Source organism: Vigna unguiculata, chromosome 2, assembly GCF_037176805.1.
Source record: "Vigna unguiculata cultivar grain cowpea cultivar isolate G323 ecotype 2 chromosome 2, ASM3717680v1, whole genome shotgun sequence".
Classification (NCBI taxonomy): domain Eukaryota; kingdom Viridiplantae; phylum Streptophyta; class Magnoliopsida; order Fabales; family Fabaceae; genus Vigna; species Vigna unguiculata.
Genome location: NC_140793.1, coordinates 25801255 through 25862202, shown reverse-complemented (window position 1 = coordinate 25862202; position 60948 = coordinate 25801255). Strand labels below are relative to the sequence as shown.

The 60948-nt window shown below is 29.5% G+C and overlaps 4 protein-coding genes across 8 annotated transcripts in view; all 4 read right to left on the bottom strand.

Annotated features, from left to right (window-relative positions):
• Nucleotides 1-1492: 1492 nt before the first annotated feature.
• Nucleotides 1493-11299, bottom strand: EMB2004 (RNI-like superfamily protein). 2 transcript variants are annotated; one of them, XM_028052817.2, is made up of 18 exons: nt 11033-11299; nt 10680-10941; nt 9303-9521; nt 8411-8469; nt 6100-6237; nt 4617-4691; nt 4459-4542; nt 4309-4370; nt 4077-4146; nt 3635-3710; nt 3408-3538; nt 2957-3016; nt 2754-2828; nt 2570-2674; nt 2395-2490; nt 2218-2298; nt 2050-2151; nt 1493-1965 (listed from the first exon to the last, which is right to left on the bottom strand). In XM_028052817.2, the coding sequence occupies exons 1-18, from the start codon at nt 11072-11074 to the stop codon at nt 1897-1899; spliced, it is 1806 nt and encodes a 601-aa protein (XP_027908618.1). In that variant the 5' UTR covers nt 11075-11299; the 3' UTR covers nt 1493-1896. The 2 variants fall into 2 exon arrangements, with proteins under 2 accessions (XP_027908618.1, XP_027908617.1); XM_028052816.2 differs by having other exon boundaries at nt 10680-10959; nt 11033-11298.
• Nucleotides 11300-26370: 15071 nt separating this feature from the next.
• ARL1 (ARG1-like 1) lies at nt 26371-31155 on the bottom strand. 4 transcript variants are annotated; one of them, XM_028058575.2, is made up of 12 exons: nt 30686-30825; nt 29771-29857; nt 29259-29382; nt 28982-29064; nt 28729-28840; nt 28536-28640; nt 27917-27967; nt 27626-27715; nt 27423-27531; nt 27176-27324; nt 27054-27107; nt 26371-26939 (listed from the first exon to the last, which is right to left on the bottom strand). In XM_028058575.2, the coding sequence occupies exons 3-12, from the start codon at nt 29337-29339 to the stop codon at nt 26727-26729; spliced, it is 1047 nt and encodes a 348-aa protein (XP_027914376.1). In that variant the 5' UTR covers nt 29340-29382; nt 29771-29857; nt 30686-30825; the 3' UTR covers nt 26371-26726. The 4 variants fall into 4 exon arrangements, with proteins under 4 accessions (XP_027914376.1, XP_085526314.1, XP_085526313.1 ...); XM_085670188.1 differs by lacking the exon at nt 29771-29857 and adding an exon at nt 30367-30445 and having other exon boundaries at nt 30686-30824; XM_085670187.1 differs by lacking the exon at nt 29771-29857 and having other exon boundaries at nt 30686-31150.
• Nucleotides 31156-51562: 20407 nt separating this feature from the next.
• Nucleotides 51563-52440, bottom strand: ZFP5 (zinc finger protein 5). The gene has a single exon (XM_028057147.2). The coding sequence runs from the start codon at nt 52363-52365 to the stop codon at nt 51646-51648; it is 720 nt and encodes a 239-aa protein (XP_027912948.1). The 5' UTR covers nt 52366-52440; the 3' UTR covers nt 51563-51645.
• A 5475-nt stretch (nt 52441-57915) lies between these two features.
• LOC114173965 (Sterile alpha motif (SAM) domain-containing protein) overlaps nt 57916-60948 on the bottom strand; it is an 8502-nt gene continuing 5469 nt past the window's right edge. The window contains exons 5-7 of the mRNA XM_028058673.2: nt 60208-60303; nt 58892-58954; nt 57916-58184 (exon numbers count right to left, since the gene is read on the bottom strand). Of these exons, the coding sequence (XP_027914474.1) occupies nt 58128-58184; nt 58892-58954; nt 60208-60303 (216 nt within the window). The 3' untranslated portion in view covers nt 57916-58127. The remainder of the gene's footprint in view (nt 58185-58891; nt 58955-60207; nt 60304-60948) is intronic.

Genomic DNA, 60948 nt, shown 5'->3' with positions numbered 1-60948 from the left:
ATATTGGGCTTAAGGCATAATGGGATTAACCTTGTGAGTAGTTGGGTGATAACCCCTTTTGTCTAAAACTCTGCAAAGTTTAAAAACCATCACAGGTGCATATTTCCTTAGAATTCTATATCAAGCGCATGATCTAGATAATTGAGTCTAGTATCAAGTGTTGGTGTGAATTATAGATACAGATATGTTATATACCATGTTTGTATGGTATTAGTATGATATAAATATATGTATGAATATTTCTTTTGTACACTAGCTTACCCTATTTGTCTATTTCCTTGGTTGTCTTGTGTTGTGTTCTCTTCTTTTGCGATAATCATTCATTTTGGTAGAAGCAAATGAAGTTGCAGGTGTAGAGGCACCTCTACTAGATACGGAGTTATCCATTAGAGTAGTGGAAGGTCTCGAGAAATTTTAGTAAGTGATTAGTCTCGTATAGGGTTTGCTTGTTGGTTTAGTTTAAGTGTATGGATAATATATTTTTATAGTCATATTTTTTGTAATTGTAAGACTATATTAATATATGTTATATGTTGAATTACCTGTTTTGGACATTATAATGAAGTGTCATATCTTATGAATTTTAAGCTGTTAAAATTGAAGGATGTTAAATACAGAATACTATTAGTAGTAAATATTATCATTGTTAAAAAAAATTCAAAATAAATAATTTTAAAGTTTATTATTCAAGTTTTAAGCATTCATAAATTTGGTGTTGTTAATTGATTTATTATTAAAATATTTCTTATTTTTACTTAAGTACATGTTTTTTTTTATTCTACTCTTAATGAAATGAAGTTGCCATTAATTTTTGTCCTTCCGTCTCTAATTTATCAATCAAAATGCCCATCCCCTCTACGATCTCCCAATTTATCAATCAATTCGCTGGTGAAGGAAAAAATAAATTAACCAACGAGTTAAAAAATTAGAGTGGTAACTAAAATTAAAGAATAAAGAATAACAACTCCATTATCATTTTGGCACAATAAAAACTAAACATAAATATATAGACAATAAAAAATATTTCAAACACTAAAATCGAATAAATCTTTTTATTAAAAACCTATCTTAATACAAACAAATTTATCAGATCATTAACCTTTAACTAAATCTAATATAATTTTAACACATATTATGGTCACCAATGTTGAAATTGCTCGAGTATGAAACTACGGTTAATAATTTTAAAATAGATTAGGAAGTTAGACAAATTTCATGAAAAGTTAAAGAATTAGATCAAGAATGAATCAAAATATCCAATCCATCATTCATTACGCTTTTGCTGTCCAATTCTCTGACCAGACGGCAATCTTCTTCGGAGAAGGAAGGGGCAATTCTTTTTAATTTTTTTCTTATTTTTGCGTCTTTAACTGATCGCACCAATTTTATAATGCAAGTACAGCATCGACCCAACACATATTACCAAAGTACACAACGTTCATAAAAGAGATGGAAACAAAAGATTCGATTGAGCTTCACGCACACTACCGTATGCAACAAAATTAGCAACACAATAAATTAATAATTCAAAAGTCATCCTAAAACTTCCATTTGATAACTCTACGTAATTTAGCAACTATGATTCGGAGGAAAAATCTACTGCTTGGAAAAGTAAACTCCAACTGCACATGATACCTATGCCGACAAGCTATCACTATTGTTGTCAACTATATCATCCAACCGCTGTAACGGTTTCAAGATAAACAACATAAGGCTAAACTGCAAACAAATTTCTATACTTTCCCTCAATAAATTGGTTAGAACTCAAAAATTTGATAATGACGAGTTCCTACCAGTAATCGCCGGCAGCATATATGCAAAATTAAAATTAAAAAAAAAAAAAAAAAAAAAAAAAACTAGTTTATAAAAAATATTTATTGCAGAATATAATGTCTACTAGAGGAAGATGTTGATTTCCTTTTCGGTCATCTCCAAGACATGGTCTCTTGCATCAGCCAAGGCACCCTGCACGTGAAGTATATTCAAACTCGTGAAAATACAATAAAATGGACGATTAAATGGCAATAGCAAAAGCACAATATACATCACCTGCCCAAATTTTGTAAGGAAGTTACTTGCAATGTTAAGGGATGTAACAGCTACATCATCATTAGACTTGAGTGCTTGAGCAATAGCAAAAGCTCCGTCATCCTGTGAATCAGACAACATTAGAGACAATATAATTTCCTAAGGAACCAAAAACATACACATTCATACCCTTATTTCATTGAATCCTAAATCTAGAGAGGTTAAAGCTTCATTAACCACTTTCAAGCTGCGAGCCAGGCACTGTGCACCCTGCAGTAGTTGATTCATAAAACAATAACACACTCAGATTGATTGACAAAGGTTTGAAAAAAAGAGATTAAAAAGAAAAATAAACTGAAAACAAACTTCATCTCGAAGTCCGTTCGCTCGCAAGTCCAAAATTGATATTGTGGTATTGTATTTTAAAGCATCTGCAATGAACTCTGCCCCTTTTGCTCCTATCTGTAATGTTATTCTATGTCACAAATAAGAGTTATAACAAATAATTTACAAGTAGTGTAGTGCATGGTCAAAAGGTTACCTGGCACCAACCAAGCTTAAGGGTTTTTACGTTCCCATGAAACTTGAGAACTTCCGCCAAGGCCTTGGCTCCATCTGGTCCAATGGGATTATAACTAAGTTCCAACTAAGAATGAGACAAAATCTGTATTAGAGTATAAAAAAGACAAGCAGAACAAAGAAAATAAATAACTCTTGAGGCTTACAGTGGTAATAACTAAATTATCCTTCAAAACTTGAGCAACGGCATTAACACCACCAGCGTGAATGTTATTTCCACCCTGCAATATTAAACTCAGACAAGCCTCGATGTTTTTGGTTTTTGTTTTTTAATGACCAGAGCAGGGGAAGTAACAAGCCATGTACAATGAGCAAACATAAAAGAAACAAAAACAGGATCTCTTCTTACCAGATCCAATGTTGTTATTGACCGATTTTCCTTTAAAGCAGCTGCAATTTTTCCGGCTCCCTAACAATTATACACAACCAGTTAATGAATATATAATCAGAGCTCCTTGTCCTCTTAAAAATCTGCCTTTGAAGAGCTATTTATTTTGTTGTAGTAGTTGTTACTGAATGATACTAAGGGAAAACCAAAACATGTTTTCTCAGGTAAGGCAATTTGGACATACAGGTTGACGCATGGTTATTTCTGAGTTATACACATCAATTTACTATTCATATATACTTGATAGTTTATGCACCATATACGTGATATTTTGACGGAATAGAACGCAATTTCAACTGACAAGTTACGGGGAAAAATAATCGTTAAACATCTTAAGGATCGTAATTACCATATGACCTCACACTGACACAATATCAACAAGATTTATAATATGAAATAGGGAACGGAATACCTCATCGCCAATGTCATTCATGTAAAGATTCAACCATAACAGGCTTCTGCTCTTCTTAACATACTCAGCGACATGGAATGCACCTTTAGCTGTTAATGAGTTGTTGCCAATGTCTAGAAGTGAAAGTTTCCCTTCAGAACAAATACTTGTTAGTTAATTGTGTAATACTGAAATGGAACTGTGGAAGCATAAATGACAGTCAAGATCAGAAATTAGTACAAGTTAACCTTTATGTGAAGATAATCCCGCCATCAAAGAACGGATTCCTTCATCTCCAATAGAATTTCCATGCAAATGAAGTTCCTGTCCATATATTATTAAAGTTCGAGGGTAATTGTGACAAATATTTTTCTAGTGGATGCAGCAACATTTTGTAATTGTGACAAGATAACAAGATCTAGTGGCCAAAATGGGAATTCTTAAAGCTGTGCCAAGAACGTAAAGGAGTGAATGTAATGTTGGGTTTCATCGTGTGAAAATAGTCAAAAACTAGGTATAGAATTAATTCCCCTTGTGCAAAAAATACACATAGGGTAATGCTTTTATAATGAAGACTCATTATCGAAAATATGGACACCTGATATTGTGACTATCACAGGATATTGTAACTACCAATATCTAATGATATCTTAACGAACCAAAATATCTAAAAGACAACAAGAATAGTACCCTTAATGACTTGTTGCTCTCAAGTGCTTTAGCCAATGCATTAGCCCCCAAAGGACCACCATAATTGCCACTTGAATAGTGATAATGTTGGAGGGATTCACAAAAGAGGAAAAGAATAAAGTAATGAGCTTAAAGATTTACTCAAAGCAACCCAAAAGCATGAAGATCATAAATTAAACTGCTACTTCCTCAAAATTTTGGGTAGAATACTTGATGTGACAATCTTACTCACTTGAGATGTATATTTCGTATACTGTTATTCTCAAGAAGTGCTCCAGCCAGACTTGAAAATCCCTGCCTCCATTTCCGAGAAACATATTAAAATATAATATTTGGACACTCACATCTACGCTCTTAGAATAAGCTTAGGTAAATTACATACAGAATATTCAATCATGTTATTGTTCAGTTCAAGAACCCGCAAACTTGAATTTTTCTTCAACATTTCAGCAATAGCTTTTGCACCCTGCATAACAAAGTTAGCATTTCTTAGTTTCATTTGGTAGCCATTCTCTGACAAAAACGAATCACCAAGCTAACCTCATCACCCAAGTCAGCACTGTTTAGCTGGAGCTTCTCAATGCTAGAGTTATTCACCAATATGTCACATAAACACTGTGAAGAATGAACAAGGATATTGACAGTCAATAGTTAAATACAATAATTATACATAAGTGCATGACAATGAGTCGATGATCAGCACTAACTGTCAAAAATAATAGAGTCTTTTATCTGTTTGAGAGAGGATAGAGATAGGCTATAAACATAATCTAATAACCATTATGGTTAGCTAAGCCATAAGCTTCTTAATCTTTAGTCCCTGGTTCTTTATGGCAAAAGAGAAATGAATATATTCCAGCAAATTCAGTATCAGAGAGGATCTTTGTGTCATACCAATTCAGTGAATAAATACGGCTGTGAACGTATGTCAATTTTATAATAATCCATTGTACTCCTCATCTACACTTGAATGGATACGTCACTGGCCACAAGAACGACACTCAACAGATTCAATTTATTCCAAAGGAGCTATAGTAGCCTAAACCAGTGAACCAAGCTCCAATAAAACATTTGACTTGTTCTTTTTCGTATAATATTCAATATTATATTTGATCGAAAACAGCCTCATAAGTATAAGAAAAATAGAAAATACAAAGATGCTATTTATACGCATCAAACTCAATTTATTGTGCAACAGTAATGATTATGAAATGATTGATGGTAATAACAAGAATAATCACAGAACATGTAATATAAACAACCATTGACCAGTCAATAACAAAAGCCTCCAGGAAATGATGCCAACAATTTTAATGACTTATACAAAGAAAAAGTAGTCTAGAATCATTTAAGCAAAAGGCATCGTCTAGCAGTTAGCCTGCTACCCCTACATGTCTACCTTCTTTCAAATTATTTGGACATAGAAATAAGACTGTAAATTGAATAATTTATTACAATTTTTTCATTAGAAATAAGACCACACTTGATCAAAACAAAGAGCAGGATTTTCATAATTGCTCAATCTTGAAGAAGCATGAAAGATGTAGGGAGAATTTTTTTATTATTAATAATAAGAAAAAGAACAATATTAACAATAACAATATGAAGATTATGAATTAAAGGAAAATAAGGGCCCCAAATATAAATAAATACATGAGTTTTTATCTAAATTATTATAATCTATCATGACCATGGTATCAAAGCCTCGGTGACCAAGTGGTCAATAGATGTCACCCCAATTACTAAAAAAGGTTGAACTTCACAATAAGGCGTGTTGGCTTGTACACTGTCACATTTAAAAGCCCAAATGGCTCTTGTCTGAGGAAATTTTAGAAACAAAAACATTCACGAGACTTCACCTAATAATTTAAAATTGTGTTACAGACATAAGTGTATGAACGCACACAACTTTTATAAAAACATCCTAACATATGTTTTAAGGACCTTTCAAATAATTATATAAATTGAAACTGTAACAGTAATCAACCCAAATCTTGAATTCAGAGAAACACTTGGGACTGACCTTGGCACCTTCATCTCCAACTAGGTTTCCTGAAAGATCAAGAGTCTTCAATGTGATGTTTGATTGAAGAACGCCATCAAAAGCCCTCAACCCAGCTGCAGTTATTCCATTTGCAGCAAAACTCACTTCCTCTGCAGTCTTCATAACAAACTATATTTAGCATGTGCTTAAAGAGAGAGCACCAAAGAGCATCATCTTTCATTACACTACTTTTTTATGAACTACAAACAAGATTTGGCTCAAAGATCACAGATTGAGATTATGAACCAAAACCCAACTTCCACACAGCTAATTTGTCTATAAACAAGATTTGGCTGATATAGATTATAATGGATATAGAAGTCTCTGCAATCTTGTACAGTATTAAACTACTAATTTATATGCTTCTCAGTTTATCAACAATAAGTAAGTGTAATTAATTAATTATAACGTATATGATCCTAAAGAAATATAATTCTATTTGAAAATCTGGTCTATCCAATCTGTTCACGAATTCTCTATAAGAAATAGGAATCTTTTAGGAGATATGTGAGCTCCTATAATGTTTATTTTTTCTGAGTAACATAGATACTTGATATTAGATATATCCAGCATTATTGAAAAAAGATCCATGCCAGTGCCACAATAGTTAGTAGTGACAAATCAGGTTTTGCATAGCGGTCATAAAGGCTGCATTGGGCATTGTGAAGTGGTGGTTCAGAGTGGAATTGGAATACCAACACAGCTGGTCTGAATAATGAAGGAGAAGAAGCCTACAGTCAGCATGACCTGACCCAAGGAACTTAAACCAACTCTTATTATCTATTTTTGGGTTATACTTATACATATTGTTGGGAACCCTAATAACAGTGATGAAAGAACAAGACAGAAAAGAAGCAGAGATAAAGTTTTGCACTGTATTATTCACTTTACAATGCAAAAGCCAAAGCTTTCAAAGGAAAACTGTTTTCCTTTCTCACAGGTTTCTCCCTGTCACAAACATCAACTCAGAAAAAAAAAACTCCCCTAACTCTCCCTAACAAGACAATATATAGACTTATACAAAAGTCTTCATCTCAAATCAGATGACAACTAATTGGTAACCAGTTAACTGCCTCCGATTTTATTTTTCTTACTATATAGTATACTCTCAAAACCCCTTACTTTTTCCCTTACCTATCATATCGGGTCAGTCCAACAGTTTTTTTTAAAAGGTTGGCCACACAATCCAATCCAAACCCAAACAACAGAAAATAACCAATTTTGAATCGTGATTTGTATCATGAAGAGTAAGATTCATAAACATTAAAAAATGTAACATATACTTAAATATATAAGATACATAAATATGCAAAGATACAATTAATAGCAAAACAACCTCATAGTCAAATAGAGTGGTAGTATCTATGTGTATTTACCACACAATTTCAGTATTTCAGCAACACAACCTTCAAAAAACAATGTGGTTGCTGCATAAGATTCCTTTAACTATGGCTATATGGTACTAAACAAATTCGGCATTATAGCCATCCAAAATAAAAATGTTGTTCCAGCTATTTGCATAATTACTACATAGACCAAAAGTAGAACCTCTGTACAAATTCATCAAGTGGGGCTTTGCAGATATTAATACTAACTGAATATATAACCCAAAGCATCCAATCATAAAAACACTTGACCTTGAAAAATTACAAGACTATGTGATTTAGGAAATCATTCTCAGAAAGAACAGACACCATGCCATGCACAGTAAGTTGTTTATTTTTAGATCGATTCACTGACTAGTATCTCAACTTTCAACATGTATTAGCCCTATTGACCTTTACAGATACACTCAGATGAGCTTCATATAACATGCAGACCAGCTAGCTAAAGCTCACAGATGGATTTATTTAAAGTAAATGTTGAAAAATTTCAACGTTAATTACATTGATTAAGCCATGATGATGACTTAAGTTATATACTTCGGGAAGAAATATACTTAATAATTCAATGTGATAAAAAGATCACAATAAAATGAATTATAGGGCTTTCCTTCATGCCATTGCGTAAATGTGCCTTTTTGAAGCAAGGGATTACATGTGACAAATGATAGTTACATTGACACTTACGTTTGGCTTTCAAAGACGTTAAAATTGATTAAGCTGTTCAATAGATTTCTTTATTTACGTAAATGAGGCAATGAATACTCAAATAATTCTGCAATATGACTCAACAGTAGGTAAAATCACACTAAAACTTTTAATAACAGTATCAAAACAGGCAGCTTATCTATAACTAATAAATATACAAGAAAATAAGAAAGCAATGATAAATGAAGGATAGTTGTTACCTGGTTAAATGCCAAGCTCTCAGCAAGGAAGAATAATCCTTCATCACCAAAGTTGCGCCCTGCCAAATTTTAAGTACGATAAATCAATTACTTTTGCTTATATTTATCCATTCATTTCTATGGTACCCACAAATAGTCAATCAATCAAGTCAACTGCAACGAAGCAAGAAATATCTAGTTTTATGAGTGATTAAAATATTGATTTGCTAAGTTTTGAAATGAAATAATTGGACTTAGAAATCAAATCATATATTTTTTTATCCTAATATAAAATTATGGTTTAAATCTTTTTACAAAAACACATTAGCAATAAAAGAAATTAATTTAGTAAGGTAATTTAATTTATAACAGGTTACCCAGAAAAAGTTAAGTAATTTACTTTATAACAAGGTAACACAGAAAAAGATAAGCAATTTACTTTATTATCCTTATTAAGATTGTGGTAAAGTGGGTAAACTAAAATCAGTAAAATTGTCAATCAAATAATTAAAACTAAAATGAAATAAAATCGAGTCACAAAATGTATACTTCCAGATTGATACAAATCAAAAGGATTTGAAAATCAAATCATTTTGTATTTCCTAAATTACCAAACATTAATATTTTACAAATTAATTTCTAAAAGTGTGAAAAGAAAAAAAAAACAAGGAGGCACAAAACTTCAATTGGAAGATGTGACGGTCTTATAGATCGACGAAAGTCCAATATCAACTAGATTAGCCAATAAAAACTTTGGTATTCATGAAAATATGAATCAAATCCAGTCTACAAACGACAAAATAATGAAGTTATTTTGAAAAATTATCAAGAATCTTCATTATTGAATCAAAAGTGTTCCATATAACCATAAATATCTTTCTCATTTATAAAATTTTCAATCCAGCCAGCGTACCTGACATATCAATACTAGGAAATGACCTTAGTTCCCGAGCAAACTCGTTGAGCTTCTGTTTAGATTGTCTCTCGATCTTTGCCCCAAGCTGGGATAACAAATTTGTACCAGCAGCAAAAGACCATTTCAGTCCTTGTGAAGGTGGTTGACTTTCCACAGTTGAAGATTTCAATTGTTTTGGAGCTGGAAGAAGAAGCTTCTCCACTAATTTCCATATAACTGTAAGCTGAAAACAAATTAGTACAACCACTATTATGAAATCTAATAACTAAGACAAAGACAACAACAACAACAAAGAAAAAGAACATAATCATACTAATAACACAAAAACACTGATTAATTGAGAAGCAAGGATACTTCAAAAATTTCAAAATGTATACCGGACTACATTCAGATATTTACTTAAATTAGATGCTCGGTAGGAAAGTACACATGAAATTTTTTTCTTTACTTGAGTCCAGGGAAGGGGAAATGGGTTACAGGAAAGATAGTAAATAAAAATAAATTGTATGTAATATTCATAGGCTTCAAAACATTAGAAGGGACATGCAATTTCCAGGCAGACATATCAAATACTTCTCAACAATCAATGTTTACTATACGACCTTGCAACTTCTTTGCAATACAAGTAAAACAATATATTATTAGAAGTTGACCCTTCTATAATTCCAGTTGAGTTCATGAGTTGACACAAACAAATTCAATGTTTGCATGGACAAGGATAAGTTAAATAGCTTGCAATTTCAGACTTGTTTCAGTACATTCACATAAATTCAATCGAAATCATGAATATGTCATGTTAGCAAATTCGTGACCATGGGAAGAGATATGGCCCCCAAAATGCCAATTTCATCTTATTTTTCATCTGAATAGGGATAAGTTGGTAATATCACTTGTGAATTGTGATAATTGACCACTATGGCATAGGAATGTTGGATATTTAATAATTTATGGCATAATATGTTGTTTAGGTATGATTATATGCTTTCGTAACATTCTTATCAAACAAACTCTGAGTTTGATAACTATGCATTTATATCTAATATTAAAATACATTTCCTTGTATAAAAAATGGCTAAATTATGTTACCCTCTAAGTTAAAAAAATAAAATTACCTTAGATAAACATATGAATTTGATATGTTCTAATGTTGAATGAGTTTTCGAAAGATAATCCCTTTCTTAATTATGATTAGTGGCATTATCAACAGCTGGTTTTGAACCTCGAGTATCAAATAACATAGTGTAGTTCGTTAGAAGAGAGTGTACCAATACTGACACTCAAAGTTTCAATGTATCATAAATTAGAATGCAGACGACGATGTGAACAAATAAAGAGTACATAACAAAATAGCAAAAACAAAAAAAACAGCCATACCAAAAGTGAGGGCGACCAACACGGCGAAGGGGCCAACAACGTTGGCAATCTGCTTCACCGGAGCAATGGACAGCGGCCCGCTGACCTGAGACTGCCCATAGACTCTGCGAGAACCGGCAGCGCGCGGGCGAGTTCCTTCCACACTTGAAGAAGCCCTAACCACGCTTCCGAATCGCACTCTACACGTTCTCCGACATTTTAGTGTTAGTAGTGACGCAAATTGAGCGAAGCCGACGGAGGTTAAGGCTAGCGATTGCAGACGCTGATTGCGGAGGCGAACCTGAGAAAGCGTTAGGTTTCAATAACAAAAAAAGGAGCGGTTATGGTTACCTGTGCAGAAGGAAGATGGTTACCTGCGGGTGAGAGTAGAGAGAGAGAGTGGAAGTGCAAGCCATAGCCTGTTATGACTGAAGGAGCATAGAAGAAAAGATAGATGATAGAAGGTTTTCGATATATAAATAAAGAAATGGCTTTGTGTGCAGATTTTGGAAGAAGATTGAGAGAATTGAAAGCAGAGAAGAATGGAGGAGTCAGGTTACTCCCTATGAAGCATGTCTCACTGGTTCTATTGTGTTCTAATCTATCAACTGCTGCCAGTAAGAGTAAGAGAAAGTGAGCTGAGTGTGGGCTTTTACTTCCCCAACCCAAAACAACCCCACAAATTTTTAAAACAAAATTTTGAAAACCTATAAAATACATTTTAGAATAAGATTTTTATAATAGATTCTCAAAAAACATATAATATTTTACAAAAAAATATACGGTCCACATTAAATATATTTTGAAAATAAATTTTCCATAACATACTTTTCAAAACGTATATAATATATGGGTTAAATATATTTTTAATTTTTTAACTTTTAGTAAAAATTAGAATTAGTTTATTTTTGAATTTTTATTTTAATTTAGTCTCCTAATTTTATATATGTGTGAATTTAGTTTTTTAATCATATTTTATTAAATTTTTTTAATGTTTGAAACACGTTTTATAATAATTTTTTAATTAATATTAAAATTAAAATGTGTAAAAAATGACGTTAAAAATTCAAATATCAGTTTTTCTGAGTACCTCATGTGAAATGTGATTTGAAAAAAATTTCCGAAACATATGAAAGTGGCAGCTGCAGCAGCAATAACAACGTAGAAGGATAGTAACTGTGAGGATGTAGGGAGCAAGAGCCCTCAGTGTGTTTATATGGGGAGTAATATGCCGGTAAGGCCCAATTAAGAGCGAGCTTTTTCTTTCTGGACTCCCATTATTACAAACCATCGTGTTTACCAAAAATTATGTTAGAAATCATGTTTCAAAAATTTCATAAGACTTATATATAAAGGTCAGAAAGAAATGAAATTACAATCATTTTAGAAAGTATAGGAATACAAATAGAAATAATGGCATGCAAGAAAACTTTTATTTCCAGCACCCAACAATTTCCAAATCATAATTTCCAAGCTGAAATTTCTAGAACGCATATAGTGTTTTTTGGAATGAATTTTTTTTAGCATTCCAAAACGATATATATTTCAAAAGGGATTTTTCGGAACTTTTCGAGCGTCAATACAAACCATTCCAAACTCATGTTGACATGTTGAGTTCATTTGAGGGGTTAACTATTTCGAGAGAATGACGAGGAGGAATCAATGATAGTATCTTTATTCATTTAGGCGGATTTGAGAACGAGAAAATGTGAGGATTTGCAAGATGATGTGATTTTGCAATCCCACTTATTAAATGGAGTTGATTTTAGTTGATATGTGTGTAAGTACCATTTTACCATGGAATTCGTGGTTGGTGAAGAAACAAAAGGATTTGATTTTCGTGAGGTGGAACCAATCCATAAGAGAGTGAACTGAAGACGAATCTGATCCCATGAGCGTGGAACTGATCCACTTTACTAATGTGAGAGAGGGATCTGATTCCCATTTATCTAGATCCGATCCATGAGAGAAATTGAGAGAGGATCTGATCCGCTTGCCTCGAACTAATCCATACACTAGCTATCACAATTACTATTTAAAATTTCTTATAATATATTACAAACAAAATATATTAATATATTATTTTATTAGTTTATTATATTATTTTCAATTTTAGTATTTAAAATAAACTTTATAAAATAAATGTAACTCAATTATATAATTTTATACTACTTTTTATATAAAGGGCAACTTGATAATCTTAATTTTATATCTATTAAAACAATTTTTTAATTTATCACATCAGTCAAATTTTTCACAAACTTTATTTCTAAGTTCACTCATTATCACCTCTAAATCCCTTCAAAAACAACACACATAATACTCTCAAATCCATCCACTCACACTCATCAAACCCATCTTCCAAAGTGAACACAGCCTGAAGGTCAAGAATTAGTTCAATCCAATGGTCAAACCAATATTTTTAAAATATAATGTTGTTATAAAAGAGAAATTAATTTGTTTTATCCAAACAGGAAAATTGAAATTCAAGATATTTCAATTACTTCTTTAAAACAAACTATTTAAGAGATGAAAAAAAAAATCAACTATAAGTGATTCAAATATCATGTATTTAAATTTCTTGAAATTGTTAAAATTTCTTATCCAAACGCAAGGTTACGAAAGAGTTACCAGTATACTCTATTTTAAATACAATTAAATATATAATTTTGAATAACCAAATTTAATATAAAGTAATTAATATAATCAATTATGATTATGTTTTCTTAAGGGTAACCCAAACTACCAATGCTAGCAGGGTTATTCGTTCAAGAAGAATTTCTCTTAAGTTCATTGGTCCATATTAGATATTAAAGAGAATTGGACCAGTGGCTTATGAGATCGTTTTGCCTCCTCAGTTAGGTAATTTTCATTCGATGTTTCACGTCTCTCAACTAACGAAGTATGTGCATGATCCTTCTCATGTGCTAGAAATGGAGGATTTGCAAATCAAAGAAGATTTCTTAGTGGAGGTGCATCCTATTGGTATAAAGGACCACTAGACAAAGCAACTCAAAGGAAAATTCATCTGTCTTGTCAAGGTTGGTTGGAATAGGATAATAGGTGATTCTACTTGGGAGTTAGAGGAGGATATAAAGCAGTCATACCCACATATATTCTCTAGTAAGTCAATTTTTTAGGTCAAAAATTTTTTTTGTTGGAAAGAATGTGAGAACCTAGAAAATTGTATTTTAAGAGTGGTAGCGTTTAAAATAATGAGACCCTATTATTTTAATAATAAAATTCTTAACTATAAATAGAAATTTTATAAAGAGATCTCATTACTAAAAAACACTTTATCTCTATAAAAACTTCTTTCTAAAAATTCTCTCAATTATCTCTAAGTATTCTCACCATCCGTTTGTCCTTTTGAAAATCATAGATTGTAAGATTACTCCTTGCGGCGAGTTGATCAAGATCAACCGATCAATTTCTTCATTTGGGGTAAGTTAGATTTTTGCCTCTTCTTGTTGTGGCTTGCATGTGGCTATCTCATGGTTGCATGTGAGGTCTCAGTCTTCTTCTTGAGTATTTGTTGATTAGTGATCATAATGTTATGGTCTGGTCATGTTTTTGTGTGTAGATAAAACATTATGTGAGTTGAAGGGTGGTCACTACAAGAAAATGTCTTATTAGTAACCAATTTTAGTGACTAAAAATTGTTAGTCACTATAGTGACCAATTTAGATACCAATTTATAAAATTAAAATTTATTGGTTACTAAAATAGTCACTAATATAAATAAAAAATTATAATTGGTTACTAAATTTGTCACTAATTAATTAGAGAGCAATTTAGTAACTAAGTTATTTTGGTAGCCAAAACTTAGGTAGCTAATTTTTAGTGACCAGTTTTCTTTGGTAGCCAAAACTATGGTAGCTAATTTTAAAAACCAATTTAGTGACCAATTATAATTTTTTATTCATAATAGTAACTATTTTAGTAACCAATAATGTTTTTGCTTTGTAAACTTGTATCTAAATTAGTAATTATAGTAACTAACAACTTTTGGTCACTAAAATTGGTTACTAATGAAGCATTTTCTTGTAGTGGGTTGTTGTTCTAGAACTTTAGGGTTGATCAATCAAGGTAAAGGAAGCTAGTTTTTTTGTTTGTTTGCGTGAGTTTAGTAGCAATGGATATTTTGTATATATGTAATTGATTGAGATAGGTGATGGTTCTTGTTAGTATGAATGATTTTAGTGTGTGAATTGCTTTATCAATTATGTATGTTTATTTGTTTGATCTCGTGGTAATTGGGGGAAAGTGAAAGTCTGAGTCATTGATCAAATTGGTACCCATTACTATGATTTAAAAACTATTTGAACCAATACCTAAAAGAGGAGAACAAATTTGAACTATGAAACAAGTCCGGATTGCCCAAAAATCACAAAATGCAATTGTTGACATCTAATGTGATGTTGAGCAGCAAGTTTCACCATTAAGCACCAAATTATGCAAGCTAATTGGTGTTGAGCGTCACCCAGGTGACGCTGAGTGCCAGTGACCATTGTAAGGTTGGGAGCATTTTTACTCTAGGGTGATGAGTGGTGGCATGCTGGCGTTGAGTGACAATTTTTGGGAGACAAATGGCACTGAGTGGTGGCATGCTAGCGTTGAGTGCCAATTTTTTGGATGTAAATGGCACTGAGTTCTAGCACTGAGTGTCAGATGCCTTGTTTTACATGTTTTCCATTGTTTGGTTGTTTTGGATGTTTTGTGGTTGATGTGAAACATGTTTATGGTTTTCATTATTGTAAATTGAAGAGAATATGTTGTTCTGAGCATGAATGACAATGTTTAAAGAGTTTCAAGGGAAACTCTTAGTGATGGTATTATCGGTGTATGTCTTGATGTAGGAGATGTCTGAAAGGAGATATCCTAAACTTTAATAACATTCACACTCAAATAGGGTATACTTACGTCACTTTAGCACAACCTAAATAAAATAAAGGGATAAGTATGTTTTCCATCCCTGTACTAACATGCTAAATTGGAAATCGTCCCTCTGTCAAAGTTTATATAAAAATGATCCTTTTACTTTTATAATGAGTGAAAAGTATCCTTCATTTTAAACGGTGTTAAATATTTAATGACTTGGCAAACGACATAGATGACGTGGCAATTTTTTACTTCAACAGTTGTTACTGCAATTAAAACATTTAAAATTTAATTACTTGATTTTTATAATCTACCGTTGGGAGACATTATAGGGTTGTGGGTGAGTAAAATTGGGACTTTCTTTGTTGGAGCACCATTGATCAATCTGCACTAGGGAAGGCTCGCACCAGCTTCAGGCCGTAGAGCAACATCGAAAATCATCTGTGAAAGTCGATCTGAACTTGGAGTGTGGTTTCATTGAAGAATAGGTAAGTGGTTTCGATTTGGGGTTCATATAGGGTTCGTAAACAATGAATGGGGTAAAGTTCTTTTTATTTTGTTAAAGATAGGTTGTTGGTGATGAAATCCCAGGGCGAGAGCTCTGCATACATTCACAGAAGTTTTGGAACGAAGAGTGTTGGTGCATTAAGTTCGTTCTCGGGTCTAAGAGGCAAATTATGTGGTTGTGGGGAAACAGTAGTGCTTTTGCAAGCAAGCACGACGAAGAACAAAGGAAGATTTTTTTGGAGATGTAGGAATTGAAGAGTAAGTTCTTTTAATTCTGTTTTTGTTAGAGAAATTATTTATGATTGGTTTTGGTAATGTGTTTTTGTTTTAAGTGTAGAGTGATGATAACTGTAAGTACTTTGAATGAGTTCATGATGGTGAAGAAAGTATGATGGAAGACAAACCAGAAATAGAGGAAGAAGATGGTGAATTAGTTGTTGTTAACGACAAATATGTGATACAACTGATTAGGAAAAATACCAAGTTGAAGTTGAAATTAGAGGCAGAGATGACAACAAGGAGGATACATTCAATTTCTAACACTGATTCGAAAAGATAACCCCAAATTACAATGTGTTTCAAAACAATGAATTCATATGCGGACGAAAATCAAAATCAAAAATCAAAAATCAAAATCAAAAACTTATAAAACATATCTTCACTGTCGCGGACGAAAACCCTAGGATTCACTTTCTCTAACCTCGCATTGTTGCAATAGAAGAAAACCCTATTGGGTTCTTGATCAAAATTCGTAGACAATGTTGTCGTCGTATTGCGCACCAGATTTTCCTCTCTCAATGGCACACCATCGTCACAGCACTCAAAGACCCTTTCGCATTTTTTTCTACTCACGAGGTTTACCTAAAAAGTTAATAACTTTAAAACGTAATATTTAAAAGTATTTACTTTAAACGTAATATTGCAGTAACAGTTGTTGAAGTAAAAAATTGCCACGTCATCTACGTCGTTTGCCAAGTCATTAAATATTTAACACCGTTTAAAATGAAGGATACTTTTCACTCATTATAAAAGTAAAAAGATCATTTTTATATAAACTTTGACAGAGGGACGGTTTCCAATTTAGCATGTTAGTACATGGATAAAAAACATACTTATCCCTAAAATAAATGATTATACACACATAGTATTAGACTCTAAACTCAATTATCCGGATACATGCCTTTGATATAGGATTCACTAGATGTGTGCACCTGTAATGGTTCCTAGACTTTGCAGAATCTAGCTTTAAGGAGTTATCACCCAACCACACACAAGGTTTCTAGATTTTACAAAGTCTTTTGGATAACTGCATTAATATTTATACACATAACTATTTGTTTTGTTTGATCAAAATATCTAATATTTTATTTAGTAGTTTATACTATTAAATGAGATATTAAACAAAATGTACTAAAATTTCATATAAAAATGAATTTCAATTTTGCATTAAAATTTAGAGATTGAAACAACCCTAATGAGAACAATAGTAACAATTTTATTAATTTTTATTATCTTAAAGAAAAGTAAACACATATACCCATGACACGTGTATTTTCACTAATATCAATAGAAAAAGTTAAATAAATTATTATTTTAAATTTGTTAGGATTTAGTATTATTACTATTATTGTTCGCAAATTTATGATATTATTATTAATAATATTACTTTTCCTAAAAGTTCATTTATATAATAAATTTAAAGAATTAATAATTTAATAAATGATAAATTTATTATTATTAACATTAAAAATAAATTATATTTTTAGATATTACTATTAATCTACTTTTGTTATTGAAATAAGTTAGTAAATTTGTTATTATTAGTTTCAAAAATATCTTTAGATTGTGTATATATTAATAGTTTTGATTGCTTATTATTATTATTATATTTATAATTTTATTATTAATACCTTTATAAATCCACTGTGGAGTTCAAATTTAATTTACGGTCCTTAATTTATAAATCTTACTTATAAAATATAAACAATGGTGAAGTACTGTTCACATATCTATTAGAATGACATGAGTTTGTGATAAACATATTGTTAAAAATGGAGATAAAAAAGAAAAAAAAACAATAAATACAAGAAGTATGATAAAGAAAAGAATAAAAGATTCAAAAAACGAGTTTAAAAATAGAGTTATCGATTTGACCTACTCTACAATGTTTGGTTTTAATCCGTAACCTATACGTATCGAGACAAAAAGAACTTATAGGATCAAAAAGCCTATAAAACCAAATATGCCCACTAAAATTCTATGGGTAATAAGGCCAGTCCACCTACTTTTTTAAAACATGAAAATAGACAAGCAAACTTCAATTTTGTCTTAATTAATTCTTAAATTTATCATATATATATATATATATATATATACACTTTGAATTTTAATTTTGTTCTGGTTGAGTTTTTTTTTTCTGTAAACAGAAATATAAAACTATAATTTTATTATAATTTTTTTAACAACTTTGAGTTAAATAATAAGAATAATAATAATATAGGAGCAGCAATACTAATTTAATCAAAATTATTTGATTCAAAACTGTAACAAAATATTATACATAAAAAAATGGTTCTAAAAATAATTATAATAAAATTAAAGTTTTAGATGTCTATTTGAAAAGTAAAGTTTAATTATAATAAAATTAAAAATTAAAATATTATTTCATGAAAAACAATTATACACGTTAAAATCATACAAAAAGAACCAATAAAGGCTAATAAATCGACAAAGAAAAAAAAAATCAAGTCCCATGTGTTCTTGTTCTGAGTCACTTGCTGGTAGTGGTTCCTATTATCAATACATAAATTATTTGTCAATTACTCCTAACATATACAATTATAGTTTATTAGTGTTGTTTCATCTAAATATTGTACTTCTCACAAATTAGTTCGTACCTTGTAGTACTTATTGTCATTGACAATGTCTAGCGTACTTCACCCTGTATACTTTCTATTAATTATATTTTTTTTGGTTGGTACAGCAATAATATACTTAACATTGCAATTTTTTATTTGTGGAATTAATGGTTTCTAACTTTCGTAAACTATAGTTACAACAACTAGAGCCACGAAATTACAAGTGTAGTAAACACATAACAAAATATTCAAAAGCAGTTAATGTCACGGCAAACGTACTTTCTTGGAAAACAAAAATAGGATTACACCATTCACTTTCAGAGTTAAAGATAATTAAAGAAAAATAAGTAAAGATAAATTACATGAATATCTCATATTAAATTAACATGGGATATATAATCCGATTATGATTTTGATTGAGTTTAAAAAAGGGATTATTTATGGGTAATGATTTCACGTGTTTCTAAAGATTTTCAGCGGTTAATTGAGGTGGATTACGCAAGATCAAACGTTTTTATTGGGATGTTTTCAGCTATGTAGGAGTAACATGTTGTTAGCTTATATTTGAACTATTTAAAGACATATATTTGTAAACCAATTCTTATGAATTGTTAAAATTATTAAATATATAAAAAAAATTATTTTTTTCTTAATTTTATATATTTAACCTCCTTTAATATATTATTCTGACTGATTTAAGATCTTAGATTTATCATTAGTTAACATGTCAAACATACGGAGTTAAACTTCTTATCTTCAATAATAAACTGCAGTTTTATACATTAATAAATAATAAGTGAACAAAAAAACTGAAAATTTCAACGTAAGTATATATTATTCTCTTCATTATAATATCATTATTATATCAAGTATTATGACCATGAACAATTGTAAAAGTCAACTCATGCTCCTATATAAATACATATAAAAAAACGAGTTATGTGAAGCAATATAGTGAAGAATTCTGCAGATTCAATCATCTGAGAACATTGCAAGCATGGCTTCACAAGTGAAATTCTCATTCTTCATGGCCCTTTTCATTGCTTTGGTTGCAGTTGTAGCTGCTCATGAGGGTCATCATCACTTGGCTCCTGCAGAAGCACCTTCTAGTCATGCAACTACCCTCAAGAATCATCATGCACTCATAATCACTGCAATTTTTCCCCTTCTGTTTACTCTTCTCATTGCTAGAGAGAGGCTTTGAAATCTTTCTGTTTCTCACATCTTCTTTTGTTTGTGCTTCTTGATTTTGTCATTCACATTTTGGTCTTGTTTCTCTTGTGTGCTGATTTCAATAAGCTGTGTTCTGATGTTATAATACACAAGCAGTGTTTTTCATTGTTCTTATATGAGAATTTTGTGATTATAATTTTTTTGTATCAATCATCTTTCATGGGCTTTAGTAAAGAGATGGAACGATCTTAATGATGTTTGTTTGCATAATTAGTTTCCTCTAATCTTGCACAATGAAGAAGGCTAAATAAAGGAAAAGACTTTTTAACAAACAATCGCTTGAAAACTAGATTTTAAGGATAATGTTACCATTAACAAATAAATGTTAAGAGAGAAATAAGGACAGAAAATTAGGTATAAGCTTCCCATCTATAATTTTTTTTTTGATCTAGAGAAGAAATAAAATGAACTAAAACATAATAGAAACGTGTAACAATTGGAAAAAAAAAAAAAAAAAGAGATGCAAAATAGAAATTTAGGAAAATAGCTTGTTATTTGATTTAAGACAAAAACATAAAGAAAAATAAAGCGAGAGGATATGATTTGTTGGAAATAGAATAAATTTGAAAAGATTACACAATTATTGTAATAAATATATATATATATTGTTAGTATTGATGAGATGAAATGGGAACTTTCCGCATGTTGGACATTTTTTAATGATAGAAAAGATGTAACTTAGCAATGGTGGGTTCTAATTTTTGAAAGAAAAATAGCATAAATTGGACTTTATTGCATTTTCTTTTGTGTGTAAAATTGGACAATGTGAAAGCCACACGGTGTTAATGATAAACTATCTAATAAACCAAGTTAGTGAGAGAGTAAAAAGAATGATAAATAATTTATTGGAATTAAAATATTGTACATACATACACACACACACATATATATATATATATATATATATATATATATATATATATATTAATTCTAGGATTACCCCCTTTAAAAAAGCATTATACTCTCTCTAATCAATCTAAACTTGAAATACCAAGCCAAAATTCAACTATAACTTCTTTTTTTTAAAATATTTATAAGTTACAAACATTTCTTCTGTTTAAAACATACAAGAAATATAATTTATGATTTAGAGTTGTGAGTTAATTATATCACCCTTCGTAGATTAATACTAGTATATTAGTTGAGTTGGATTAGACTTTTTTTTAACCTTAATAATAAAAGAAAACTTTAACATCTCCATTCATTATTTTAAATATGTTTTTACATGTATTTATCATGTAAATATTATTATTTTTCCGAAAAAAATAAATGTTAAACTCTAATACACACTAAAAGATAATCATTAAATAACAATTAATATATAGACAAAAATAATTAATTATTATATTAAAAAATTAAATATTATTTTAAAGTTATTGATATTTAAAATAATTTGTATTATTAATAAAAAATTATAATTAATTTTTCAATCAAAGTTCAAATAAATCTTACATTAGTTATTAAACTTTTAACTATTTAACATTATAATATTTAGTACCAAACAATAATAAATAACTAAAATCCTGATAATTAAGGATAAAAATCAATTTAAAATTTAATTCACAAAATTTTCATTAATAATAAATATTATTTTAAATATTAATAATTTTTAATTTATAAAATAATGTTTAAATTAATCAATATATTGATTAATTATTTTTTGTTTCTAAATTAGTTATTATTTAATATTTTTCTTACGGTAACATATTCACTAATACGATGGTTATTAATAAAATAAACTGTTTTAACTTGTGTTTCTAATTTATGTTTAATTTCAAATTATTCTTGCCAAATTTTGAAACACTTTTTCTTGTTCTGTTTCGTCTGTCACTCAGGCATTCTTTCGTGGCTTCCCGTTTCCACAAATTATCCTTTTACATTTTTTTTAATATGCAATAAACATTGCAAAACCTTTTATGAGAATGAATATTAAATTTCATTAGAATATTCAAAATTTATTTTATAGAATCATTAATCAATAATTGATATATAAATTTTAGTTTTTGCCATTACTATTTTAAAAAAGGTGATGAGGAAGGGAGTGAGCAACGAAACCACAAAGGAAGAGGATGACTGCCAGACGAAAGAAAGTGAATAAAAAATTGTTTCCAAAGACTAATAAAGAGAATAATTCGAAATTGAAAATAAATTAGAGGAGTATTTAATAAGAGAAATTATTCTATTTAGACTAAAATATATTGATTTAATATTCTTTAATAGTAATAAATTATTTTATAGCAATATAAGGGAAAAATTAAAAAAAAAAAACTAATTTGAGACCGTGTAAATGAAATTAGTTATAAATATTTCTTTAGCATCTTCTATTAATAATCTCGTTTTCTTTGTGTAACATGCATCTCTTTTAATTACATTATTATAGTATTAAGTATTTATAACTTTCTTAATTTTTTGAGATGATGAAACTATCTCTAGTAGGACTTTTCTCTCTCACAATATGATATTTTTATTTCATGACTCTAATCAAAATATCACTTCAAATATATTGCCATGAATGTTATTTCAAACAATGACCACATTCTTACATCGACATGAAAATGCTATTAAGAGACATTTGGTATTTAGTTTTTTCTTTGTTAAAAATGATTAAATTTTCTTCGTATAGAGTAAAAATCAAACATAAATTTATACTAATATCCATGATATACTGCGATATATTTACGTGTACATAAAAATGTATAAATTTGTTGAAATTATGATCAAATGTTTGAAAAAAAATTATTTAATTCCCTTATTTTATATATTTGTCTTCCTAATTTTATCCTCTCTAATTCTTTATTTTTAATTTAAAAAATTATTGAATTCAAATCCAAATAATTTTTAATTTTCTTACTAATTCATTAAAATAGAAAAAAGTTTTTGCCGCAGTTACTTTTTACATTTAACTTCGATTCTCAAACCAAGATGAGGTAAAAAAAAAAGTGACCTTTTCATGACATTTTGGCAACCGAAGCCCAAAAAAGTCGGTATTATGGAAGCATATAAAAAGTTATTTTGAATTTCACCACTCCACTGGTGTTAGATCCGCGACTGCTTCATCGATCATATTATAGTTTATATAACGAAACCAGTGCATTACGATTAAAACAAAGCACCCCTTTGTTGAACTTCATCGATCATATATATATTTTTCAATTCAAACAAGAAACAACATATAGGAGCCAAATCCAAGACCACCTTTGTGCACAAACCAACTGGCCTAAGCAATGCAACCTCAACTTTGTTCACTATTTATATTCAAAACATCATAAAAGAAAATCTCCAACACTAAGTGCAACACAGTAATCAGCAAAAGGGTACCTCGGACATGGCTTCATCACTCAAATTCTCTTTGTTCTCAGCTTGTGTTTTGGTCGTGTGTATGGTGGTTGCTGCTCAGTATGGAGACGATGATGGATCCAGCAACTCTGACATGCCTAACATGCCTAACATGGCTAAGGGTCCTTCACCTCAAACCAGTGCTTCTCCAAGAAACCTTACTTATTCTGCAATCTTAACTGTTATCTTTCACCTTGTGCTTACCTTTCTTGCAGCCAAGAAGACAATTTAACTAACATCTTTGCATGAACATTTCCTTGGCTTCATATTTTTTATATATGCTCTCTGTGTCGTGTCTGTGTTGGTTGTATTTTTGAAGTATGTGTTGTGGCCTTGAAACTAAACTCATGTAATAAATAATACAAATCTTTATTTTGCTAGCCGTTGGGCTACGTATAAATAACAAGGGTTTGGTTAATTATAATTTTCATTTTTGTTTTATAAGCTATCAATGTAATTATCATTCTTCATGACTTTACCAAATTTGTTTAACAGTTCATGCAAAGCAGAATTCCACTTATCCATTATTGAATATCGCATTCATTCAAATTCCGTACAACATGATTGTTTAAAGGAAAAAAAGACTAAAAGGACTAATATTCTTAAACCATCTCCAAGCCTACTAATTCTTAAAATTATTCTGTTGAATTTTATGTATATTATTTCATTAAGACACTAAATAAGAATTCGTTTAGAACTTCTAACCCTAGATTCTAAAACTCTTAAACATTAATTGTTGGAAGTCCCACATCAACTAGAGATAAGGTCATTTCATAATATATAAGTGAGGTGCAAACCTCATCTTACAAGTTAAAACTTATTTCTAACACAATATCAGAACCAAATTAAAGCCTATTCTAGCAAACTTTTTTAGACATTCTATTCCATCCGATATCGATTTTGTAGGATTGAGTTAAGCCTAAAACTTACTTCTATCATTGATCCTTCTAAAAACACCTGTATTCCTTCATCCTCAGCTAAGTTATTAAGTTCTTAAAAAACTCTTAAGAATTAGGAACAATGTTTACCATTCACTTTATAAAAGGCTTTAAAATAAAAGTCAATAAATTTTAACTACTAAGATAATATAAAACATTTTTGAATATTCAGTATATTTTAGTTAAACTCCTCTTTCGTATTCATCCATACAACTCATGTGTTGACAATAGTGAAGTTTGTTTATTTATAATCATTTTCTTCTTTGTATATTCACAAGCTTGCCCAATACAAACCTTTGTTACGAATTCAATTTGCACAACTAGAATTGAAGAAATCAAAACATTCTAATTGGGGTAGACAAAAGACCAGAGTTAAACTACGTTATTGTAAATTGAACTAAATTTTAAAATTAATTTAGACTAAACTGAATAATATAGTTATTCAGTGTCCCTTACCCTCCAACTCTTTACACAGCCTTCAATATTAGCTTCAACTTTCATGAATGAATTATTGGAACTTGAGGAGAGAAGACTCACCAGAGACAGCGTCTTGTGGATGTATGCGTGGATAAAAGGATTGGGCACTGCATGTGAGAATATTGATACAAACTTTTCTACAAGCTTTATAATATATTTTCTTTTGTATACCATTTTTCACCTCATCACCGTCTCTATTTTTGTTCACACTTTCGTCTTCTTCTTTTTTCATTGTACAAAACTATATAAATGAGTTTTAGAAATACAGTTTCTAGAAAAATGCTTGCATTTAATGGTATTATTAATTTGAGACAATACTATTATTCTATCCGAGTCAAAATATCTACACAACGTAATGACATTAAGTCTTTAAGATACGTTTTATATACAAAAATGAAAACTAACAAAAATAATCAAATCAAATAATTTTTTTGGGTTTTTTTCAAATGTCATTTATTTATAATTTTTTTTACTTGTTTATTTATTGATTGTGAAGTTGAAGATAATATTTCTCTCTTACCAATCGTTCCTTTTTTCTAACTCAAGAGGAAATAAAAATTTGATAATACTAAAAAAAGATTAAAAAGAATAAGAGAGAAGAAAGCTAATGTCTCGTTCTTGTATAGATTCCATTAATATTTTTTAATACTTATAATTATAGTCATACATAGTAGTAGCACTGCCTAAGTTACACGATTTATAAATGAAGAAAACAATTCAAACAAGTTACAATACGTTTAAACGGGCCCCTCTTAAAATTTGAATAAGAAAACTTTGGCCAGCTAGTGATCTGGCTCTTAGTAGCAGTGACAGTAGTATTAAGACTCTTTTAGTTGTCGCAACCACTTTGGATGCATTCTTATTTATCAAATAAATGAGGTGTCAAAAATAACAAAACTCCTTTTCATTTGTTGTTGCATTGCATCCAATTAGGTTGATTCTACACCTCATTGGGTCATTATTAAAAACAGTTGGTTGCAATAGGAATTTTTAAATAATGCATCATTATCAGTACCCTCTGAAGCCAAGCTTAAACTAGAAAGTTTATTTAGACAACATCTCTCTACTTGCTTTTGTCGTCATTTTACAAACTGAAGCATTGCTCCTATTCACATCGTTGGCTGTAAATTGTCTTCTGGAGACATCATTAGGGTATTAAACATTTAACGAGATCAAACCACCAAAGATTAAAGGCCATGAATAAATAAAATAATAAAATACACAACCCCAGCTGCCAATTATTGCACTGGTAATCATAATTTCCAGAAAAAATTAAGGTTCTAAGAAAGAATCCAAAAAGTCTATCTTAAATATGCGAGATCAATCATTATGCGAACAGACGATGAGCAGGGGCAACAAAAAAGTAAAATAAAAAGCTATAGAAGTGATAGATATAATATTTTATATAAATTAAAAGGTATGCTGAAATAACTAAACTCAGCTAAATTTCAGATAGTAGTAATTACAAAATTGAAAATACCATTAAGCAAGAAAATACCTGACCCTATCCTCCAATGATTTGCCATTACTTGTAAACAAAATTACAACCCGCTCAGAGAGTTAATCATGCTTCATCAATAAATCAAACAATTTACAAGTACGAATTCTTAAGATGAACTACATAGAGAGAAATAAAAGAAAAGGGGAAAGGGATTATACATAAACAATGAGTTGTTGTCATCCCTGACAAGCTTGAGTGATAGACAACCTTCTAACAACATTTTATGTTGCTTTGTCAAGGGCTTCTTCTTAACTTGTACGAGTGCTAAACAATCAAAAGGATCCAGATCAACTGATTATAGTTTTACGGTGGAATTCTTAATTTTCCAATTCTCACCTTAGCAAGCCTTTCTCTTATCGACTCTTAAATGGAGGTTATACCATTTCTTCTTCTTTGGCCGATCTCTTGTACTCCTCTTCTCTCTTGTTTGGCCATCTTCTTTGTTTTCCTTGGAAGAACTTTTACTTCTGCTCTTACTTGTACTCCGTTTAAAGGGAGTAATAGTGTATGATGCATGTATTTCATTCCTATGCTTCAGTAGCTCGTCAATCTGCAAAGGAATAAATAGCAAAACTTCAGTGTTTTTCATTTTTGATGAATTTTTGCCCCCAAGAGGAGGGCTCGGGGGAATGCTGTACAAAAACCGTTGTAAATAAGAACTCACTGATTGAATTTCATGTGCATATCTACTTGTCATCTCTGAGAATTGAGCCAGAACCTACAAAGACCCAGCATGAGATTTGACGAAAAGTAATATAATTATAGCCATACAGATCAAGTGCCCACCTCTCGATATTCTGCCTCAAACTTTGATATTTCGGCCCTTTTAGACAAGATTTGAGCTTCTATACTTCTTAAATTTTCTTTTTCTTCACTAAAAGGTGCAGCACATAGGGCTTCTATTGTATAATTTGCACTTTTGAAAAAGTTGTCACCTAGAAGAAATTTGACGGTCAATTCATATGTGGCAAAAATTACAGTAACCAACATAACAAGCAGCACTGGCTCACTGGGTATAAAAGTAGGCATTTACCATAAACAGCAAATACATGGGTACCAGCCTTCAATTCATTTAATTCACAAGGCTGAAACCCATCCAGCTTTCTAAAAAACGATGTATCTGGATCCTTAGCAGCAGCTATCTATAGAGAAATAATTCAACAGCCAAATTTTTTTAAATGAAATTAGATAGACAAAATTTAAAATAAATACTATCTTGTTACATTAGCCACTCACAGAGTTCATTGTTTGGTCCAATCGATAAACAGGAAACCCAAGAAAATACATCCCAGCAGAGGTAACCTTCCCTGTTTTTGCACTGTCTTCCTACAACAACAATTATCAATGTACTAACGTCACGGAATGCTCAAAAGTCAAAATACGAAAGACAAAAAAAAAGTATGACTACGAAATAATTACCCAAGAGCCATTGAAATCCAACGTATAAACATTACATCAGAAATAATTAATTCCTCTGACAAAAATACAAGCATTGTGTTTCACAAACTCACAGAAGATGTATAATACCTGGAGTGCAAGACTTAAACCACCATTGTCTTCCTGATCAAAATATAGTAACTGTGGAAAGATAATCAAGGTATCAAACGCCATACAAAGAGATCATTTATCAGTTAAACATATTAATGTTTTTAAATATTAAAATTATATGGAAATCATCTAGAACATTAGTATAAACACACACATAATTGATTTACAATATACAAGGAAAAGAGAATACTTTTGAAACTGTAAACACAGAGCACAAAAATAAATTACACACACTAGGGATAATTCAAATTTTTGAAATGAAGAAACCGAATAAATTTGCAGAGTTCAAGGTCAAAGCTCCCTAAGAGCAAATCATTACAGTGAAATAGAATCAATCACCTTGCTAATTGAGAGCATTTAGAATATCAAGTAAACCTAAGCTCCCTAATATGCACCAAGTTAAAAACAGCTACAACAAACAGTTAATCTTGCAGTTGCATTGGGAACACCCAATCCCAAAAACTAATCTTACAAGAAAGAGATAGAGAACTCTGTGTAGAAACCAGTTTCCATAAGGCACAAATATAGATCTTAGTATTGTCTGGTTGAGCATTACTCTTGCTCAATCTTTCTTGAATGAGAGAGATAAAATTCCAACCTTGAACTTGCTTTTGTCTGATGACTGTACTCGACAAACAAATCCAGCTCGTGCCTCCTCTTCTGTTATTGTAACTGAATAGAAGTGTGCACATTGCTTCTCAACCTGTAAGATGAAACCACCAAAACAAGAACAAATGTAAGAAAACTATGACTAAAAAAGGATCAATGAATTAAAAGAAGAGGCAGCTCACCCTTTTAGATACATAATGTCCTAATGGAAGTGGACGAATGGTCACTAAACCATTGAGTGCCTCTTCCAAAACAGATGCAGATACAGTTGTCTTAATTGGCACGCCAAGTTTACTGTGATTCATGGAGAAAATAAATGATGAAAAGGAGAGAAAAGTTAAAAAACACAGAGAAATATGTAGCAATGTTCTGAGCATTCAACAAAGAAAAGGAATCGAGAGTGAAGAGGAAGAGAAGCACATTCAATCTTGCTACCTAAAAAGTGCTGCAAACATTGTATTGACAGCTCCCAAACTTGAAAGATCTAATTCCAACTCTTGGTTATCTGATTCAACAGCCTATACATAGACATGACAGTTCATATCAGAGATCCATGGTAAGAGGTTTGAAACTACTTTTTTAGCAATAAAGTTTGGAGACAAATTTGGAACAGAATTGGAATCTTCAATAAGTAATGAAAAACGAAAATCAGAAGGAACAATGACTATCCTAAAGTCTTAATGATTCGAAATAGTAAGAAATCTTCTATGACCTCAAAGCCAGCTGAGTCATATTGACGCCGTTTGTCAGGATCTGAGAGGATATTATAAGAAAATGTAACCTCTTTAAACATATCAGCTGCTTTAGGATCATTTGCATTCTTGTCCGGATGATATCTGAAATGAAATTGATTTAGCTAATTAATAAATTAACCATCCCTGCTTGGAGCTTTAGATGAAAGGAAGACAGGAAGGAAGAACAGTCAATTAGAGTAACCATGTACACCAGAAAGAATACTTTGTTTGGACAAATTTTTCTATAAGGACTTCTAGGAAAGAAAAATAAGAAGAAAAAGTGAAATAGATTTCTCCAAAAGTCAAAATTAATTTTTTCATAAGCTAATTTGTTGAAGCTCTCTCTTATGACTTCTCTAAATTCATGATTATTAACTTGTACATAAGCTAATTTTAACTTATAGCCAATTTCATTTTTTACTCCTAATTTTCTCTCCTTGAAGTCCTTATGGAGACGTTCATTTCATATCATATAATTCTAGGAAAACACCTTTAATACATAAAATTTTACTGGAAGCTGTTAGGTGCTTTGTATCAGATGCATGATGACATGATCAGTGATTCAGAGGCTTCGTTCCTACATTATATGTAAAGGATTATTTGAGCTTATCAACAGGAACAATTAGCAGGTATGAAAATAAAAAAACATTCAGGTTCTCCGCCGGTAATCAAATGAATCTTTTCCGAGGCTCTACTTTATGATTTTTAACGGCCTTTTTTCTCTTTCCTTTCTGCAACTAATATGAACTATATCATCTAAAATTGATTCTAACACCATCATAATTTCGGTAACAAATAAAAGTATAAAACGACCTTTTATGTACCTTCCATACAATTAAGCATAAATAATATCAACCACAACAAGAAAGCACAGAAGACTACGTTCACAGATCATCTACTCTACAATCAAAACTGGGTGATCACCGTTTCATCACAATCCTTGATTTTGAAGGAAATTGCAGAAAAATGAAGGCGATGCAGCTGCAATTGCAAGGTTTTAGGTGAAACCGTGATCACAAACCTTTCTATAAAACCTTGAAAAAATATATTACACACTCACACACATATATTAAAAAAAAGTATGACCAAGATTTAGCAAGGGGCTCGGCAGCTTTGTCAAAGTGTAGACCAAAGTGGCTGCAGCAGCGTCTTCAATCAAGAGACTCTGAGAATTAAAATAAAACGTATTCTTTTTGTAAGTAACATTAGCATCATCTAGATGACCGATTCAAGGAAGAAGAACACGTTTCAAGCACATAATTATTAATATCCAAAAATCCTAATCCAATATATAATAACAGCAGCAACTTCACTACTGTCTTCATTCTCAGCACACTCAAACTAAACAACACCACAAATTCAATAAACCACAGAACAACACCGAGAGAGGGGATTCGAAACGCACTTGAGCGCCATTTTTCGGTACGCGGTTTTGATTTCCTGATCCGTGGAGTTGCGCGAGACGCCAAGGACCTCATAGGGATCCCGCCGGAGCTGTTTCTCGCCGCCGTCGTGCTTCTCCGACTTCGAGCGGTGCCCCGGCATCATTCGTCGTGTTCAAACGAAACGACGTCGTGTGCGCGCGTGTTATCGGTCTCCGTCAAAACCCTAAAACTCGGGAACAGAGAGAGAGAGAGAAAGAAAAATCTCAGGGAGAATCGAGATCGAAACGAGAAGGTTGGCGATGAAGAGGTATCTCCCCGCGCCAGTGAGTCACGGGGAAGAGGAGAGGTTGAAGGAGCATTGGGAAGGTGTGACGGTGGCGGTGACGGTGAGATCCAGAAAGTGGACCATGGACCCTCCAAGCTGAAGCTTAGCTTCGGAGGAAGAGAGAGAAAAAAAACAAGAAGAGACAACAAGAGGGGAAGAAATTGGAGGGGAATTAAGAAATTTGGTTATTTTAATTTTTTATTTAAAAATTTCAAAATAGTTTTTTATTCCATTTAAACTTGATGCGATTTTGAAAACGAGTGGCGTTACGGGTAAAGTACGCGCGGTGCGTAGTGCGCACGGGGAGGTCGACGTTTGATAACTCCGTTTCAACTGATACTAGTGCAGTTGTGGTAAATACGTTTTAACAAGGTGGTGTTTGGTTAATTAAGCTGAAAACAAAAATTGATACTGTCATTAATGGCTTTCTATTTTGGAGTCACCTGTTTGTTAATCTACTTTTGTTTTTATTATTTTAGTCGGAAACAACATTTTGGACTATGTTTCTTTATTTTAAATTAATTTAATTAGAATAGATTTACGGAAGAGTTACCAGATACTCTATTTTAAATTAAATATAAATAAATTATGTGAATAATCAATTTAAATATAAATTAATTAATTAATAAATAGAATTATTTTTTTTGTTTAATGGTTCAATTTCCGAACTATACTTCATGTAACTGTGATTTTATTTTCATGGATTTGTTTTTAGTCAAAACAACGTTTGTATTGACTTTTTAGTACACTTGTTTCATTGAAATTTATTAAAAATTTTAATAAAAAATTATTAAATGAGTTTCGGGTCGGTTTTCTTTTCAATAAACTTTTTTTTTAATTACACAGTCTGATTCATTCCACCCACTTTACTAACCCAGTTCAAGTTTTTTTTTATTATTAGTGAATTTTGAGTTTTTTTAGTTAATATGTTTTTAGTTTCTTAAATTTCACTGAATTTTAGAATTAGTTCCTCATCGAACTTTTATATCAATTTAGTCTTTTATTTTTAGAAATGTGTGAATTTAGTTCTTCTTACCAACTTTTGTTAAGTTTATTTGACATTTTAAACACATTTTATGATAATATTTTAGTTAACATTGAAGCGAAAATATGTCAAATAGTATAAACAGTTCAAATACTATCATGAAATATGCTTAAAACGTTAAATAAACTTAACAAAATTTAGTTAAAATGCCTAAATTCACACATTTTTTAAGATAAATGACTAAATTGATCAAAAATTTTGAAGAGGGACTAATTCTAATTTTAACTAAAATTTGAGGAACCAAAACCATATTTAATCTTTTTTTCATGGCAATGAGAAGAGAAGGTCAAAGTTCAATTAACTTAGTAGAATTCTAATATCTTTTCTTAACATATTTTTTAAAATAATAATAAAAACAATAAAATATATTAACAAAAATCAAATAAAAATAATATATTAAAAAATTTGAATTAATAAAATATTAATGAAATAATATAAATCAATAATAACAAATTTAGTTATTCTAAAATTAATATATTAACAAAAAAGATTAATTAAAATATTTGAAAGTTTTGAATTTATTATTATTATTAATGAAAATAGTATGTTCACTTTTTTTATTTTAAAATAAATATAAATATAAATAATTATATATATATATATATTGGTAAATTCATGATATTGTTATTAGTAATATTTTTTTCTTAAAATTTTATTTATATAATAAATTTAAAGAATTAATAATTTAACAATTGATAAAATTTATTCTTATTAACATTAAAATTAAATTGTATTTTAAAATATTACTATAAATTAAAATTTGTTATTAACATAATTTAGTAAATTTGTTATTATTAGTTTGAAACATGTCTTAAGAATAATATTAACATATTTGATCGCTTATTATTACTAATACATTTACAAATGAATTAATAATACATCTATAAATCTACTATTGACTTCAAATTTAATTTATGGTCCTTAATTTATAAACCTATATAAAATGTAAATAATGGTGAAGTACAATAAATTGTTGTTCACATAACCTTGAAGGCATGACGTAGTGATATAAAAAGATTTGAGGAAAGCCTTGATGGAGATAAAATAACTTAAATGATAAATATAAGAAGTTAAAATAGAGATCAAAGAGGTTGAATGAAAATCATGATAAGAGTTATAAATTTTAGAGAGTATAAAACATTTAAAGAATATCAAATAATATATTTTAGTATTCTAAAATTACAAATGAATGGATAATTGTCATTGATTTCACATGTCATTTTTAAGTGCATATGATTATCGTAATTATCTTCACACGTCATTTTTATGTGCATGTGATCGATTGTTGTAATTATTTTTACATGTCACTTTTAAGTACACGTGAGGCATATCATTTTCAAGTATATGTGAGACATGTCACTTTTAAGGATCTATGATGATTATAATTACTTAACAAGTTATCTCAAGGCCTTAATAGATTTTGAATAGAAAATAGCACATAAAAAGTTTATGCCTTTAATGTGTCAATTTAAAAAACATGTGCTCTTTTAATTACTTGCACATGTTATTTTTTAGGGGATGTTAAAGTTGTAACTATTTTACATTTTTTTTCTTTAATTAATAAATCTCTTATACGTCTCTTCAAAATTAAAGGAAAATAATAATATGATTAAATATTAAAAATTAACTTGATACATGTTGGTTACATGCAATTTTTGTTGTAAATTTGTTAAAAGAATTTACAAGAAAATATTTTTTTACTGTCATTTTTTTAAAAAGTAATTCCTTTGTGTGTAATTATTTCTTATAAAATTATAAAATTTGCAAGTATTTTCTACAAAATTGGTTGTAAAAAATGTTTTATACAAAATATTTTGTAAAAAAATTGACAACAATTTCTTATAATTTTTTTTTCATAACAAAGTTTATAAGTATTTTCTACAATAAAAAAACTCAAAACAAAATTGACAAAAAATATAAATTTTTTTTAGTGGCATTGATTCTAAAAAAACTTAAATATTTAGTACTGATTCTAAATTAAACCAGTATAATAACTATTTACTATAACATATAAACGTTTAACAGTAATAAAAATAGTTACTAGATACACTAAAATCATGATAGTAAATTGTTATCAAATGTAATTTTTTATAGTAGTATTATTTTAATCAATTAAATAATAATCAAATCAACAAAACATTTTCAAACCCTTTAACTTGGAAATTATGCGATCGTTCTAAAAACAACTAAACGAAAATAATGACATTCTCACAAGAGGTTGCAAAAAATCCTACCACAACACAACTATTTCATTTTTTATCTTCCGCAAGAAGGAGGAACTCCAACTATTAAACATATTTTAGTATTTTAAACGAAGTTTACAAATAAAAGAGAGAGAGAAAATTTTAAATGAACAAGTTAACAAATAATTAACTCACATTCTACCAGAGAACTGTGATATATATTTAAAATACTTATCTGTTGTGGAAAAATAATACAGTTGTTATCTTTTTAACTGGAGACTGGTGGAAATGATACTTAAAATATTGTTTATAAGTTTTGTCCTTTCTTAAAATTGATTTGGTATTGTCCAATTTTTAAGATAGGAAATACAGGCATGGGTAGATGTTGTTTCTTTCAAAGTTAATTATTTTTTTCAAAATCCTTTTATTGTTTATTGTTTTTTATTTTTCGTGAGTTTGCTTATCAATAGTATTTTGAAAACATTAAAAGTACTACTTTTAAATAAATTAAACAACCATATGTGAACTTTTTTTAATACTTTAAAACTAGAAAAAACTGTATAATTAAGTTATGAGAACACACTTTGAAATTAACTCGTCGATTCTAACAATAAAAAAGCAGCTTTTGTAATTAGTGAGGGTGTATTATATATAGTTTTTTTACTTCATGAAAAAAGGTATATAGCGCGCACCCGGTGCATTGCTTCAGTGCTTATGTACCATGGAACTTTCAAGTTTAAGCATCTGGTGGAAGGCTGTTTTATATTAATGTTATAGCTGAAAAATATTAGTAAAAGCCATAATTAATGTTACAATGTAAGCAATTTAGATAACAACCGATATATTGCACCATGTAAATAAATTCGTCTCATAGGTATTGCTCGAATCTGTTTTCGTTTTAATTAAAATCATTGTATTGACAAGATATAAATATAAGAAATCTCTTACTTTTTCAATTAGATATGTGGATGAATATACAAATCTACATATTCATCCTGTCCTCGTTTAAAATATATATATATATATATATATATAATACAATATTTCTATTTGTTATTTTTTCTTTTAATTATTTGGTTTGTTATGAAATTCATTCACATCTCTGATATATTTTTTATCATATCATAATATTTATGCAATTATGTCCAAATGATATATGTCAATTAAATATTTTGTATGTCTCACATTTGAATATTTATATTCTTTTCTTAATATTTTTATTTATTGTATATTTTTCTTACACATAAGAATGTTTAGCACTCTCAATTTAAGTGTTTAATAGCATAAATATTTCATTTACTAGATAATATAAAAAAATTATATTCTTTACTCTATCATTATTAATTTTTGTTTCATTCGAAGAACTCTTTTATTTCGTTAGAACAATTTTCGTTATTTCTCGACCATTGACGATGTTGATATTTGAAAAGTTTTGTTAGATCTCTTCATCTCATCAAACTCTTAATTATACAGTTGTTTTTCTTTGTGCGATTTCATTTCTCTTAAATTATTTCTAAGAGACACATTTGATAATTTTTTTAATATTTTTATTTGTTGTTTATTTTTATCATGTAAAATACTATTTTAGTATATTTTATAGCTCTCATGTTCCTTACCCGCTGAATAAATATTTGTCACATACTTGTATTCATATCTATGCAGGTATCCGTTATGCAAGTACCCGCATATTTTTTTAATATCCATGGATATCAACGAGTATCTCAGATATTTACAAAAGAAAATTTTAATATTTAACAATATATTTTAACCATAAATTCAAATAAAAATACAATGCATAATATTTATAAATTTTAAACAAAATACAAATAATCTATTTAAATAGTGTTGAATGACAATTTACAAATAAATAAAGATTTTTTAAAATCAATTGATGAAAAATAACATTTTCATAATCCATATGTTAATGTTTTAATTATTTTTTAATTTAAATTAGAATATAGCGGATAAGAATATCCACGTACAAATACTATAATATTTGTACCCATCTATTAATATACAGATATAAAAAATACTCATACTCATATTTATTACTTATATAAAATTTATGAATTTTCATTTTTATATAATATTTAATTTTTTCCTTTTTACTTAATATATAACTTACATTCATTCTTAAATTCTCCTAACTAATCGCTCTTGCTAATACTACGCTAGTTATGAATAAAATAAAAAACAAAGCAACTATATTTTAAATGGTGAATATCATGTGTTAAATTCCCCACATGTCCTTAAATCAGTGGACCATAATATGACATGTGCCTTTATCTCCACAAACAAACAAGCTATGAAGCAGGACCATATTGTCGTGCCACACGACAAAGGAAATAACAGTTGTAATGTTAACTTTCTCATACTTGAATGTCAACTCAAATGCTAATCTTCCTAGTGTCGGCATTGCCGTTAAAATGGAAATTTCTCTATGAATTAATTAATTAAATTTAGCGTAACTTATTTGTTAATTAAAATTATTCCTACATTAGAATATATTCATATCTATAAATAACTAATGTAATGAAATTCCTATCTTTTAATATTAGTTCTTTTTCTGCAAACGTCATGGTTCTTGCCTTTATTCATCCTTGTATATTATCGGAATTCAATTTTTGATAAAAGTTTGTAATCGAATCTTATTTACGTTTCAATCAACTTAGATTAGTTTCAGATTTATAAGACCTTATAATATTAATTTGCCAAGTTCTTGAAAAAAAAAGGGTAGTTTGATTTTTGTCATTATACTAATTAATTTGTACTTGATGTAATTAATTTAATAATTTCTTATTTCATACATATTTAATTTTTTTGTGAATTGATTAAATAGTATAAAAGCATATTTCAATCAAAACTTACTAATAACAAACATCGCATTTTACGTAAATAAAATAACGTCAAATTGTATTCTTTTAAAAATATTAACTTCATTCATCACAAATAGTTTTAAATTTAATATTTTTTTACCACTAAATCTCGTAAATTATTTATATCTTTTAGTCATTTTACTGGAAAATAAGTGTTTGAGGTTATATATGGAAAAAAAAAAATAAGAAAGGAATCAATTTGCAATAATTATAAAAACTTTACAAAACCAGCATTTATCATAATAGCCATACTACTATACATTAAATGCAAAAGTGATGTATTATGTCAACATTGCTATAAGATAATAAATGCAAGATTAATGTAAATTAACTAAAATAGTAAAATCAAATGCGCGTCAACAAAATCAAGTGCAACCACCTTAAAAAACGATGAGAATAAAATACAACAATATAATGAATAACCTTTTGTTAAAGATAACATTATTTAATCTAAATTATATAGTACGGTGTTCATTATTCTAGGTGTTTTTACTTTTAATTTTTTTAAATTAATAAATTATTATTAAATATTATAATTAAAAAGTTATAAGCCAATGAATTGTTATATATATATATATATATATATATATATATATATATATATATATATATATATATATATATATATATGCCAACAATAAAATAAATATTAGTAAAAGTATAAATGTAATATCCACTTTCTGTCTTAAAAGTTTTGGATATGACTTTCTTAGACGAATCCAAGATTAGCTCACTTGCTATCTTTTGAACTCCTTCCAACTACTTACTTCTTTTCATGTCTCATTTTTTCAAAACAATTCATTTCTATTCTCCCCCTACTGAAACAAAAAACTTTGATAGGGCATAGGCTTCTTCCTCCTCCGAACTAGAAGAACATTCTGCCTCCACGTAAGTTGAACAAAACTTTTGTCTCTTTTTCCGTTTGTTTCTATTCTTAAGCTCTATAGTTTCATGTGACCACTGTCAAGGTCTCATTTTCCATCCTCATATGTCTGTTTTCAGATCCTTAAGTTGCTCTAAGTCCTGGTGCTCCTCCACTAAGAGTTCCTTAAGTCAGCTTTCAGTTTTAAGGTAACAAAAGCTAGATTTATTAGCGTTTTTATGTATATTGCATGTTTCAATTCTGTTTCATGATTGAGATGCATACAAATGTTTGTGTTTATATGGAAATAAACTAGATGTTGCTTGGTATTGTCTGAATTTGGCTTGCATGCGTGAATAGTGAAGAAACCTAGTATTCTCGTCCAAGCGAGCAAGCCTCGCCTAAGTGAGAGTAGTAGAAACTCACTTCTGGTTTCTGTTCGAGTTGTCGTTCAAGCGATGAGCTTCTGTTTTGAGCGACGAGTAATCTCACTCAGGCGAGAAGGTCTCGCTTAAGCGAGAACTCGCAGAAACCTATAGTGCTTATTGTTCGAGCTCTCGCTCAGGCGAGAACACTTTATCGCTTGAGCGAGAGTTTCTAACTTGAGCGAGATAGGTGCAAGGATGTGTTTTATTAATTGCTCTTTGTTATGGCTGGTTGTTTTACTCCTTAAAGGTATGTTGAATGATGTTGAGCATGTATGGTGTGATATTTGAAATTGTATTTCAAATGAATGGTATGACGTGATAATACTTGGAGATAACATGAGGTTTTGGTGTGGGAACATGAATATGACATGAAATAGACGTAATTTCATTAGTCTTTTGGCGATATTTCATGGTGGTGTTCTAGTGTATATAATTAGATAAGGATTTAAGCAATGTTGCATCATAAAACTCTAAATAATCAATCAGTCTCACATGGAGTAAACCGATTCAAGTGGTGAGAATAGTAGGAGGTCCTAGTCTTTGACATGATAATGACCCTAGATGATCATAGACTAACCTTGTGCGTAGTAGGGTGAAATCCATTGACAATGACTCTGCAGAGCTGTACAGGCCACCACAAGTGCAAACATCTAGTGAATCTGATCTCTTTATATGTATCCAGATAGTTGAGTTAAAGGGTATGCATTGTTTGTCATCACATGTCTTGTATCTTACTAATTCAACTGTTTATAATCTTCATGTTTTTAATCTGTTTGCTCATATAAATGTTAAAATTTATTTTTTATTTATCTAGCTCACCCTTTTCTCTCGGTGTTTGTGTTTTGTGTTTGATTTTCCTTTTTGCAATAATCACTAGATATTTGGTGTGAGCAGATGTGAAAATCCCTAGTGGTCACCATACAGATGAAAATGCTGCAATTTAGTTATGCTCGTTAGTTTTTGTTCTAAGATGGAGCTCCTTTTGAAGTACTGTTAGTTTTTAATTCTTGCTCTGTGAACACTCCCCGTTGACAACTACTTTCATGTTTAAGTTTATGGTTATGACATTGTTTCGTGCCTTATTACTCCTTTTTAGTATATTATGGATAACTGTAATAATTAGTTCTTATGTACTTTCTATCGGTGTTCTAAGTTATGATAACTCTGTTACCTATTATTTATTAGAATTTTATCTATTGAATGAGATGTCACAATAAATATCATAAAACTTTTGTATTAAAACAAAAATTGTAAAATAAGTTTAATAAGACAAAATAAAATTATATAAAATAATTGGGCTTAAATAGTAGTTTAGTCCTAGTTTTCGTTCGGTTTTTTCAATGTGGTCCTACTTTTGTTTTTTTTTTTCAATTTGGCCCTAATATTAGTATTTTTTTTCAATTTGGTCCTTTTTGCTAACACCGTTAAAATAGTTAACGAATGTGAACAGTAACCGCCACGTGTCATTTTGTGATTTTTTTTAGTTTTTTTATTTAAAAAAATGTACACGTGTCAAGCTCATATCATACCACGTGCCATTTTTGTGATTTTTAATTTTTTTAATTAAAAAAAATCCACGTGTCAAGCTAATATCATGTCACGTGTCAGAATCAGATTTTTATATTCAATTTGGTTCTAATATTCGTTATTTGTTTTCAATTTGGTCATAGTTTTTTTTTAATTTAGTATTTTTGTTCCTCTCCAAAGACAAAATATAATTTGTATATAAATGTTATATAGATATTCTTATTAAAATACATATTTTTATTAAATATTTTTAATTTAAAATTAGAGTTGGTTTAAAATTAAATATTTTTAACCTTTTAAAATTTTAAATTAATGGTGTTATTGTTTTTTCGTTTTAATTTTAAACTAACTCTAATTCTAAATTAAAAATATTTAACAAAAATTTGCATTTTAATATATACAAATTAAATTTTGTCTCAATTTGGAGAGGAACAAAAATGTTAAATTTAAAAAAAAAATAGGACCAAATTGAAAACAATTAACGAATATTGGGACCAAATTGAATATAAAAAACTGACTCTGACACGTGACATGATATTAGCTTGACACGTGAATTTTTTTAAAATTAAAAAAATTAAATTTTAAAAAATAATTAATAAAGTTAAAAATTAAAAATAAAAAATAAAAAATAACAAAAATGACACGTGGCATGATATGAGTTTGACACGTGTAAATTTGTCTTTTAAATAAAAAAATTAAAAAAAATTAAAAAATTAAAAATTAAAAAAAAAAATTACAAAATGACACGTAGCGGTTACTGTTCACATCCATCAACTATTTTAACGGTGTTAATGAAAAGGACCAAATTGAAAAAAATTTACCAATATTAAGACCAAATTAAAAAAAAAAAATCAAAAGTAGAATCACATTAAAGAAATCAAACAAAAACTAGGACTAAACTACTATTTAAGTCAAATAATTGAGGTGTAATAAAATAACTCCAGCAATAAAAATGGTCTTATAAATTCCTAATGGATTATTTATATAAAATGTCCAAAACTTAATCAATGACAGTGGTGTACGTTGACCGACACAGAAAGTAGGAATAGCACCATGTTTTTTGCCCTATCTTACCTGAACTTTAGGTCATAAGTGTTCTTCTGTTAGTAATTAGCGCAGTCACTTAAGCATTAACATTTGCTCAACGCTTCCTTCCTTAACTCTCATCATCTTCTAACTTTCAAAATAATAAAAAATCATCAATCACCCTAAAATAAATAACTGAGGATTAAAACCAAGTCAAATGACATTATTTCTTTCGATAACTACTAAATTTTAAAAGGACTTTTCAAAATTAATAAAGTTAAATAAAAAATACCATTTATATAGCATAAATTAGTCTTATTACCGATTAATGTGGACTTTCCAAAACAAATGCATTTTGGAATGAGTTTTTTTTTTCATATCTTTTTTTTTATGCGGAAATAGGCAGTGAACTTGGCGATATGAAACAGTTGCTAAGGGTATTTTAGTCATTTTAGTTGGTGTGTAGGTGCATTTAGGGATATTGGGGTGCATCAAACGATATCATACCCTACGTCGCATCCATAGTTCAAACTCATACAATAAAATCCAAATCGAATCTGGACTGACTTACAAGCCCAAATGGGAATGTAATTCGATTGGATCTATAGCCTTTTGACTTGGGCTCAAAAACCAGGGTGCAGATCAAGTTCAAATATAAGGCAGTTGTTGAATTAAATATTATTTTTTATTATATTTGGTTATTCTTTATTCTTTTTATCCATGGATATTTTTCAGTAATACTTGCTTATTTAAAATAATGTAATTATATAAAGACGCATAAATATACATCATTTTAATCACATAAGCTTGTTTATCTAATTTCTAAAACAAATGTAAGAAATAAAAAAAAGAGATGAGTGATATAGACTTGAATGAAGAAATATTATTTTTAAATCACGAGTCTTGCATATCTCTCCAAATCTTTAAAGTACACACACATGTATTAGAAAACTCCAAAGTCATCAGTTATTTCAATATTTAACATCGTTAAAAAACTAAAAGTACATGCACTTCATTATATTTTATTCTAACTTGAAATTGATTAAAAATTGTGATCAAGAAGAGTACATTATTTATTTATTAAACACGAGAGAAAAAAACTATTCTAGATTGAATTATTGAGTCATATACTCTTTATAGGGTGGAATCCAAACTAAGACTGAAGTTGTCAATTCAATTTGTGCATACTAATATTAATATATATTTTTTCGTTACAACATAAACTACTATATTTTAGGGGAAACTGATACTAATTCAATCATACGAAAACTAATTTTTATTCTATTCGGTATGACAATTAAAATATAAATATTTTTATTGTATTATAATCATAAAAAAATAAATAATAATAATATGTTATTATTATCATTCATTAAATTTAGTTATTTTTATTCATAATATAATCAAAATTATTAAATAAATTATCAATAAAAATAATTAGAAATAAGATTTTTAATAACGGTTGAGATCAATTTATAATGATAGTTTTAAAAAATTGTTATTTATTCAATTGTTGTTAAAAGTTAAACGATATAATTATGGTTGTAATTATCATTATTTTTACTTATATACAACAACAATTGTGAAGAAAATGATTGGTATTTTGTTGACATAATAAAAAAAGTGTATATAACGATGACACTAGTAGAATTCTCCTTCTTCTAACGAAAAGTAATAAGACAACACAAATGTTCTTCTGTTTATAGAATCACAAATGTTATTATTCTCCTTGCAAAAAGACTTAATTACAAGAAAAAATGTTAATAACATAACGACAATACAAGAGTGGTGACAACCATTATTCCTCTTCTTAAGAGTGACAATAAAATGGAAATAATGAGCGATGATAATGCATCACTCTATTGGGAGCTTTAAAATCGTGTAAGAAAAAAAAAATCAATGAGAATAAATGAAAGAAAAGAAATTAAACGTAACTTTTGACGATTATGGTTATTTATATAATTATCACGGAAGTGGTCAAATGCTGAAAATTCACCTAAAACTTTCATTAAAAATCTTACTTTAACATTAAATTAATCATAAAATCACCACTATTACCTTTCTGACAACAATTATCAAACTTTTAACGATATGTTATTTTAACCGTAAATTAATTGTAAACTTATCACTACCATCGACTTTTTATGGTGATTTACATAAAGTCGCCATTAAAAATAACTTCAAAGTTTTAAAATTTTAATTACATTTTCAAAACTATTACTAAAGAAATCATAATTACATTTGTAAAAAAAAAAAAAACTAGAATTAGAAAATTTTAAGAAAGATGCATTAATGTATCAATTTCGGAAAAAAATTAAGAGGATTACATTAATCTACCGACTACCCTATGTATGTATATAATTAAATTAAAAACAATATCCACCATGATCATCTCTCTAGACATAGCCTAGGCAATATAATTGGTCTACAATTATATTTAATAGCTTTATTCTTCAATAATATCGAGAACTATAAATATTATATTGAGAAGTATGAAATAATCTATAAAATTATACTTAACCATGCACGCCACTTAGTTTTGTCTTACATTTGATTTGAATTATTTTTGCGTCTAGATAAAGATTCTCGTAATTATCCTATAATACGTACATTGCATTCTCTATTCGCAAAACCATTTTATTTCCAAACTTCATTTTCTTTTCCATTTTTTTAAGGATACATATGTCATGTGTTGTTGGATTAGTATTTAGAAGAAACGTGAGAGTAATTAAAATATTTGCTTAGTGCTTGCCATAAGATAAACAAATAACACATATTTTAATTAGAAGTTAGGATTCAAATATGAATGATTAGTAAAGCCATCAAGAAACGAATATTAAAATTTGGGCACCATTCCAATTATGACCAATCAAATAACGGGTGCTTAATTGGACCGACTAATACTATAAATATTTTACATCATAGTTTAGTGGATGATTAATACATCTAATCAACTTCTTTTTTTTATTCAATTATATATTTTGTTATACCATGAAAAGGGTCTAGAATGATGACGTGAGCAATTATCCCTAAAAAAATGTGACTAAAATTGGAAAGCAACTTAATGGATTTATTTTTTAAAAGCCACCCATTCTAGCTAGGAGAAGAATAATTCAAACCAATATAATAGAGTTATGTGACAGAAAAGTATTAAAATAAAAACTATAATAAAACTTGTTCATGTATTTTTTTTTTTTTTTGAGTCTTTGGTTTTCTATGATGAAGTTAGTTTATGACACTTTGAAATCGCCAGAAAACTAATACTTTGTGCTTGTTTTGTTAATATTAAGGTTCGATCAAAAAAATTGTAAAAAAAAATTCTGAGAACTGATTTTAATTTCTTTACCTTAATAACTTAAGTATGAAATCTTAAATAAATTGATATGTTAAATTTATTTTCAACAGATAAACATAATTATATGCATGACTATGTCTATAATATAGTAAAACTTGGAATCTTGTCCATTTAGATAAGTTGGTCATAAGAATCACGAATTCTGTTGTGACCCAGCATAAATATTTTATTTACAGAGACAACATTGACCCGTTTCATTTGTCCAAACTCCAAAATTTAGAAATAAAAAAGAAAAGAATTTTTTCCCTAAGAAACAATATACTTTGAAAGCATTTTCTATGACTTTCAAAACACATAAAAGTCGCCACAAGATATATTTAGGTAAACTGAATTGCGTTGTGAGGTGTCTAAATTTAGAAGCATACCTTATTGATAGGTTATATTTTTTCATATATGGTTTATGGTCATGGTCATGGCATAGTTATGGTCATTGAGAGATTGTGGTTCTATATGGTTATATGACATTAGTCTTACACATATAAGACCTTAGACACCACTTTTACACCAAAACCTTAAGGCAATGTTGTTATGGACCTTTATTCTTATATAGTGTTTAACTTTGTCTTTTCTATCCAATGTGGGACTTTGATTCACACTTGGACTATTCCCAACACTTATAAAGAGAAATTTAATATTACTTATTACAAAATTAATAAGGAAATATTCTTACTACATGAACAAAAAAATGAGTAAAAGGTTGTACATAATTTGTTTTTTCATTTTTCACTTTTCTTAAGTTTTTATAGGTTATTGGGTATTATGTTGCTGTTACATTATTGATAATTAAAAAAACAATCCACAATCTATTATATAATTTTTTTTATTAATTTTTATTCTTTAGTGTAAATTAGGAATGCTAAATGAACATGTTTTTTGTGGATATTATTCAAATTTGTTATAACTTTTTAAAAAAATGTCTTATATTAACTTGTACAATATGAATGAGTAATATTTAATCCTTTAAATTGGGTACGAGGAGGAGAATGTAGATATATATTTGCTTCTTAAAGTCTCCATACATGTTTTTTATCCATTATAGTTTTAAATTATTAAAACATCTTTAATTTATTAGGTAATGTATCAGGTAATGTATAAGAATTATATTATTTTTTTCTTTGTCCTAGTTTCATAACTTAATTATAAAGTACATATTTGTTTATTTTTACTCTTTTAAATAAGTAAGTGATTTTTATTCAAATTTTATTTGATAATCTTATTTGATATTTATAAAATTATATTTTTTTGTCTTGATATCATTACATGAAAATTATATATTATTGATGAATCTAATACGTCAATAATAAAAAAAATATGTCAGTAATCAATTTTATTGATAATGAAAAATCCGTTATCAAAATAGTCATTGGTAAACTTTAATAATAAATGACGAAATCCATTAGTAATTACTGAAGAACACAAATTCATCGATAAATATCTGTCGATAATTACTGACAGATTTTAGTCGTTAGTAAAATACATGATTGAGTCTTCTTTTTCCTCCTTTTTTTTCTCTTCTTTTTACTTTTTTTTCTTCATCTTCCTCCTATCCTCCTCCTCTCATCTTTTTTATGCATTCTCCACTTGACTTTGAACAAATGGTCTCTCTATATTTTTCTTTGTCATTGATACACTTCCTATATGTTGCAAATGATTTGGTTTTGTTCCTAATACAAATGAAAAGTGCTTAACCAATGGTACATGTGCTTTTGAAATTTCTTCTCCACACTTCACCCACAACTTTTAAATTATCATGTACACTATTAAGACAAAATAATTAACAATTAAAATATTTAGTTTTCGTAATAGTAAAATATAAGTGTTATGAATATGATCGGATCAAATAAAGAAAGATTTCAAATATAAAGTAAATTTAATGGTTGTATGACACTTAAAATATTAACATATGAACAAAATTATAAATTAATTTGATGTCTCTAAATATTCTCATATTTGATCTTATTTACATATTTCAGCTTAAAATTTATACCCATAATTCAAATATATATACTCAAATCGGAAAACATTAACAAGACAAAAATATAACTTTTATCTATTAAAATAAAAATTAGAGTATTATTTTACTTAGCAAATTATTTTTCCATTGAAAATACACTAAGTTCCATTAGATCTCATACATGTAGCCTTCTATACTTCCATTGCACTTGGTCATTTTTCACTTTTGAATTCTTCTTTCTTTTTAAAAATAAATAAAATAAGGTGATGTTAAATTAAATAGAAGAACAAAAAATAATCTTGTATATGTGAAACATAAAAAAAAATCATATAAAATCTAGTTAAAATTTGAACAAATTTGTACATATAAAACATAAAAGTAGCATTGTCATTAGGGATGTCAAAAAAATCCGTACCCGTGGGTATCCGCGGATAAAACCCGCAACAGATAGAAAATGAATATTAAAAATGGATACCCGCTACTCGCGGGTACGAGTATTTTTGATACCCGCATGTTAACGGGGCGGGTATGGATATCATAGTATCCGTACCCGCTAAACTTTAATTCAAAAAAACATCCTTATATATATATATATATATATATATATATATATATATATTAGTAAAAACATTATGAATCTTCATTTAATAATGGTGGTCGGATTCTTACCCCACAACAGAGTAGATTACTTCCAGATACTGTGAAGGTATTGATGTGTCTCCAAGACCGGTTATGGATCAACATGGAAGGTAATGAAATTAACACTTTTACTTAGATATTTTAATTAAGTGATTGTTAGAAATTTTTAATGAACTTCTTATGTCTTCAGGCTCTTCTAGATTAAAATTGGACAACATGAAACTTTATACAATGTTGCAAGAGGTGAACATTGATGAAGTTAGTAATTTCTTTAATATTTCATTCAAAAATAAACTACAATATAAATTGTTAGTGATTTTTTATTTGTTTATTTTTCAAGAATCAATCGGAGAAAGGAGACTTGTTGATCCAAGCACTAATTATGGTTAAATATTTGTTTTTTTAAATATTTGTGTAAATACCCGCAGGTACCCGTGGATACCCGCAGATATGAAAAAAATAGGCGGGTACCCGCATAACGGATACCCGACGGATATGGGTACGGGTACGGGGCAAATATTTATTCAGCGGGTAGGGTACGGGGGAACTACTACCCGTACCCTACCCGCCCCGTTGACATCCCTAATTGTCATCTCAAATATCTTTCGGATAATTGATTTTGTGTCAATAATCATTCTATTCTCTTGTTTCGACTAACTTCATTTTTTAAAACAGAGGAATAATCAACAATTCTGCATAGGAACTCGCCCAAGCTAGAAGCTCTCGCTTGGGCGAGAGGGTCATTCTCGCTTAGGCGGGTCACTCTCGCCTGGGCGAGACTCAAACAATGGACAACTCTGAAACTGAGCGAATTCTCGCTCAGGCTAAGCTGTTTCACTTAGACGAGAGTGTCTCTCGCTCAGGCGAATCCAGCTCGTCTAGGCGAGACCTCGCGCAATTGCAGAGGTGAATTTCTGGTATTTTCGCTCAAGCGAGAGCTACTCGCCTGGGCGAAATCAACAGAATTCCAATCTATTTTCACATGCAGAGCCACACAATTCATACTAGAAACCCAATTTCCTTACAACAATTAATCCAAACATCAGTCAAACATAGGATCATGCAAATCTAAGTTCTCATAGAACATTTCTACTAAATTTGAGCAAAAGGTAGCTTCCCTTACCTGTTATCCTGTTTAGACAGCTTTATAAACCTCAACGCCTTCAAAACGTCAACACCTCTAACTCATCAGGATGCTCTATTTACACATAGAAACATCACAAGAACGATCAGGACATACCGTTATGATCATTGATCAGCAGAGACTCATACTGATGATTAAAATATTGCATGCAAGCGAAAGAGGGCTTGCATGCAACAGAAAACAGAAAAAGACCAAAAAGAGAGCGAAAACTCAACTTACATGAACGGAGAATAACCATTAATGCAGTTTTATTTTATTTAAAGGACAAAAATATTCATAAGTATTGTTCAATTATATTTAATATTTTATTTAATGTTACCAAAAAAAGTTAAAAAATAATTAAATATCATAGTTAACTATAATTTTCTATAAAATTCAATTTGTATTAATTATTTTTAATCGGTAAACACCCAATTAACAAAATTCAATATTATTTAATTCGTAAAAGAAAAATGAAACTATTAAATTAAAAAAATTATATTCATTAACTTTTTAAGTTAGAAGTTCAAGATATGTTAAAATTTGAAATATAGAACGAATTTCAATTATTCTCTAACGTTCAGGAACTAAATACAAATTGTAAGAATAGACAGGTTTCAAATATCGCCAAAACAAACTTAAGTATCTTCGTTATAAATATTTTGTGATTTATGATTTTGTTACAACAGTACCTTCTTTGATGGATTCTTTTTCACCAATAATTTTGTACCAAAATTTTCCTTGTTTTATGATGAATATTAATACGTTTAAGTAGTGTAATTAGACTATCTGAAGACTTCTTCAAATTTTAACTCTAAAACTAAACAGTTGCTTGTAGGGCAACAACTTTAGGTTTTTCATCTGGAAGAAGTATATATATTATACACGTGAATGAAATTTCCGTAAAACCGAAGAAAATTAAAAGCAGAAAGATCAAAAGTATTTTTAAAATACTTTTGAAAGTTATATGGTCATAACTTGTAACCTTATGCGAGGATAATATATATATATATATATATATATATATATATATATATATATATATATATATATATATATATATATATAATTCAAATACACTGAAGGGAGATAAAAACTCTTGAAGTTATATAAATAATAGTATTGTTGAAGACTTATGCTTTCCCATTTTAATAATTAACAACTGTGCAGTCTACCCTACCCTCTACCCCCAAAGGAAAAACTAAAATAAAATCCTGTGCAGTCAAAGCAATTGTTTTTTAAATAAAGCCATGAACAAAATTTTCTGATATAAATTAAATTCAACTATCTAATATAGAAATATTGTTAGAAAGAACGGACATTATTGACTTTGTTTTTCTCCCCGAATCTCCAAGATCTTCAATTAAAAATTATCTTTAATTAATCACAAACTAATAAATATTAAGAAATAATGGCATTCAAGCATGTGTCCGGCGGCTGGTTACACAAAGGATTAATTAAACAAAGATAATTAAAAAGGAGCTTTAGTTTGTCATCTAGTGTTTCACAATAAAAAAATGTGCGCGATATAAATATTTATATATCTTTATCGTATGTAAGTTTGATGTGTTAATTTATAATTAAACATCAATTTGTATAGATAAGAGTTAGGAGAGCGTCTAATTAGTATTTAATTAAAAGGGTGACTGATTAAATTAAGAATGTAATAGGTTACTAGGTTAGGTTTGCTATGCAACAAACATATATAAATTATGTCAAATTTGATGAAACAAAATATTCAAATCAAATTCTAAGTAAAAGCCTAGACTTGGTTTCATGTTCTAGTGGCACATGGAACCACAAAACAAGGCATCTTGTTGATTTGCTCCACCCATATATATACCCACAATTTTACACTTAAGAATTTTTTTGTGATTTATATAGTTAGTTGATGATGAATTGGGAGAAGAGGAAGCATTCATTATAATATTAGAGATTAAAAAAAGGAAGATATGGCAAGAAAAAAAGGGAAACCATTATAGGTTAGATGGGGATAAGCACAATGGAAAAAGGAAAATTATAATTTATAGCATATCAAAAATAGTAAAGTCAAATTAACAGTAAATTAAAATTAAATATGTAAAGTGATTTATTATATTTTTCAAAGTATGAAAGTTAATGGAAGTACATTATATAATGGAGTGAACTTAATTAGTCTATTCTTGGACATGATAATGAAGCTTCCTAATACTCTTTGATTATATATGTAAAAACACTAATTAGCTAGTTACTAATGATTTGACTTTTATAAATCGGGTGGGTAAAAACTTCAAAGGGTTGTTGTAACAACGATTTTGAAATTCTTATAATTAGAATAACATAACTATGGTTCTTTAATAAAGGAGAATGCTAATAGTATTTTTTGTAAACCACACACGCTTCTATATATTTCATACAAAAACTCTAACCTAATTAAGTAACCTACTACCTTACAATATTAAAACCTTTTTATTTATTTTTTGTTTAGTCTAGAGAATTATTACAATGTTTAAGATAAGACGCTTGAAAGGTTGGTTTGCCCAAGTTAATATGATTTTTTTCATATTTATAAGTCGATTGTTGTTATATATTCTGAATAATTATTAGATAGTTTTGAGCATTTTTTTTCATTAGCAAAAATAATAATGTTAAATTAACACAAGAAGTTATATATAGTTCAAGAATATATATAGTACGTGGCAAACTATTAATAGGGCAACTCGGAATTTGCTGCATAATTAGAGCCACTTTTTCATAATTTTGACAATCTTTGCGTGACACATGGATAAAGAGATTGAGATTCATAGTGCATTAAGAGATAGAGATTCACAGTTGTGTCAAAAGTCCAAATATTGGTTGGAGAATTTGATTTCATTCATTGGAGACATTGTTTTAGGTATGCAAGCAACAACACATGGGAAAATTGTATATTAAATAAAACTGGATTAAGAAATAGGTAATAATAAAAGCAACTTGTCAAAATCGAAAAACATTTTCAGATAAAAGAAAATTATTCTCCACTCCCTTAACATGCAACATTACAGCAAGGCCTTTGTGAACATAAATTTACCCTCACAAGTTTATATAATTCTCTTGTCTCAGGATCCATTGTTTGTGTCAGTGTATATGATGATTCTATGAATAAAATTTGATCGAATAAGATGTGTTTTAATTAGTTTGATTATAATCATAATAAAATTTATACTAATGATAATTTACAATTGATATTGATATTTGTATCTCACAGAAATAAGAGTTTAGTTTCTTTATTATTTTTTCTCTATTGTATCAGAACAATGTATTTTTAATGTTCATCAGAAGAATCAGATTCTAGAAATAGATAACTGGACTTAGAAAATGAAATAGAACGTTATCTAATATGTACTTAGAATATGAAATGGCTACAAGCTATGATAAATACATCGTATGAATTGTATATGTTGTCTGAATTCTGAAAGTGGTCATTGTCGGACTCTTCAGTGAATGCTTTGCAGGGGCCAAGGTAATTAAACTGAGTCTAATGAATTGTAATTTTTTTTTTTTTTTTACCTTTTCTCATTTCCTTATCCCAGATGTTTGAGAAATTATGCATTAAAATAATTGAAGGAAAAACAAGGAAAGTGCTAATTAAACCTACAAGTCCTGTATATACTAAAAATTACATCCTCCTTATTGTATTTGACTCCAAGTTGAGGCCTAGTTGAAGATCTAGGGCTTTGCTATGACTCTGGTTTGAAGAAGGGTAGTGGCAAGGTTTATAGATGAAAGGAGAGTTATTATTTGCATTGGAGAAAGTGAACATGCAAGTATCTTGTTGTGAAGAGGGGTGTGATGCCACAGAATACCAACTAGATTTCTGGTCACAAGAAAAGTTGGTATCTAAAACATTTGAGTTGAAGCTAATCTGAGGTTCTTCACAAAGGGTGAACTCAGAATTATTATAGGTAGAGGGGTCATAGAACCAAGGACTATCTGAGGTTTGGTAAGCAAATCCATGGCTGGTTTGAAAAGGGTGTTGGAGGTAACGGTTTATGGATTGAAGCTGCAACCTCTTCTTCTTCATTCTCTCTTTCTTGTGGGCATTTTGGTGCCCACCAAGTGCTTGTGAATTTGCAAATTCTTTGAAACAGTATTGGCACTCGAACTTCTTCTCATCTGGGTCTTTGGCTGAGGTCTTTTCTTGCAGGGTTTTGTCTCCTCCTGATGAGACTGAGTTAGAGGAGTTTACGCTTTCATCTCCTTCACCAGACTCTTTGACACAGCTTTCTTTGGAAGGGTTTAGCTCAAAGCCAAATAACCTGAGCCTTTTCTCAGTGGAGTTGCCATTATCACCATCCCATGTTTGAGAAAGATCACAGATATCCTTTTCCATTTCCATGTCTCTTTGGTAAAAGAAATGTCTTTGAGGTTGGAAATGCAGTGGTTATAGTTGTTAGGCTTGTGTTCCTTTTATAGTAAACTCTTGAAGTCACAGCATGCATTGCATCGATTAAAAAAAGTAGTTTTATAGTACATGGACAGCATAAGGGTACCCCAGAGTCAATAGAATAAAAGATTAAAAAGAAAAGTCAGATTAGAGAAAGCCGTCTCATGCAATGTTTGCAATTAAAGAAACTCTTTTTGGCACTGTAGTAGATGCACCTCAAACTTCTCAATCAAAGAGGATTCACTGTGATTTATTTAAGGTGGAATCAGATGGTCTATAAGCACTTAATAATATTTATAGTTCCACTTGGCTTTTTCTGTCATTAAAAACAGACATATTCCATACTCAGGACATGATTAAAGTTATTAAACTAACTGTAGCTACAAATAGTCAAAGAAAGAGGGGCACTAACTTTGTAACATATCTACTACTGTACTAAAATTCATATCTAATTATTTTACTGAGCAACCAATGATTTCACTGCTTCATGTATTAATGAATATATTAATGAATATTACTGCAATATGATGCTAATTAAACCATAATCAGGTTCTATATCTACTTGAGTTAATTGAATTGACGTTGTTCATAAAATGCTGACATCTGTATAAATTCAGCACTAAATATTAATAAAGGTTGTTTGTGATGATCCCTCTACCCACAATGAGATTTAAAAAAGAGGGTGAATGAGTTTTTTCTTGACCATGTTTTATGAATGGTGTTGTGATATATAGAAAAGAAAGAGTAGAAGCCAAAAGAAGAATAAAAGAAAGTGGGGAATGATGTCAGCATATATACTAATAAGAGTCTTCCATAAGATCTGGGCATATCTTCTTAGAGCAGGCAAAGCCTATATTTTATAAAAGTTATATTTTCAGGTGAATCAAGTCATCAACTATAGTATTATTCTACAAATAAACGCAGCATTTGCGTTGGACAGTTGTTATAGTTGGTCCCACACATTGTTGCTTTTGGGACAATTTAGAAATCATTAGATTGTGTTTTATTCCATTGTCTCTAACTAGATCTTCCATTGGTTGACTTGTTCCTCCAATAAGCCTCTCATGCTCATCAATTTCCCACTCCTTTTTCTCCATTTTCAGGTTTATTAAACTCTCTTTCTTGCTTCAGGAGGAGAATTCCAAGTAGGCATGCTGTCATCTACCATATTTCATTTCACTCTTTCATAACATGTGGAATAAACGAGGCCATGAGGGAGAAGATTGGGTTATGGTGGCTAAGTGGGTGGGTACGTTGTTGGGTCATTCTTTCATTTTAGCTAATTCCATTTCATTACACGTTGGTTTCAGAATATCAAACCGTGGTCCCTACCCTCCAAAAAAACAAATCCAAAGTGCTATTACTGTTTTTTTTCCATTTTTTTATCACACACCATAGAAGGCCAAAACTGACTAAGGAAAAACTTTCTATATATATTGGAATATTATATGATAATACATACACTCATGTTATATCAACGACAAAAATATGTTGCTTCGGAGAAACATGCTGAGTTGAAATGTATCCTTAATACCAGTTCATCAAACGCACTTGGATAAGCACTATAGGTTAATGCCTCAACAACTACGAAGATTCAACCTTGTTTTGTTGCTGACTTATCCCTCAAACCTATCTGTGCAATAGATCAAGAAAGTGTTGCAGTATTATATGAAAGTGATATCAGAAACCATTGTGACTGAATGATGCAGAATGCACAGCATGTAAGGGCATATTTTGTTTGGTCTTTTGAGAGAGGATCACCAGAAAGATTTCACACCAATGAGTATGAGCCAAATTCACATAAAGGATTGACATCACTTTTAATTAAAAATCTTAAGACGATGGATTTATGGGCATCGATCCTTATATGGTACTTAACTTCCTATTTTTACTTAATGTGGGACTTAGACTCAGATTCCCAACATCTTTCACATTAGAGAGAGTTACACAGTTAAAAAATTGAACTAAGTCTAAATCAACTCTGTAAAATTATGGTTCTCATACTAAGTTAAGAAATAGATTTTAAATTTAATTCAATCCTATAAAACTGGATTACAAATATCTATTTATATATTTTAAAATTATTTTATGTCTAACGGAGGAAGAACTTCTGATTGATATCAAACATATCAACTATTGTCACTTAGAGAAGCAACAACTATTTGTTGGGTGTAAATTTGTTTTTGTTGTACTGTCCGTAGGTTTAAAGTGTTGTATAGGTTGCAAAATTTGTTTAGAAGTCTTGAGTTAGTGACACCTTTAATTATATTATAAGCTTTATTTTAAGGTAATCTGGTTTGTTGGCATTGACAAAGTTCCACCTTTCAACCATTTTCTTGTGATGATTTATTTAACCACAGATGGATTAATTTAGGTTAAAAGGCAGTATCCGAAGCAAAGGATAGCATTGTCAGAAACTGTCAGAAATGACTTTATGTGTAGGTCGTTAGGTATGGAAAAACTGTAGGTTACAGTTATCAAACTGTTTGAACTGGTTTAGGTTCTTCATCTTTTTCTGGGTATAATAATGTCACCGGGTCACTCTTCTCTCATGAACTCTGTTAAAGGAATCTTAACATTGTAAAAAATTGAGTGTACTTTCACTTACTTCCATTTTTTATTTGTTTATTTAAGAAGATTGCACAAATTCAAAGTTATAATCAATATTCTTCTTTAATTTAAAGTTCGTTTTAGCCTTTTAGCAAGTCTTCTATCGTTTTTTTTTCTCATTTAGATGTGTGTAAAAAAGTTATAACCAGCTAAACATAATGATTAAAAAAGTAGCAATTGAAATAATAACTTTTTTCTTGAATACACAAATATAAAAAGAAACAGAAATATTTGCCAGTCAAAATTATAAGGAATAAAGAAAAATAGATAAATAATTAAAAAAAAAAAAACAAATTAGCTTGCTACCAAAGAATTAGAAAATAGTCATGTCAAGTCTCAAAAGGCTAAAATTAAATAAGACAGATAAACTTTTTTGAATTTCAGAAAGTAAACCATGAAAAAGAAAATGTATAGTAGAAAAATCTAAAAGGATAAAAATGCTTTCGATTAATTGCATATTTTTCGAATTTTATCTAATCAATTTAAAAGTTAGACATTTTTTTTACCGCTATGTCAATTGATTTCACATTATTGCCGATACGATAATGTGGTCAATAAATGACTTTGATTTCAAAGTAAAATATATAAATTACACATTTTAGTATGAAACTTTTAATTTCATAATTTTTATTATTAAACTTTCAATTTTATGCATTCTACCATCTAAATTTTAAAATTATACGCGTTTTTACTGTTAAATCCCAATTTATTAATAATATGATAATGTGACTAATAAACAATGTAAATGGTGAAGGTATATTAATATAATCAACAAATTAAACATAAATATTTCATAAAGTATTGATTAGACATTGATTTGCTTATCTACTCTTATGTTTTAAAATTACATGACTTATATTTTTAATATTATATTTCGACTGATACCCAGACAGTAGTAAAATAACTAATACATTCACAAAAAGTTATATAATAAAGTAAAATTAGAAAAATATATAGATAAATTTAAATTTTGTTTTTAAATAATGGATACAGCGCAAATCATTGATAAAAATATTTTTAAATATCTTAATTATTTTAATCCAAAACATATTAATTTAAATATTAAAAGCTCAACAGCTTCAAAGAATATATTTATTTTGGGAAGATTGGATTTAACTACTAATTCATTAACTGCCTTCTTAAAAAGATTACTGCAAATAATCTACAAATGTAAAAAAGTTATGACATTTTTTTTTAGATTTTGTAAAAGTATACACACTTTTAGTAATATTAGTTTGGCTTAAAATTATTCCAAATGTTTATCTAATTTTCCCTTGATTAATCATTTAAGAGTATTTTACCATTTAATAGTTATAACAAAATAAAATAAAGATATTTTGTGTCAAAAATACAAAATAACGTAAATTATCAGATGAAATAATGTAAAATACACATCATTATTTGAATATTTTTTCAACATATATATTTCATATTTAGTTCCTTTTCCTGAAATTTACCCAAAGAAATAACTATTATTTTACCACAAACTCACCCAGTAATACAGTAGTCACACCTTCATACTATTAGTAAGTTGGTATCCAATTAACGAAAACGTAAAATGTTATAATTTTGAAATTTAAATGGTAAGGTGAATGAAATTGAAATTCCAATGTTAAAATTCATAAAATTAAAAATGCAATTGTAAAATTAGTATGATTAAACTTTTACGATAAAATTCCGATACTGAAATTTCAGCTATAAAATTCATAAAATTATATTTTATTAGTAAAATTTATAATTTAAAATATAATTCATATTTGGCCTCGAACCGAAAATCGTTCTACATGTCTCATTATCACACTCTTAGAAATTTACCAGTAGTTAATAAGAGGGTAAAATGTGTATAGTTTAAATAACAAAAGTCGTCAAATTGAAAATTTAGTACAAAATATGTAATTATTCATATATTTTTTATATTACAAACTTGCAATTGAAGTCCTCAACGCAAACAGAAAATGACACAACGTGGACAATAAATTGAAATGTGATAATCATATCTCCAAATTACACAAATAACTTAAAACCTCATCTTGCTTTTAAAAAAATAAAAAATGTTCGTCATACTAGTTATTTTCAATGAGTACGTATCTAATTCCTAACTAATCAATATGACCAGCACCTGTAATTTGTTTAAAAGGGCAATGTTTGTTTTTTCATTTTTTAACGACTAACGTGCGTTTATGTTTCCTTTTTTTTATCTTGCAGACTGTGTTTCTTATCGACGAATTTAAGAATATGCGATTATAAAAATTTACTTCAACGGTCAGTGACGAAAACCATTTACATAGTTCCGAAACACGTGACGCACCAAAAAACATGAGCACAGTACTCATTCTAGAAACCGCATGAAATCTATTTTGATAATAACGCATCACCCACAGTTTCAAAAGAGATTAACTTTACCTCCAAAAATTCATTTTTTTCAGTATCTGGGACCAGGAATTGGGTTCTTACCGACATGCGACGAACGATGTCTTCAATTTTGGGAGAAGTAAAGTAAACACAGATTCGATGCAGACATTGAGATTCGCTGAGCCCAACATTCTTTCAAGAACCAATAAATTACTATCATTAGACTCATCAGAAACAAAGTTTTCTCCCAAAAGCAAAAGAAAATTGAGACCGAAAGCTAGACAAGTGTTGAAAAAGTGATTCTTACTAAAAACGTCATGACATTGCATGCATCAAAGCTTGTGCACTTCTCTCTAAATTGTCAAACTTCGGGCATGAGTTGGTAAGTGTGCGTTGGCTGACACTTGCTCAATGCAAATGTTTAGACAAGGTTTCATATTCAGGGTGAATTGATTTAATTTCCTCTTTCTTTCATTCAAAAGAAATAGAAAGTAGGGATAAGCATATATATTACAGATCAATAATTCCAAAAAACGAGAATTTAAACCGGGACTTGTGCGAATTATAATAAAATGCGACAATGGTTGGTTACAAAGGATACTCGAACCCTACAAGGGACAAGGGATGTCATATTCGTAAAAATTCTCATATCTGTGCATTACCATCACCCAAACTATAAAGTTTAAAATTAAAAGTAAAAGGTGGTGATCCAACAATGTATCAGTTTCAGCGTCAAGCAGGATAGGAGTCAATCATTGTTGACGCTTGGTACGGGGCAAGAGAGCGAGAAGAATTTTTTTCCTTGGACCCTGCAACAACCCAATCAACCTCCATTAGACAAATAACAGAACATATAATCAAATTGAGTACTACTCAGCACATGAAAAACACATTAACACAAGAGAGCACGCACGCACACTGCCCCTAATATCATCAATACAAAGGCAGACACCCTCCTCTTGATACTGCCCATCTGTTACAGGACACAGCTGGAGCAAGCAGCTTTATAGGCACATCAAAATAAAATTTCCAAGTACAACCCGGACTATCACCTTTCACTAGGCTCAGATACCAGAATTCAAGGGACATGGATTTTGATCAATAGTTGATTTTCTAATATATGGTTTTAACAGCAGCTTATCCCGCACAAACCTTCTTACTTAGATGCCAAATCTATATTTTCTTAAGGGCTATTTGGCATCTGAGACATTATAATGTGTTTTACAGGTATTTTTTATCAAATAACTTTGAACAATGATGATGAACCTATAGAAGGAAAGAGAAGAGAAATGCTGGTGCTGGACAAGCTGGTACTGGGGACATGAGCACAAAAATAGTGTTTAACAATATTTAATACGAAGATATCTTCCAACACAACTCCATTAGCCACACTTATGCTACATTGTCCGAATAGAATATAACAATGCCTAAATCCATATATTTGGTGTAACATTCACAACAGTAAGCCTTACTGAAAAACACCTGAATATATATGAAAAGAAAGACAATTAATTACCATAGGAATCCCTAGCTCTTTGAGATCATTTTCTCCCATCTGCTTCAATGCAGTCATATCCACCTGGTTGAACATATCAGAGCATAAGATAACTAGAAGTGCAAAATTAGAATAAAACAATTCATTGCTGAAGCATATTTATCAAAATCATACTTTATACTCCATTAATCCATACGTCCGTACTAAAGATAAATTGAGACACAAGACAATATACGATCACTTGAACACTTTACACAACAAACTCAGTTCATCTGCTAGCTAAGATTAAGAGTACATTGAAGCAAAGAGATTGATGGTAAGAGTAAGCTCCCAACGCTGTTATTTAAGAGTTAAGTTTAATCATTACAGTATTGCCCCTTCATGTAAGGATGAAAGCCAACCCAAGGAAGAAAGATATCAAAAGAATTTACAAGGCATAATTCTTAAATAATGTTTCAACTGTTAATATTTGTAGATCCAACATTGGCTATAGATATGATCAAATTATAGCATATAAGTAGGGTACAAACCTCTCTTTTCAAACCAGTTTTGTAAGATTGAGCAAGACATAAATCCATTTTCTAAAACAGTATCAAAGCTGATCCCTAGCAAGGTGTATTGGACCTATCGTGCCACCCATAAATATTTATTCCCACACTTGAGATGTCCAATTATCGGCATGAATGGATATGTTAATATGTTAAAGACCTTATATCAACTAGATGTTCTAGAGATATGACCACATTACAGTATATAAGTGAGCGTAAAATCTACCTCACAAGCCAGGTTGAGTTAGCTTAAATTCACTTTCAAAGATTATTTATACCCAATTTATGCAACTACAAAACATTCACATCATACCGACAATGATACAATTTGCCAATGAACACTAGTATACTACAAATAAAGTAAAACTATAAAATTTAAGTAAACAGAAAAGTGTTTAGTCTGTAACTAATATGCAATAATGTAACCAAGTTGAAGAACCGAGTCTCAGTCATTCAATGGAACATGTTTCCCCACATGTAAATTAACACAGAACTTACGAGAATTCAACCACCAATGACATAAAAATGAAACAAACTATCCTGAAAGAGAAAAAAAAAAAAAACTGATTCAATAGGAAAAATACTACTCGAGAATGTCCAGAGGACAACCATTTGAAAGTTCCCAATATTTATAGTCTTTTACAGTCATTTAGTTAGTTAGCATTCCAGTACCAACCAATAAGTAGATGATTTTGACATCTAACTGAACACGTGAGAATAGAAATTATCAATTGAAAATAAAAACATAATAAATATGATTTCATTTAAGTAAAGAAATGAGTTACATACTTCCTCTGCCTTAAAGAGAATGGCATATTTTTGAAGTCCTAGTGCATGTAACAGGCCATCCACAGTCTGGTTTGGTTGTTGTACTTGTTCATCACCCTATAGGATAACCATCAAATACACGTTAGGATGAACTTTACAGTTAATCTGTTTCAAGAACTAAACATATCTCAAGTATCCACGATCAATTCAAAAAGTTTGATAAAAAAAATTACACATGCAATTAACATAAACTTCCGTTTGTTAAATTTTGTCTTGATAGATGCTAACATTTCTTCAAAAAAAGCATAGAGCAAATATGTGCATAAGCAAAAGCAGATACGCATAAGCATTACATACAGAAACTTCGTTTAAATGAAGAGGCACCCAAAGCACATTCTATTGATGGAATATTCTTTTTCTAAATGATGTTTCTCTAGTATAACCTTTCCCACTTTTACAAGAAAATATTCAGGCTCATTAATTTTTTTAAACTAAAATGCATTCATAAATCAAGGATGTTAATTCATGTCAATGAATCAAATAAGGGTGACATGAGGTAGTATTAGTGATTAGCACCTAAGCACTTGGGGAAACCTCTTATAAATGGTAGTTGTCAAGGGGAGGAACAAAGCCACTTAAGTGCTCCACCAAGCATCCCACAGTACTAAATGTGGAATTTGGTCAACCCAAAATACCCATAATGCTTCACCTTACACTACACTACAAGCTGACATCCCAACAGTTGGAAAATGTGCAGATATT

Excerpts from the sequence above, each read along its gene's own strand:
- EMB2004 (XM_028052816.2), bottom strand. The coding sequence starts at position 11,074 with ATGGCTTGCACTTCCACTCTCTCTCTCTACTCTCACCCGCAG. Across the intron at positions 2,491-2,569 it reads TTAAGCTTGGTTGGTGCCAG|ATAGGAGCAAAAGGGGCAGA; the intron begins GTAACCTTTTGA and ends ATAACATTACAG. Across the intron at positions 2,299-2,394 it reads CGAACGGACTTCGAGATGAA|GGTGCACAGTGCCTGGCTCG; the intron begins GTTTGTTTTCAG and ends CAACTACTGCAG.
- ARL1 (XM_085670186.1), bottom strand. The coding sequence starts at position 30,828 with ATGATGCCGGGGCACCGCTCGAAGTCGGAGAAGCACGACGGCGGCGAG. Across the intron at positions 29,383-30,685 it reads TACCGAAAAATGGCGCTCAA|ATATCATCCGGACAAGAATG; the intron begins GTGCGTTTCGAA and ends ATTTCATTTCAG. Across the intron at positions 29,065-29,258 it reads ATGACTCAGCTGGCTTTGAG|GCTGTTGAATCAGATAACCA; the intron begins GTCATAGAAGAT and ends GTCTATGTATAG.
- ZFP5 (XM_028057147.2), bottom strand. The coding sequence starts at position 52,365 with ATGGAAATGGAAAAGGATATCTGTGATCTTTCTCAAACATGGGATGGT.